This window comes from Talpa europaea (genome assembly GCF_964194135.1).
Source record: "Talpa europaea genome assembly, chromosome: 11".
Taxonomy (NCBI): domain Eukaryota; kingdom Metazoa; phylum Chordata; class Mammalia; order Eulipotyphla; family Talpidae; genus Talpa; species Talpa europaea.
This window is the reverse complement of record NC_140078.1, coordinates 16,808,342-16,879,493: the sequence shown is the minus strand read 5'-3', so window position 1 is coordinate 16,879,493 and position 71,152 is coordinate 16,808,342. Positions and strand designations below refer to the sequence as shown.

General features: G+C 48.8%; 4 protein-coding genes across 4 annotated transcripts; 1 reads left to right on the top strand and 3 right to left on the bottom strand.

The window, feature by feature from the left end:
- Positions 1-2,425: 2,425 nt before the first annotated feature.
- Positions 2,426-11,830, bottom strand: LOC311179431 (signal-regulatory protein beta-1-like; the record flags this gene model as incomplete). The annotated part of the gene is made up of 5 exons (XM_084246640.1): positions 2,426-2,532; positions 3,785-4,129; positions 4,672-4,989; positions 7,122-7,481; positions 11,761-11,830. 5 exons carry the CDS (start codon positions 11,828-11,830, stop codon positions 2,426-2,428), a joined length of 1,200 nt encoding a protein of 399 aa, XP_084102766.1.
- A 3,398-nt stretch (positions 11,831-15,228) lies between these two features.
- On the bottom strand, positions 15,229-24,326 carry LOC311179430 (signal-regulatory protein beta-1-like; the record flags this gene model as incomplete). The annotated part of the gene is made up of 5 exons (XM_084246639.1): positions 15,229-15,335; positions 16,592-16,921; positions 17,463-17,780; positions 19,584-19,943; positions 24,257-24,326. The coding sequence occupies 5 exons, from the start codon at positions 24,324-24,326 to the stop codon at positions 15,229-15,231; spliced, it is 1,185 nt and encodes a 394-aa protein (XP_084102765.1).
- Positions 24,327-24,832: 506 nt separating this feature from the next.
- LOC311179429 (basement membrane-specific heparan sulfate proteoglycan core protein-like) lies at positions 24,833-53,687 on the bottom strand (the record flags this gene model as incomplete). Its single annotated transcript, XM_084246638.1, has 10 exons — positions 24,833-24,894; positions 29,323-29,430; positions 29,838-30,165; positions 30,695-31,014; positions 32,559-32,924; positions 37,466-37,592; positions 42,453-42,811; positions 46,840-47,199; positions 51,895-52,254; positions 53,618-53,687. 10 exons carry the CDS (start codon positions 53,685-53,687, stop codon positions 24,833-24,835), a joined length of 2,460 nt encoding a protein of 819 aa, XP_084102764.1.
- A 1,050-nt stretch (positions 53,688-54,737) lies between these two features.
- Positions 54,738-55,178, top strand: LOC311179428 (ubiquitin-conjugating enzyme E2 variant 2-like; the record flags this gene model as incomplete). Its single annotated transcript, XM_084246637.1, has 1 exon — positions 54,738-55,178. One exon carries the CDS (start codon positions 54,738-54,740, stop codon positions 55,176-55,178), a length of 441 nt encoding a protein of 146 aa, XP_084102763.1.
- Positions 55,179-71,152: the final 15,974 nt, after the last annotated feature.

Below are 71,152 nucleotides of genomic sequence, written 5' to 3'. Positions count from 1 at the left end.
TGGCTCTGGTGAATTCTCTCACCCTCCCGCGCTTCTGACTGTACCCAGTGCATGTATAAAAACAAAACAAACAAACAAACCAGCAAACAAATAAATAAAGCATGCGTCTATAAAAAAAAAAAAAAAAAAAAAAAAAAGAAAAGGTGGGAAACTTTGCTCAAATTGGTTTCAAAACGTATTACATGGACTTATCTTGTCCGTGTAGCTTTGACTAAGAGATGAGCAGCTCAGTGGAAAAAGATCTCATGGGAAGAACCACACAAGTATATGGAAACTTGATATAAAGTGAAGGTGGTTGTGACCATCAGTGAGTCTTTTTTTTTTTTTAAAGATTTATTTATTTCTTTATAAAGGACTGGGTACAGTCAGAAGCACGGGAGGGGGAGCGAATTCACCAGAGCCAGAGCTGGGAACAGAACAGGCAGAGTGACAAAATACACTGCTGAGCGGAGCAGCGGGCGTCAGGAGAAGTCTGCGCGCCATATGGGACCCTCACCGGTGGCCAGGGATCAAACTGGTGCTGCAGAGGCTGGGGGCAGCTTCACAGCCCAGTGCTCAACCGCTGGGCCACCTGGGGAGGCCCCGATCAGTGTGTCTTGATAATAAATTGTAACATGACAATCACTTGCGCGCACACACACACACACACACACACACACACACACAGCGCGAATTAGTGTAGCTAGATCAAAAGGATGAATTAAAAAAGCAACACTTGATCAGAAAATGAAAACTGCTCTGCACAGCAAGGCCCCCAAATGACACAACATGCAGCTCTGCAGGCCATGCTAGAAGGGCGGGGAGTGCTGTCCCGGATGGGGGAGGACACCAAGGTAAGAGTCTTATTGGGAAGTTTTACTTCAAAGCACCAGGTAAAGATTCAATATCCAGAATGAGCAGAATTAATAAAGTGTGGCATAGTCTTCTATTGAAGACTACAGAATAGTGGAAAAATCAATCACTGGAGCTGCATGTATCAAGATGAATAAATCCCACAAGCTGTTTTAAGCAATAAACTATAGGAGAACTTCCCGAGTGCTGTAAACTGGATAATTGCATTTATAAAATATTTAGAATATGCAACGTGAAATAAAATATTGCTTAAGTATGTGTATCTATGTTATAAAAGCACAATCATATCTGAGGGTAGGAAACACCAAATTCAGGGTAGTGTTTCTTCAAAGGATCAAAAGAACACAATATTGTGGAGCCTCCCTTGTGGCGCAAGGGGTTAAGCACCACAATATGAAGCAATCTGCAGCCTCTGCAGCACGAGTTCGATTCCCAGCCGGCCAGGGAGCTCCCCACATGGCGCAACAGACGTCTCCTGTCTCACCTGTTGCTCCCGTGAACAGTGTGTTTCAGCCTGTTATGTTTTCCACTCTCTCTCTGGTGATTCCTCTCACCCCCCTGAATCTCTGGGCAGCTCTTACATGCATAAATAAATACATCTGAAAATAAAAAACAAAAGAACATGATATTAGTATTTTGCAAAGATAGACCAGAAACTCCATGAATAATTATAGAGAAATCCTTCCATATTTCAGAATAGAATAATGCATATTCAACCAGTGATCTCAGTACATATGCATTAAAACTTCTTGATAGTTCAGTCAAGATAGGCTGTGTGCTTGCAGGAATATATCTCTTTCATCTTGGTTGTCCAATCTGTGTTATGTGAAGCTGATATGTGTAGGCACAGTCTCCATGTGCCTCTGTGTTTCTGTGGTTCCTGTTGTAATTTCTCCTCTTCCATTTATATGGTAGTTACTTGAGTCCTCTCCCTATTTCTTGTTGAGTCTAGGAAGGGAGGAGGCTGCAGAGCTGGAGGTGCAGGTATCAGGGAGGAGGGAAGAAGCTGAGGGAGACATGTCACATTTAATGACCTGCTTGTGCTCAGGACGCACTCCCTGTGTGTCTACATGGCTCTGGAGCTGCTCTCTTGGGCAGTCCCCGAGATAGGCCTCAGCACCCCACCTTTGCTCTCGCCCCTGTGCTCACGCCCAGCCCCTCCATGCATCACACAGAGCCCCAGAAACACCTCAGAGCAGCAAACTTGGGACTGCTCAATACTCCCCTCACTGTGGATTCCTTTCGACTAATGAGGCCCCCATATTCAAATAATGTAGAGATGGTCTCCAACGGAGCCCCCAACCCAGGCCCTCCATTCAGGCCCTTGCCTGTATCTTCCACACCACCCAGGGCTCCCCAGTCACTCTGGAACACCCTCTGCAGTTCCCCAAACACTTTCTGGATGCTGGGAATGTTTGAGGGACCTAAGCCTCCTGAGGGTGTTCAGGGAGGTGTGTCAGCTTCTCTTATTTCCCAGGGGCCCTGACCACGTGCGACCTGGGGGCTGCCCTCCACCTGAACTTGCCCCTCCCGGGACAGACCTTGGCCTGCCCTCCCTCCCCAGGACTCACAGTCAGGGCCTCTGCTTCCTGTGCATGTAGGAGGCAGAGACACCCACCAGCAGCAGCACCTTAGAGCCCAGGAGGAGAGCGATGAGGAGTGGCATCGACTGCTCTTTGCCTGGAAGACAAGGGACAGGAGGTGCCATTAGGGGCCACACTGGACCCTTCCCTGGGCCTCCACTACCCACTGGGCTCCCCTGTTCCATCAACCCTCTGAAGCTTGAACCTGTGTCCTTCTCTAGATTAAGGCAGAAATCAGGGTAAAGAGCTTCCTGAGGTGCCGGAGGGTGATGACCGGCTCTACTGATTATGAATGTGAGGTTCAGGGAGTTGAGGGGGCCCTGCAAGAGCAGAGTGACCAAAACAATGAAAATCCATCACTGTCTGGTAGGATGATGCCAGATTTGCTCTTTGCATAAGACGAGTCAAACCTCAGGGTCTCATGAGTGACCTACCACATGTGCAAGGAGAGTGTGGGCAGCTCTTGAGGGAGGGAGTCCAGGCCGCCCGCTCCCCAGGGATGGTCTCCATGGTGGAGAGGGCCCTGCAGTGTCTGACCTGTGAGAACAGCTGGCTGGGGAGCACCTGGTGGGTGAGGAATGGGGCTGATGTTTGGGCGGGGCTGCAACTGGGCCCTGGTGGGACCTGAGATGTGGGGTGTGCCCCTTGGGCCAAATCACCGGGGCCACTTCTGTCCACTGGGGTGGCCGAGGATAGTGCAGAGAGCAGCTGCTTCTCTCCAGAAATGGTCTCTGCAGCCAACAGCTACTCAAAGGGGGAAAATTAATTCCTACCCGCCACCCTGTTGCTCCTTGAGTCCCTTCTCTATAACTCTAAAACCGCAGGGTATTGACGTGGACATGAAGTCACAGGGGACTGAATCTTGCAGGTGTGTATTTTAGTGAGTCCTTGTGATGTTTGCTGGCCCACGTCAGCTCCAGACTCACACTCCCACAGAGACAGGCCAATACTTCAGACAGAAGCGCAGCATCAGCCGGTGATGCTGAATAATGGGGTGTAGAGACCAGCACAGACTAGAGATTCAGTAGATTGTGGGGAGCCAGGAGGGGTGGCTGACCTGGCTGTTGCAGCCACTATGGGGGGCAGATGGCAAGAGCAGGACTGAGAGTGGGAGCATCACCTCCAACCCCCACTTCTCTTTCATGCTTACGTCCCTGACCTGCAATGCTCGGTTCTGAACACTTGACCTGTGGGCACTCGGGGTGTGAACATTGGGATGAGGCATCTCCTTTAAATTTTGTTCATAGCTGTACATTCTAGATTATCAATAACACATGAATTGTTACCGGTGGCACTAAAAAAATAAGATAAAATATAAAAGGTTGGGTCAGTTGGAGCTGAGGCATTACCTGAAGTTACACCTGTGAAAGTTACACCTGTGTCCTGCTTGTCCTGGTGAGCTGAGGCCACCAGGGTGAGGGCTTTGGAGACCGTGGGCTGCCCGTCATGCTCCACTTGGCAGGTGAGCACCGCATATCCCCTGTGGGCAGAAGCGTTCACCAGGAGCCAGCTCGTGCAGGTGAAGGTCCCATCCTTGTTCTCCAGGAGAGTCGAGGGCTTTTCTGTTCGGGACACGTTTCCGTTCTCCAACCAGGTCAGCTGTAGGTTCCGGGGGTAGAACTCCTTCACCTGGTAGGTGACAATCACCTGGTTCCCTGCCGGGGGATACTGGGAAACCTCCAAGGTGGGCGAAACTGTAACAGCCCAGGGCAGAAGCTCTGACCTTAAGGCACAGATCCCAGGGGAGGGGCCCCATCACTTGACCCCCACTGCAGCAGGTGCGTCACCCAGGACATGGTGGGAAGGCAGCCGGCCTCCAACACTGAGGCTCTCTCTGCATGTGTGTGCGACCACTAAGCAGAGTGCCCAGCCCATAGTAGATGCGCAAGGACTGGAGGGTAATAGGAGGGAAATCAACAGGCCCCGCCCCTGCAGGCAGCAGTGGGATCACAATCACTGTGGCAAATAAATGCCATCCCCAAGCACCTTGGGCAGGGCTATAGAGGATGCCCAGTGATGTGGTGGCTATGGGTTAAGTTCAGGAAGCTGCCCACTCACTGCCGGCATGGAGGAGCTGCTGCCCTGGCAGCTGCTGGGGAGACAGGGGGAGTGACCTGCACATGCAGGGCTGGTGATGGCCAAGAATGGTGGGACTGGACTTGGGACATCAGCGCCTGGAGCGAGTGGGGAGGAGTAGGCTCTCTCTCGGGCAGGGCTGGGCTGGGGGGGTTCACACCTCGGATGGTCTCAGACAAGTTGGCTGTCCCGCGAAGACCGCCGCCCTGCAGGGTGACATGGGACACCTCGCAGATGACCTGGGAGCGGACATCACCTGACGCCAGCGGCACCGTGGCTGTGCTGGAGATGTTGAAGGAAACGGCCTCTCCTGGGGGGTCCACGTTGGGCCGGGGGGCTGGCAGCTCTTTCCTATTTTTGAACCACTTGAGGCTGATGTCTCTGGGGGAGAAGCCGTGGGACTGGCAGGTGAAGGTCACCGTCTGCCCAGGGGCGGCCCTCTCTGTGGGCCCCGATACCACAGGGCGAGAGGGTTTGGCTATGAAGAAGCATTTGTAACAATAAGCGTGACTGTGACTCCCCAAGGATAAGCAGGTGACACTGTTTATAACTTCACCTGATTATTAAATGAGGGTGTCATCACCCTCATTTAGGGACACCCAAGTTCCCAGAGGTGAACCAGGATCAGGGAATGTTGACAGGGTTGCAGGCCTGAGTTCAGAGTCCCCCTCTCTGTCTCTGGGGGATTTCACATTAGTCTGGGCTCAGGAACAAGATGGCCTTTGTCTCTGTAGCTGTTCCTGACCTGCCAGCCTGAGAGCATTTCCAAGGTCAGAGAATCAACACAGGAGGACGCAGCAGGACAGGGGACCTGTGGAGGCTGGACCAGGCTGCCAGTCCAGGAGAGGGGGCCGGGCACCTTCCTCACTCATCTGTGAAACTGGACGCATGCTCTTGCTCCTGGGATGCATGAGGGAAGCAGGCCGCGGAGGCAAGTTTCATAAGATAAACAGAGATCAGTGATGAGCCCAGGCCTGGTCTCCCAGCTCTCCCCGTGGGCGGTGAGGGATTTAATTCAAACTTTTCATTCTTTTTTTTTTTTTTAATTCTTTATAGAGGCATGTTTATTTATTTATTTATTTGTTTGTTTTTATTTGTTTATACATGCACTGGATACATCAGAAGCGCGGGAGGGTGAGAGAATTCACCAGAGCCAGAGCGGGGAGCAGAGCAGACAGAAGGACCGAAGTACACTGCTGAGGGGAGCAGCGGGCGGCAGGATAGGTCTGCGCGCCATGTGGGACCCTCCTCCGGTGGCCGGGGAGCAGCCGGGGATCGAACCAGCGCCGCAGAGGCTGCAGGCAGCTTCGCAACCCAGCGCTCAACCACTGCACCACTGGGGAGGCCCAAACTTTTCATTCTTTAAACAATTTCCGAGTAGGTCTCATCTGTGTCCAGCTCTGATTAAAAGGAAGGGTACAGATGATGGTGAATAGGGGTTCTCCTTGGCTTCAGCGTCAGGTTTGGCTGGAAAGAAGGATCCCTGAGCCTGAGGAAGCCAAGGCGGGCGTCTCTCAGTGTCATTAAATAAGAGACAGACACAGGCCTGGAAAGTGTCAGAAGCGACTCTCTCATCCTGGGGAGGGGCAGAGCCCAGGGGACTGCAGGCAGAACCGGCATATGAGTGACCACTTTGGTCTCTGTTCTGCATCCTTGAGCCTCCATGTGTGTTTTTGTGCAAAGTGATCAAAGCCTCACCCCGGCAGAGGAGTGAGGATGTGTCCACTCAGGCAGGTTCACAGCAGGTGCTGACATCCAGCTCCTGTGGCTGCTGTCCCCGTCCTGGTCACCACCCACCTGACACTGTCTGGGGTCGGGGGAAGCATGTAGGGTCACACCCAGGAATGTCGCAAGTCCTCAGCTGCTCTGAAGAACCCCATTGAGGAAAGCAGCAGACACCACTGATGGTGAATTCTCTGCCTCTTGTTACAGGCCCACTAGGAAGCCATTTGGGGGAATGACACCCACACATAAATGAGATCCGAGGTGTTTTCATGAAGGTGTCTCTTTATGGAAAGCTGCGGCACTTTGAAAGGAAGGAGGACAGACTTTCTCAGGGACCGCTTGGGGTTCAGGCAGAAAGCCTTTGGGGAACTCAGCCCCTATTCACAGCTGCCTCAGCTCCCTTTTAAATATTTAGAGGTGGGAGTTTTTCCGAGCAATGAAGCTGGGTCATAAACTGGGTGTCTCATGTCTTCCTGAGGCCCAGAGGGTGGGAATCCAAGCCCAGTGAGGTGAGCTCTGTGGGGCGACCAGGGGCTCCATGAGTTCAGAAGTAGCACACCTCAAAAAGTTGCTCACATGGACAGAGGAGCACAAGGAAATACTTTTGTCAGGGTAAAAAAAAAAAATTGTAACTTTTCTTCAGACACCTGAGCTGTGCAGCCAGGTAGTCTGGGGTTCCAGACCGCATTCCCATTTCCCAGCCACATGACCTTGAGCAACAGGCATGACTTGTGCAGCCTCGACTTCCGCGGTCTGTAGAAGGGGGTGAATCAAGCCATGTAGACCAGCACCCACATCCACGCCTGACTCTTAGCTGTTGCTCACAGAGGAGGGCGTGACAGTGACCTGCTGCCACACGCGGGCGGGGGGTCCTCTGGTACTCACCACTCACGGTGATCTGCGTGCCTGGTCCCGACTTCACTTCTGTGTCAGGGCTCCCTTTCTGGAACTTCACACAGTAGTAGACCCCAGTGTCTGCTGGGGTGATGTTACTGATGTGGATGGAAAAGTCCTTGTTGTCTCTGATTGTGGGATCTGAGACATAGGTTACCCGGGGGAAGGGGCCTTCTCCTCCTCTGAAACTGTAGGCTAACTGCCGGCCTGGACCCGACCCGCTGAACCAAGTAGTATGCCCCGCAGGGCTCAGGGAGGTCAGGATGCAGAGCAGAGTGGCCGTCTCTCCGGCTGCCACCGACACGGACTTGTCAGGCTGGATCACCTGCAGCTCCTCCTTGCCGGCCGCTCCTGCAGGGAAGCAAAGTGGTTTCCTGTTCATCCTAAGGGAACCTGCGGGCGCTCTCAGGGTTATCACCAGGACCTGCTGACAAGTGCTCACCTCGGGGGCTCCTGAGCTCAGCACATGGGGGTGTCAACACATGGAACCCCCACAACGAACCTGTAATGTGAGGCTGTTCCTAATGAGGACACTGAGGCACAGGGAGGGTGAGGTGGCAGGGTTAGTGCCTGAGCCATCTCTGGAAGGGTCATGCTACACCAAATACTGGCTGGACACTTTGTGGTCTCAGGAGATGTTGCATTTCAGTCCTTTACATTCATGGACACGAGAGTCTTGAGACCATTGGTTGGGGGCGGAAGTGGTGGGTGTGTTTGTAGGATGGATTGAACAGCCAGAACCTCTGTGGGTCCAGCAACCTCTTCCATAGATCATGTGCTCATGACAGGGTTGTTCCCAGGGTGCTTGCATGAACATAAGGTGCTGAGCTCCCTATAAGCAGTGAACAAAGTATTTAATAAAAGGAAAACATAGTCTCAAGTCTGGGCTTTTTTCCAATTCCACGATCATGGTGTATTTGTGTCTATTACCACTATAATGTTTTTCTAAGAGTCAATGGCTTAAAATAATGAATTTCCATGAACAGATGAAGGCATAAACAGAATGTGCCATAAATAATGGAATATTTCTCAACCCTCAATAGGGAATGAGATCATTTATGTCCTTTCACATACATAAAATTTGACATTTTACTAAATAAAATTAATCAGAAAAAAAGGATAGATATACAGTTCTAATTACATGAAGTAGTTAGAATTAGCAAATTCAGAGAGACAAGTAAGAGCATAAGGGTAACCTTGGGCTGCTGGGGAAGATTAATAGCGAATTTATTGTTGTGGGTACAGAGACTTCTCCCAGGATATTGAAAAGATTCTGACATGCATCCTGGTGTCAGTTTGAAATAATGTGAACGTACTTGATGCCGCTGAATTACACCCTAAAAAAGGTTCAATGGTGAGTTTTATGTGATGTGTGTTTTGCCACAATATGAAATATGTGGTCAGGCATGGTGACTACCCTGATTCAAGCCTTTGAGCTGGGCTAAGTGGCTCAAGGCTGAGGGACTTGAGAACCCTGCTCTAGAAGGTGGAGATGGAACCAGTGGGCAAGACAGCAAGGAGGGAGCGACCTCAGCCTATGTATGAAAGAACTGGGGGGGTGCCCGTGTTGGGACCCTGGGTAGTGAGCTGCAGAGACAGGAGTGGTCCGTGGTCATGTACCTGCAGGTGCAGCACTTTGCTGTTCATTTTCACTGCAGCTGCACTACCTGGTTTCTGGAGATAACAGAGAAATGCCAGAACATTCCTTCTTGTTCAAAGTGTCCTAAAACAGGCATGAGCCCAGGTGGTAGGGCTATAAATCAGAGGAGCAGATTGTTGGTGGACTCAGACAAATCCTCTGACTTTTTTTTATTTCTTAGGACACAATTTGCGGTTCACCTTGGCAGAGTGTGAGCTGGGAAGACCCACCTACCTCCCACCCTTTGTCACAAACATGCCCTAAGGAGGCACAGGCTGTAGAGGGTGGGGCCTTTGGTGTGTCTCGATCACAGAGGGAGTGTTTAATTTCAAGGAGGATTTTGGGTGGTGGGGTAGACAAAAATGGCAAGAAATATGACTCTGGAGGGAGAAAAGGAGGAATGAAAGAAGATCAGACAGTCAGCGGTAGCCACATGATGGGGAAGTGTCATCCCTGTCTCTGTGGCTCCTGCGTTTACATCTCTGCCAGACCTTCTCCCTGAAAGCCCCCTGGACATGGTGCTTGGATGGAAAAGCACAGCTCACAGTTGACAGGTCTCTCTATGTCTCCTGAGGCCCCTAATTCTTCCAGAGGCTCAGACTCAAATATTTGCCTCTTTCTCTCCCATCCAAATCCTGCGGGTCAGAGAATCTGTTGCTGCTTCATCATGTGTGTAAGGTCTGACCTCGCCGTCTCTACAGCAGTCGTCCTCGTGCACCAGTGTTCCTTGTTTCTCCATGAAATGACCCCTTAAATGTTCTAGTTGCTTCTCTGTCCAAGTGCTAGCATGATTAAAGCTAATGTCAGACCATCACGTCTCTCTCTGACTTTGCAATGGCACCACTCACGGGAGCCCACATCCTTGAACAGAACTGAAAAGCCTCCACGCAGGGCCTCTGCCCGTGCTGCTCCCTGTCAGGAAGGCTCTAACCTAGAATCTACCTATCTCATCCCACACCTCCTTTTAACCTTTGCTCAAGTTTCTCTCTCAGAGATGCCACCCATGCTGTCCTTTAAAAAAATCCATCCTGCTCCAGATACTGGCAGTTCTCCTACCTGGGATACTTTCATTCTGTGCCCTTCACACGGGTCAGACCCTAACACACCGTGTCTTGCACTTACCTAGCGTGTCTATTGTCTGCTGTCATTTCTCCCATGAGACATAACTCCAAGAGGGCAACGACCTTGTCTCTTTCCTTTAGAAACTCACCTCTCCTGCCCGTAACAGCGCCTGACACAGAGGAGACTTTTGCACCTCCCGGAGACCCCAGTGTCTATTTTGAGCGGAAATCCCGAGAGTTTCCCCTGGAGATGACTTGGTCTAATATGCAAACAGCTTCCAGGAAGAGGAAGAACCCAGAGAAGAAAGTCACAAACCCTCTTCCCTCACTCTCCCTTCCCCCACCCGCGCACAGAAGCTGCAGAAAGTTCCTGGGGAGGAGACGGGTCACACAGAACCGAGAAGGGTGGTGGTTAACCCGGGAACTCTAGTCAGACCGTGTGAGTTCAGATCGCACCTCTGCCAGTTAGGGTGAGTGACCTTGAAACTCTAGGTGATTCTGTTATTCCATCTGTAAGGAGGGGATAAGTTAGCTCCCTCAGAGTAGTGGTCACAGGAGATGACACCTCCAGGCCTTTCCCGCTGTGTCTGGTACATGGTGAGGGTTCAAGAAATTGAAATGATTTTACTCATCGGATTTCCTGAGGCTGAGAGGCTTCTGGGGACATAGATGACAGAGATAGGAGTGCAGCTAGAATCACACACAGGGGTCATTTCTCTGTATCCTTCAGGAACCTGCACCTCCCCCTTCTTGTCTCCTCAGCCCATCCAGCCTGGAGGAGGAACTCCAAGGAGGAATGCACAGAATTCCACTCCCAGATTTCCTGAGGCCTGAACGGACGCTGGATGACAGCGCATGGGGAGAGGTGCAAACCCAGATGTGGGCGCAAGGACAGATGGAATCGGTCTAGGTGAGGCTCTGTGTTTCCATCCCCTTCTTTCTCCTCACCCCCTTGCAGCACGAGGGCAGGACTCCAAGAAAATCATGCACACACTTTACTTTCTTACCAAGGGAGAAGAATTTTTTGTCTAATAGTTTCGAAGAGGACAAGAGGAAATTTGGAGAAGTAGAAGGGGAAGGAAGAGAGTGGAGAGACTCAGAACTAAATTTTTGTCAATGTGCACTTCACAGACTGAGAAATGATTGGAGAGAACAAAGGAAAAAAACCTTTCAAAATCCCACAAGAGTGTGTGTGTATCTGCACACTTCTCACACCTGTACATACATGCACATACACCACAACATACATGCATTTGCAAATACATATGAAGAGCTGTCCAGTTGCTAGTATACAAGGAGTATGTTTTGAGGACTGTGTATGTTAAATGCTCATTAAAAATATTGGTACATAGTAACCATCTATCATTCATAACAAAAGTTTGTGAGCACAAAGCAGGATTTCAACCCTGTCCTACCTCCTGTTCCTCTGTCCTAGCTCTCTGTCCTATATCTAGACTCTACTTCCTTCTCCACATGTCTAACTTTTCTGCAAGAGCCTCCACTAAGTAGCCAACAGCATAACGTGGTAAAAAGAATGAATGTTGAAGTTGTTGGCCCTTGACGTGGACTCTGGCTTCTCCACAGACTTGGGTAGATGGTGTTGGGTACGTTATGCTCTCTGCCTCGGTTTCCCCTTCTGCAAAGCAGGGACAATAATTGTCGTCATAAACAGTTATGCTGTGAGGATCAGCCAAGTTAACACACTTGTCAAATCATCATCTGTTTTGATGTCCCTGATAACAGTTGCAGGTGACAGAGCCACAGAAACGTTGCCTAGATCCCTGATTCTCTGCTCTCAAGTAATGTCTAGTCCTTGGCTCTCTGTGGTAGCCCCAGTGGGCTTACATTTGTTTACCTGAATGCCCTACAACTCCTTGGCTAAAGAGGCATCCAGGGCAGGGAGGGGGGATCTTCCCATGGCCATGCTCACCTGTGAGTCCCAGGACTAAAGCCAGCAGCAGGCAAGGAGACTGGTGGGTCCAGGAGGCAGGGGCAGGCATCCTGGAACTGGAGGAATCTGCTCTGTCCGGGTATGTGCTGGGAGCCCAGACTCTGCTCTGTGGAGAGGAGCCCGGCGTGCGATACAAGAGGAAGCTAACATCAGTGGTGAAATGACGAGGTGTTGACACACTTCCATGTGAAGCTGGGATGGAGGGAAGTTTAAGGTCAGGAGCTTCTCATATGTGTTCAGAGACTTGTGTAGCCTCGTAGAAATAGTGCCTCACCCTGGGCCCTGTGCTCTCTGCACTTGCTTGCTACCCCTTCTTGGGGTCTCCGTGACTGTCCATTTAGGAGCCCCAGAAAAAGAGAATCCCACAGGGATACAAGCTGTGTCCCACACGCCCATGCCCAGGACCTAGGATGTGAGTGGCTGGTAGACAGTCTGTGCCCATCCACCAAGAGGTGCTCACAGGCCAAGGGCCTGCTGAGGACTATAATAGTGAGAAACTAGGAAATGTGTCTAAGAAGACATTTGCCTGCAGTGTCTGTAACTGAGCATCAGAACTCGGAGATGTCATCACTACAGGTGACCAGCGCAAGCTGTCCTGGGAGAGACTGAACTGACCAGGGCTGACCAGCTAAGTTTCATGGGTTTCAAGAGCCTGTGGGTCACTGAAGCTTTGGTAAGGATTTCCTTACAGTGAATAAAATTTCCCTTCAGTCCCTGACACAAGTTCAAAAACCTCACAAGGTGTATAATGTAATCATATGGAGGGTCTGCTTTTAACTGGGTCTAGTGTAGCTCCTTCAGGCAATATTCTGAAAAGGGCCATACAGAGTATAACAGGGGGCCTCCCCGGTGGCGCAGTGGGTTGAGTGTAGTGCCATGAAGCTGTCTGCAGCCTCTGCAGCACGGGTTCAATTCCTAGCCAGCCAGGGAGATTTCCACATGGTGCAGCAGACCTCTCCTGTCTTGCCTGCAGCTCCCCGAGTGGTGTTTTCGGTCCATCTGCATGTTCTGCTCCCTGCTCTGTCTCTGGTGAATTCTCTCACCTTCCGCACCTCTGGTCTGTACCCCATTCTTGCATAAATAAATAGATAAATCTTTAGAAAAATATAGGGGATGAGGATAGAAAGTTTGCATGCAAGAGGTATGATGTTGGGTAACTGAACAGTGTATCTCCATCACCCCTTGTGGGGAGACAATAAATAATCCCTAGGAGAGAGAAATCAAAACATAGCAATACAAGTATATCCTCTCTGAGATAGGGCAGTAAAATCTAAAACACTCAGTTGAAAGCATTGAAAAGAATTTCTTCTGGGAGGTGGTCATGGTCATATTAGGTGACCCCAGCTTTCCTATTAGAACTTGTGGAACTACTTGACTTTCAAACCATGCGCATATGTGCCTAAGATGTAGGTAAAAACTGATTTTCAATCATTAGGTTAATGTTACAAGAGTTACCCCCAAAGAAAACATACCAATAGTACCACTCAGTGTGTTGTGTGCTCTTGCTGAGCATAAGATCGATGCTCTGCACACAATCCCATACCACAGTCAAGAGTCATTGAAAACAGTGATAATACATTTTTATATCCACAGACTGGGAATTGTTAAAGAAAGCTCTAACTAGGGACTCATAAAATCATCATGGGAAAACTCTAAAATTATGAATTGAAAGTCATAAAACAAAACTAAAATAGATGTATGTCATGAATGGGAAAAGTCAATACATGGAACATTTCAGTTGATGAAAATAATATGTAAATTCAATGCGATCAAATAATAATTCTAAATCAGCTTCCATGAAACTTGAGAATATGATTCTAACATCACTTGGACCCGAAGAATCATGACAATTTTCGATAAGAAAAGTGTGAAACTTGGCTAAAGTGGTCTCAAAACTTTTTACAAGGCCGTTCTCCTTGTCCACATAGCTTTGACTATTAGATGATTAGCTCCATGACACAAAGTCCTCATAAAAAGAACCACAGGTGTCTACAGAAACTTGATATAAAGTGAAGGGGCAGTGAAGATCAGTGAGTGCTGGGTAACTTACCCTTGTGGGAGAAAATTATAACACGACTACCCCTTATACACGCACACACAGCGGATCAGTGTAGCTAGATCAAAAGCATGAATCAAAGAAGCAACACTTGATCAGAAAGTGAAAACTCTTTTGCACAACAAGGCCCCAAATTGAAACAACATGCAGCTCTGCAGGCCACGCTAGAGGGTTGAGGGTTGCTGTCCCGGATGGAGGGAGGACACCAAGATAAGAGTCTTATTGGGAAGTTTTACTTCAAAGCACCAGGTAAAGCTTCAATATCCCGTATGAGAAGAAATATAAATTGTGGCATAGTCTTCAATAAGAGACTACAGAGCAGTGGAAAAACCAGTTATATAATACCCTTCAAGGGCTACGCGGGATGAGATGAAGGCATGCTTGTTGTAGAGTCAAAGCGAGTTTTAATGTGGTTTTCTCATCAGAGCAAATTGAACGACCTGCCCTAGTTTCCGTTTTCTTCCCTGGCTTGTGGCCGACGATGGTGGAACCAGCTCTGATGCAGTGACTGGCGTCATCCCTCACTGGTTCTCACTCCCAGCAGCCCCTTGTTCCCATCCCACTGCACTTTGGCCATGTGATGAGAACCAAAAGCTGCTGACTGGGAATTCTGTGGGTGTGCATTCCTGAGAGGCCCCTGGATGGAGCCAGCTCTGGGGTCAGCCTGTGAGAAGGGACAGCGGGGTGGGGGCAGCAGGTCTCTGGGGGAGGAGCCTGGGGAGCAGAGTCTGTGGTTGTTCTTGTCCCTCCTCCTCTAGGCGGGTCCTTCAGGAAGGGAGGAGGCTGCAGAGCTGGAGGCTCAGGCAGCAGGGAGGAGGGAAGAAGCTGTGGGGAGACATGTCACATTTAATGACCTGGTAGTGCTCAGGACGCACTCCTTGTGTGTCTCTCATGGCTCTGGTGCTGCTCTCTTGGGCAGTGCCCTAGACAGGCCTCTGCACCTCAGCCTCTGCTATCGCCCTTGTGCTGACGGCTCCGACCCTTCTGTGCCAGAGCCCCAGAAGCACCTCAGAGCAGCAAACCTGGGACTCCTCAACACTCCCCTCATTGTGGATTCCTTTCCACGCACGGAGTCCCCATGTTCAAAATATCTAGAGAAGGTCTCCAAGGGAGCCCCTCACTGAAGCCCTCTATTCAGGACACTGCCGGTTTCTTCCACAGCACCTCAAGGTTCCCCAGTCACTCTGGAACACCTTCTGCAGTTCCCCAAACACTTTCTGGATGCTGGGATGTTTAGAGGGACCTAAGCCTCCTGAGGGTGTTGAGGGAGGTGTGTCAGCTTCTCTTATTTCCCGGGACCCTGACCACCTGTGACCTGGGGGCTGCCCTCCTGCTGACCTTGCCCCTCCCGGGACAGACCTTGGCCTGCCCTCCCTCCCCAGGACTCACAGTCAGGGCCTCTGCTTCCTGTGCATGTAGGAGGCAGAGACACCCACCAGCAGCAGCACCTTGGGGCCCAGGAGGAGAGCGATGAGGAGTGGCATGGACTGCTCTTTGCCTGGAAGACAAGGGACAGGAGGCGCCATTAAGGACCACACCGGAGCCCTTCCCTGGGCCTCCACTACCCACTGGGCTCCCCTGGTCCATCAATCCTCTGAAGCTTAAACCTGCGTCCTTCTCTAGATTAAGGCAGAAAACAGGGTAAAGAGCTTCCTGAGGTGCCGGAGGGTGATGACCGGCTCTACTGATTATGAATGTGAGGTTCAGAGAGTTGAGGGGGCCCTGCAAGAGCAGAGTGACCAAAATAAGGAAAATCCATCACTGTCTGGTAGGATGATGCCAGATTTGCTCTTTGCATAAGAAGACTCAAACCTCAGGGTCTCGTGAGTGACCTACCACATGTGCGAGTAGAGTGGGGATGGCTCTTGGGGGAGGGAGTTCAGGCCGCCCGCTCCCCAGGGATGGTCTCCATGGTGGAGGGGGCCCTGCAGTGTCTGACCTGTGAGAACAGCTGGCTGGGGAGCACCTGGTGGGTGAGGAAAGGGCCTGATGTTTGGGCAGGGCTGTAATTGGGCCCTGGTGGGACCTGAGATGTGGGGTGTGCTCCTTGGGCCAAATCACCGGGGCCCCTTCTGTCCACTGGGGTGGCCGAGGACAGTGCAGAGAGCAGCTGCTTCTCTCCAGAAATGGTCTCTGCAGCCAACAGCTACTCAAAGGGGGAAAATTAATTCCCACCCGCCACTCTGTTGCTCCTTGACTCCTTTCTCTAAAACTCTAAAACCGCAGAGTATTGACGTGGACATGAAGTTACAGGGGACTGAATCTTGCAGTTTGTTTTTTTAGTGAGTCTTTGTGATGTTTGCCGGCCCATGCCAGCTCCAGACTTACACTCCCACAGAGACAGGCCAATACTTCACAGACAGAGGCGCAGCATCAGCCGGTGATGCTGAATATAGGGGTGTAGAGACCAGCACAGACTAGAGATTCAGTAGATTGTGGGGAGCCAGGAGGGGTGGCTGACCTGGCTGTTGCAGCCACTATGGGGGGCAGATGGCAAGAGCAGGACTGAGAGTGGGAGCATCACCTCCAACCCCCACTTTCTCTTTCATGCTTATGTCCATGACCTGCAATGCTCGGTTCTGAACACTTGACCTGTGGGCACTCAGGGTGTGAAAATTGGGATGAGGCGGCTCCTTTATATTCTGTTCATAGCTGTACATTCTAGATTATCAATAACACAAGAATTATTACTGGTGGCACTAAAAAAATAAGATAAAATATAAAAGGTTGGGTCAGTTGGAGCTGAGGCCTGACCTGAAGTTACATCTGTGTCCTGCTTGTCCTGGTGAGCTGAGGCTGCCAGGGTGAGGGCTTTGGAGACCGCAGGCTGCCCGTCATGCTCCACCTGGCAGGTGAGCACCACATTCCCCCTGTGGGCAGAAGCGTTCACCAGGAGCCAGCTCGTGCAGGTGAAGGTCCCATCCTTGTTCTCCAGGAGAGTCGAGGGTTTTTCTGTTCGGGACACGTTTCCGTTCTCCAACCAGGTCAGCTGTAGGTTCCGGGGGTAGAACTCCTTCACCTGGCAGGTGACATTCACCTGGTATCCTGCCACAGGATACTGGGAAACCTCCAAGGTGGGCGGGACTGTAACAGCACAGGGCAGAAGCTCTGACCTTATGGCAAAGATCCCAGGGGAGGGCCCCCATCGTTTGCCCCCACCGCAGCAGGTGTGTCACCCGGGACATGCTGGGAAGGCAGCCGGCCTCCAACACTGAGGCTCTCTCTACATGTGTGTGCGACCACTAAGCAGTGTGCCCATCCATTGTAGATGCTCAAGGACTGGAGGGTAATAGGAGGGAAATCAACAGGCCCCGCCCCTGCAGGCAACGGTGGGATCACAATCACTGTGGCAGATCAATGCCATCCCCAAGCACCTTGGGCAGGGCTATAGAGGGTGCCCAGTGATGTGGTGGCTATGGGTTAAGTTCAGGAAGCTGCCCACTCACTGCTGGGCACGTGGGAGGTGCTGCCCTGGCAGCTGCCGGGGAGACACGGGGAGTGACTCGCACATGCAGGGCTGGTGATGGCCAAGGATGGTGGGACTGGACTCTGGGACATCAGCGCCTGGAGCAAGTGGGGAGGAGCAGGCTGTGTCTCAGGCAGGGTTGGGCTGGGGGGTTCACACCTCGGATGGTCTCAGACAAGTTGGCTGTCCCGCGAAGACCGCCGCCCTGCAGGGTGACGTGGGCCACCTCGCAGATGACCTGGGAGCGGACGTCCCCCGGCGCCAGCTGCACCGTGGCTGTGCTGGAGACGTTGTAGGAAACGGCCTCTCCTGGGGGGTCTACGTTGGGCCGGGGGGCTGGCAGCTCTTTCCTATTTTTGAACCACTTCAGGCTGATGTCTCTGGGGGAGAAGCCGTGGGACTGGCAGGTGAAGGTCACCGTCTGCCCAGGGGTGGCCCTCTCTGGGGGTCCCGATACCACAGGGCGAGAGGGTTTGGCTAAGGAGGAACATTTGTAACAATAAGCGTGACTGACTCCCCAAGGATAAGCGGGTGACACTGTTTATAACTTCACCTGATGATTAAATGAGTGTGTCATCACCCTCATTTAGGGACACCCAGGTTCCCAGAGGTGAACCAGGACCAGGGAATGTTGACAGGGTTGCAGGCCTGGGTGCAGTTTCCCCCCCTCTAGCTCTGGGGGATTTCCCATCAGTCTGGGCTCAGGAACAACATGACCTTGGTCTCTATAGCTGTTCCTGACCTGCCAGCCTGGGAGCATTCCAAGGTCAGAGAAGCAACACAGGAGGAACTCAGCAGGACAGGGGACCTGTGGAGGCTGGAACCAGACTGCCAGTCCAGGAGAGGTGGCCGGGCACCTCCCTCACGCATCTGTGAAACTGGACGCATGCTCTTGCTCCTGGGATGCATGAGGGAAGCAGGCCGCGGAGGCAAGTTTCATAAGATAAACACAGATCAGGATGAGCCCAGGCCGGGTCTCCCAGCTGTCCCCGTGGGCGGTGAGGGATTTAATTCAAACTTTTCATTCTTTAAACAATTTCCGAGTAGGTCTCATCTGTGCCCAGCTCTGATTAAAAGGGAGGGTACAGATGATGGTGAATAGGGGTTCTCCTTGGCCTCAGGGTCAGGTTTGGCTGGAAAGAAGGATCCCTGAGCCTGAGGAAGCCAAGGCAGGCGTCTCTCAGTGTCATTAAATAAGAGACAGACACAGGCCTCGAAAGTGTCAGAAGCAACTTTCTCATCCTGGGGAGGGGCAGAGCCCCGGGGACCGTAGGCAGAACCGGCATGTGAGTGACCACTTTGGTCTCTGTTCTGCATCCTTGAGCCTCCATGTGTGTTTTTGTGCAAAGTGATCAAAGCCCCACCCGGACAGAGGAACGAGGATGTGTCCACTCAGGCAGGTTCACAGCAGGTGCTGACATCCAGCTCCTGTGGCTGCTGTCCCCGTCCTGGTCACCACCCACCTGAGACTGTCTGGGGTGGAGGGAAGCGTGTAGGGGACACAACCAGGAATGTCCAAGTCCTCTGCTGCTCTGAAGAACCCCATTGAGGAAAGCAGCAGACACCACTGATGGTGATTCTCTGCCTCTTGTTACTGGCCCGCTAGGAAGCCATTTGGGGGAATGACACCAACATATAAATGAGATCCGAGGTGTTTTCATGAAGGTTTCTCTTTATGGGAAGCTGCGGCATTTTGAAAGGAAGGAGGACAGACTTTCTCAGAGACATCTTGGGGTTCAGGCATAAGACCTGTGGGGATCTCAACCCCTGTTGGCAGCCACCTCAGCTCCCTTTTAAATATTTAGAGGTGGGAGGTTTTCCCAGGAATGAAGCTGAGTCCTAAACTGGGTGTCTTGCATCTTCCTTGGGCCCAGAGGGTGGGAATCCAACCCCAGTGCAGTGAGCTCTGTGGGGCGACTAGGGCCTCCATGAGCCCATGCTGTTCAGAAGCAGCACACCCCAAAATGTTGCTCACATGGACAGAGGAGCACAAGGAAACACTTTCGTTAGGGGAAAAAAAATGCAACTTTTCTTCAGACACCTGAGCTGTGCAGCCAGGTAGTCTAGGGTTCCAGACCGCATTCCCATTTCCCAGCCACATGACCTTGAGCACCAAGCATGACTTGTGCAGCCTCGACTTCCGCGGTCTGTAGAAGGGGGTGAATCAAGCCATGTAGATCAGCACCCACATCCACGCCTGACTCTTAGCTGTTGCTCACAGAGGAGGGCGTGACAGTGACCTGCTGCCACACGCGGGCGGGTGGCCCCCACGGTACTCACCACTCACGGTGACCTGCGTGCCTGGTCCTGACTTCACTTCTGTGTCAGGGCTCCCTTTCTGGAACCTCACACAGTAGTAGACCCCAGTGTCTGCTGGGGTGATGCTACTGATGCGAATGGAAAAGTCCTTGTTGTCTCTGACTGTGGCATCTGAGACACTGGTTACTCGGGGGAAGGGGACTTCTCCGCCTCTGAAACTGTAGGCTAACTGCCGGCCTGGACCCGACCCCCTGAACCACTTAGTATGGCCCACAGGGAGCAGGGAGGTCAGGGAGCAGCGCAGAGTGGCGGTCTCTCCGGCTGCCACCGACAAGGACTTGTCAGGCTGGATCACCTGCAGCTCCTCCTCGGCGGCTGCTCCTGCAGGAAAGCAAAGCATTTCCTTGTTCATCCTGCGTGACCCTGCGGGTTTTCTCAGTGTTATCACCAGGACCTGCTGACAAGTGCTCACCTCGGGGGCTCCTGGGCTCCACACATGGGAGTGTCAACACCTGTAACCCCCACAACGAACCTGTAATGTGAGGGTGTTCCTAATGAGGACACTGAGGCAAAGGGATGGTGAGGCGGCAGGTTTGGTGCCTGAGCCATCTCTGGAAGGGTCATGCTACACCAAATACTGGCTGGACACTTTGTGGTCTCAGGAGATGTTGCATTTCAGTCCTTTACATTCATGGACACGAGAGTCTTGAGACCATTGGTTGGGCGCGGAGGTGGTGGGTGTGTTGTAGAATGGTATTCAACAGCAAGAACCTCTGTGGGTCCAGCAACCTCTTCCATAGATCATGTGCTCATGACAGGGGTGTTCCCAGGGTGCTTGTATGAGCATGAGGTGCTGAGCTCCCTATAAGCAGTGAACGAGGTATTTAATAAAAGGAAACCATAGTCTCAAGCCTGGGCTTTTTTCCAATTCCACGATCATGGTGTATTTGTGTCTATTAGCACTATAATGTTTTTCTAAGAGTCAATGGCTTAAAATAATGAATTTCCATTAACAGAAGAAGGCATAAACACAATGTGGCATAAATGATGGAATATTACTCTGCCCTCAAGAGGGAATGAGATCATTTATGTCCTTTCAAATAGCTAAAATTTGACATTTTACTAAATAAAATGAACCAGAAAAAAAGGATTGATATACAGTTCTAATTACATGAAGTAGTTAGAATTAGCAAATTCATAGAGACAAGTAAGAGCACAAGGGTGACCTTGGTCTGCTGGGGGAGATTAATAGCGAATTTATTGTTGTGGGTACAGAGACTTCTCCCAGGATATTAAAAAGATTCTGACATGCATCCTGGTGACAGTTTGAAATAATGTGAACGTACTTGATGCCGCTGAATCACATCCTAAAAAAGGTTCAATGGTGAGTTTTATGTGATGTGTGTTTTGCCACAATGTAAAATACGTGGTCAGGCACGGTGACTACCCTGAGTCATGCCTTTGAGCTGGGCTAAGTGGCTCAAGGCTGGGGGACTTGAGAACCCTGCTCTAGAAGGTGGAGATGGAACCAGTGGGCAAGACAGCAAGGAGGGAGCGACCTCAGCCTATGTATGAAAAGAACTGTGGGTGTGCCCGTGTTGGGACCCTGGGTCATGAGCTTCAGGGACAGGAGTGGCCCGTGGTCCTCTACCTGCAGGTGCAGGACTTTGCTGTTCACTTTCACTGCAGCTGCACTACCTGGTTTCAGGAGATAACAGAGAAATGCCAGAACATTCCTTCTTGTTCAAAGTGTCCTAAAACAGGCATGAGCCCAGGTGGTAGGGCTATAAATCAGAGGAGCAGATTGTTGGTGGACTCAAACAAATCCTCTGACTTTTTTTATTTCTTAGGACACAATTTGCGGTTCATCTTGGCAGAGTGTGATCTGGGAAGACCCACCCACCTCCCACCCTTTGTCACAAACATGCCCTAAGGAGGCACAGGCTGTAGAGGGCGGGGCCTTTGGTGTGTCTCGATCACAGAGGGAGTGGTTAATTTCAAGGAGGATTTTGGGTGGTGGGGTAGACAAAAATGGTAAGAAATATGACTCTGGAGGGAGAAATGGAGGAGGGAAAGAAGGTCAGACAGTCAGCAGTAGCCACATGATGGGGAAGTGTCATCCCTGTCACTGTGGCTCCTGCGTTTACATCTCTGCCAGACCTTCTCCCTGAAAGCTGGACTTGTTCGGCCAAAGCCCCCTGGACATGGTGCTTGGATGGAAAAGCACAGCTCACAGTTGACAGGTCTCTCTCTGTCTCCTGAGGCCCCTTATTTTTCCAGAGGCTCAGACCCAAATATTTGCCTCTTTCTCTCCCTTCCAAATCCTGCAGGTCAGAGAATCTGTTGCTGCTTCATCACGTGTCGGAGGTCTGACCTCGCCCGTCTCTACAGCAGCCATCCTCATGCACCGGTGTTCCTTGTTTCTCCAAGGAATCTCTCTTATATGTTTTTTCTACTTGTCTCTCTGTCCAAGTGCTAGAATGACTAAAGCTAATGTCAGATCATCACGTCTCTCTCTGACTTTGCAGTGGCACCACTCACGGGAGCCCACATCCTTGAACAGAACAGAAAAGCCTCCACGCAGGGCCTCTGCCCGTGCTGCTCCCTGTCAGGAGGGCTCTAACCTAGAATCTACCTATCTCATCCCACACCTCCTTTAACCTTTGCTCAAGTTTCTCTCTCAGAGATGCCACCCACACTGTCCTTTAAAAAAATCCATCCTGCTCCAGATACTGGCAGTTCTCCTACCTGGGATACTTTCATTCTGTGCCCTTCACACGGGTCAGACCCTAACACACCGTGTCTTGGACTTAGTGTGTCTATTGTCTGCTGTCATTTCTCCCACTGAGACATAACCCAAGAGGGCAGCGACCTTGTCTCTTTCCTTTAAAACACACCTCTCTTGCCCGTAATAGCGCCTGACACAGAGTAGACTTTTGCACCTCCCGGAGACCCCAGTGTCTATTTTGAGCGGAAATCCCGAGAGTTTCCCCTGGAGATGACTTGGTCTAATATGCAAACAGCTTCCAGGAAGAGGAAGAACCCAGAGAAGAAAGTCACAAAGGCTCTTCCCTCACTCTCCCTTCCCCCACCCGCAAACAGAAGCTGCAGAAAGCTCCTGGGGAGGAGACGGGTCACACAGAACCGAGAAGGGTGGTGGTTAACCCGGGAACTCTACAGTCAGACGGTGTGAGTTCAGATCACAGCTCTACCAGTTAGGGTGAGTGACCTTGAACCTCTCTGTGCTTCCATTATTCCACCTGTAAGGAGGGGGATAAGTTAGCTGCCTCAGAGATAATGGTCACAGGAGATGACACCTCCAGGCCTTTACTGCTGTGTCTGGTACACGGTGAGGGTTCAAGAAATTGAAATGATTTTACTCATTGGATTTCCTGAGGCTGAGAGGCTTCTGGGGACATAGATGACAGAGATAGGAGTGCAGCTAGAATCACACGGGGATCATTGCTCTGTATCCTTCAGGAACCTGTACTTCCCCCTTCTTGTCTCCTCAGCCCATCCAGCCTGGAGGAGGAACTCCAAGGAGGAATGCACAGAATTCCACTCCCAGATTTCCTGAGGCCTGAACAGACGCTGGATGACAGCGCATGGGGAGAGGTGCAAACCCAGATGTGGGTGCAAGGACAGATGGAGACGGTCTAGGTGAGGCTCTGTGTTGCCATCCCCTTCTTTCCTCTTCACCCCCCTGCAGCAGGAGAGCAGGACTCCATGAAAATCATGCACACACTTTACTCTCTTACCAAGGGAGAAGAATTTTTTGTCTAATAGTTTCGAGAAGGACAAGGGGAATTTTGGAGAAGTAGAAGGGGAAGGAAGAGAGTAAGGAGACTCAGACTAAACTTTTGTCAATGTGCACTTCATGCAGACTGAGATATGATTGGGGAGAACAATGGAAAAAAACCGTTTCAAAAATCCCACGAGTGTGTGTGTCTGCACACTTCTCACACGTGTACATACATTCACATCCACCACAACATGTATTTGGAAATACATGTGAAGTGCTGCCCTGGCTTGCTAGTATACAAGGAGTATGTTTTGAGGATTGGGTATGTTAAATGCTCATTAAAAATATTGGTACATAGTAACCATCGAACTCATCATTAACAAAAGTTTGCCCGGACACACAGCAGAATTTCAACCCTGTCTTACCTCCTGTTTGTCTGTCCTAGATGTCTGTCCAATCTCTAACTTATGTTTTTTACTCCGTATGTCTAACTTTTCTGCAAGAGCCTCCACTGAGTAGCCAACAGCATAACATGGTAAAAAGAATGAATCCTGGAGTTCTTGGCCCTAGACTTGAATTCTGGTTTCTCCACAGACTTGGGTAGATGGCACTGGGCAAATTAGGCTCTCTGCCTCGGTTTCCCCTTCTGCAAAGCAGGGGCAATAATCATTGTTATAAACAGTTATGTTGTGAGTATCAACCAAGTTAACACACTCGTCAAACCATCATCTGTTTTCAGGTCTCTGATAACAGTCACAGGTGACAGAGCCACAGAAAAGGCTCTGACCCCCTGTTCCGTCCTCTCAAATAATGTCTAGTTCTTGGCTCTCTGTGGTAGCCCGGGGGATGAGCAGCGGGGGTGCTTATCCTTGTTTATCTGAATGCCCTACAACTCCTTGGCTAAAGAGGCATCCAGGGCAGGGAGGGGGGATCTTCCCATGGCCGTGCTCACCTGTGAGTCCCAGCAGTAAAGCCAGCAGCAGACAAGGAAACTGGTGGGTCCAGGAGGCAGGGGCAGGCATCCTGGAACTGGAGGAGCCTGCTCTGTCCGGGTGTGTGCTGGGGGCCCAGACTCTGCTCTGTGGAGAGGAGGCCCTTGTGTGATACAAGAGGAAGCGCATACCAGTAGTGAAATGAGGAGGTGTTGACACACTTCCACTGTGAAGCTGGGATGGAGGGAAGCTTAAGGTCAGGAGCTTCTCATGTTTTCAGAGACTTGTGCAGCCTCATAGAAATAGTGCTTCTTCCATCAGGGTGGCCTAGGCTCTCTCCACTTGCTTGCTACTCCCTCTTAGGGTCACAGTGATTCTCCATTCAGTAGCCCCAGGAAAAGAGAATCCCATAGGGATACAAGGTGTGTCTCACAGGCCCATGCCCAAGGCTCTAGGGTGACTGGCTGGTAGCCATTCTTGCCCCTCCACCAAAGTAACAGTCCAAGCACAGTCCAAGAGACTGCTGAGGATTACTATGGTGAGAACTAGGAAAGGTGTTTAAGAGACATTTGCCTGCAGTCATCTGTAACTGAGCATCAGAACACGGAGACGTCATCACTGCAGGTGACCAGCACGAGCTGTCCTGGGAGAGACTGGACTGGCCAAGGCAGACCAGGTAAAGTTCATGAGTTTCAAGTGTTTGTATCTCACTGAAGCTTAGGTGAGGATTTCCTTGCAGGAGTAGAATTACCCTTCAGTCCCTTTGTTACCCGGCCAGGAGTGGGTACCCCAGAAGCCCCAATCCTGCCTGCTCCAAATAGGTTCTGCCATCCACCATAGCAACACAAAACATGGAAGACTTTAATGGGAAGGAACTTTAATACAATTAGTAAACTATACAGGAAAGGCAAAGAATATAGTTTCTAAATCAAGCACCCAAAATTACTCATCCCCTCATGGGTAAAAGTCTACCCAAATGGGATTGGCCCAAAAAACGCCCAAAAGCCTGCCACAAGTCCAAAGCTCCTTCCAGTGGGGACCCACAGTAAAGGATCAGAAACAACCAGACAAGTCTGGGAGGAAAAGAGCAAAATCAAAACCAATATAAAATTTGCCATTGTTTGCCGTGGACCAGCACAGCGATGGATGATGAGGCCGTCTCAGGGTTGAGAGATTGCGCGGGGTGGTCAGGGATTGGGCGAATAAATGACACACAGACACACTTCAAGAGAGTGAAAATCTGAGTGTGATTTTCTCTGAGTTTGTGACCAGTATATATATGTTTTCTAAAAGCATAGGAACAGTGAACATCAGTGAACGAAGTCAGCTTGCTCATAGGTTTGGCTTATCATTGACAGGGCAGTGATCTATGTCGAAATATATCTGGACCTAGCCACATTCCTAAGTAGACAGGCTATAAACTCTTTCTTTTGTTCTATGTAATTATATTCTTGTTGCACTAACTACTACTACTACCTACTCATTTTTACTCATAATTAATTGTCATGGGTGAATTTATTTTATAATGCAGTTAAGATCAAGGGTACTAAAGTTAAGCACATAACAGAAAGATTATTAAACCAACAATTCTATTATTACACAGTGATTAGTAATGTTTCATTTGAATTAGCCTAATTATTAAATTACGTATGTTTTTTAATTAGCAACCAATGACCAGAAAAAGGAAAGATTTTAGAAAGACAGTTGTAGCAGAATAAAGTTTGTGGGCCTTGAGAGAGCGAGATAAGGTTCCGTGTGTTCAGCATTCCTTTTAACAATCTTCATGGCGGTTTCTGGTGGTCGTTATTTCTAACAGGCATCCGGCCTATCTAAGCTTTAGGGAGTTTGCTGTTCTCCCCCTGCACGCATGGTTCCTTGCCCACACCGGACCTCAGGGACCATGGAAACAGCCATTAGCCCTGAAGGTCACTGCAGGGGGAGGTGCAGCAATTGTTATCCTCCAAGACTCTCTCCCCCACATCTATTTCAACCAACCCTCGATGTTGGTAAAAATTGATTTTTGATCATTAGGTTAATGTTACAAAGTTACCCCCAAAGAAAACATACTAATAGTACTAGCAGGTGTCCTGTGCTCTTGCTGAATATAAGATCGATGCTCTGCACACAATTACAATCCTATACCATAGTCAAGAGTCATTGAAAACAGTAATAATACTTTTCTTGTCCACAGACTGGAAATTGTTAAAGACAGCTCTGACTAGAGACTCATCAAACCATTATGGGAAAACTCTAAAATTATGACTAGAAAGTCATAAAAGCAAAACTAAAACAGATGCATACCATGAATGGGAAAATAGAACACATGATTCTAAGATCACTTGGACCTAAACAGTCATGATGTTTTATCTATCTATCTATCTATCTATCTATCTATCTATCTATCTATCTATCTATCTATCTATCTATCCAAGCAATGGGTACAGTCAGAAGCGCGGGAGGGCAAGAGAATTCACCAGAGCCAGAGCGAGGAGCAAAACAGGAAAACTGATGAAGTACATTGGTGAGGGGAGCAGCAGGTGTGGCAGGAGAGGTCTGCGTGCCAGCGCTCAACCGCTGCACCACCAGGGAGGCCCCAGGATGTTTTAAATAAGAAAAAGTGGGAAACTTTGCTCAAAATGGTGTCAAAACTTATTACATGGACTTATTCTTGTCCGTGTAGCTTTGACTAAGAGATGAGAAGCTCAATGGAAAAAGATCTCTTAAAAAGAACCACACAAGTATATGGAAACTTGATATAAAGTGAAGGGGGCTGTGAAGTTCAGTGAGCACTTTGTAATAAATTATAACATGACTATTACTTATACACACACATGCACACAGCAGATCAGTGTAGCTATCAAAAGCATGAATTAAAAGAGCAACATTTGATCAGAAAGTGAAAACTGTTCTGTACAACAAGGCCCTCAAATGACACAACATGCAGCTCTGCAAGCCACCCTAGAAGGGTGAGGGGTGCTGTCCTGGATGGGGGAGGACACCAAGATAAGAATCTTATTGAGAAATTGTACTTCAAAGCACCAGGTAAAGCTTCAATATCCAGAATGAGAAGAATTAATAAAGTGTGGCATAGTCTTCAATAGAAGACTACAGAATAGTGGAAAAATCAGTCAATGGAGCTGCATGTATCAAGATGAATAAATCCCACAAACTGTGTTAAGCAATAAACTATAGGAGAACTTCCCGAGTGCTATAAACTGGATAATCACATTTATAAAATATTTAGAATATGCAACGTGAAATAAAATATTGTTTAAGTATGTGTATCTATGTTATAAAAGCACAATCATTTCTAAGGATATGACACACCAAATTTAGGGTAGTGTTTCTTCAAAGGGTCAAAAGAACACGATATTAGTATTTTGCAAAGATAGACCAGAAACTCCATGAATAATTATAGAGAAATCCTTCCATATTTCAGAATACAATAATGCGTATTCAACCTGTGATCTCAGCACATATGTATTAAAACATCTTGAGAGTTCAGTCAAGATAGGCTGTGTGCTTGCAGGAATATATCTCTTTCATCTTGGTTGTCCAGTCTGTGGCATGTGTAGCTGAGAGCAGTCTCCATGTGCCTCTGTGTTTCTGTGGTTCCTGTTGTAATTTCTCCTCTTCCATTTATATGGTAGTTACTTGAGTCCTCTCCCTATTTCTTGGTGAGTCTAGTTAATGGTTTTTATTAATTATTATATTTATCCTTTAAAAAACAGACTTTTCACTGATTTTTAAAAATGTCTCTAGAATCCCCATTTCAGTATTTCTGCTTGATGCCTGTCAGCCCCTCCCTCTGCTCACGTGGGGCTCACTTCGTGTGAGAGTCCACTGACGTGTGAGTGAGGATGTTACATGGAGTCTTTCTTTTCTCTGAATGTTCACCTTTAGCCAGATGGCTTCTTTTTACGAATGCATTGGATGCGTCCTCAGTCACGGGTGGATCAGCCAACAGAGGGCCCCTCTTGAACCCGCTCCTAGTTGAAATGTCACTTCAGGAATTCTCAACTTACTTAAATTATCACACCTCATTTATATAATGTCCTTAAAGGGCTACACGGGATGAGATAAAGGCATGCTTGTTATTGAATCAAAGCCAATTGCACTGTGGTTTTCTCATTAAAGCAAATTGTACGACATGCCCTAGTTTCTGTTTTCTTCCCTGGCTTGTGGCGGATGATGGTGGAACCAGCTCTGATGCAGTGACTGGCATCATCCCTTTCTGGTTCTCACTTCCAGCAGCCCCTTGTTCCCATCCCACTGCACTTTGGCCATGTGATGAGAACCGAAAGTGGGTGATTTGGAATTCTGCGGGTGTGCATTCCTGAGCGGACCCTGGATGAAGCCAGCTCTGGGGTCAGCCTGTGAGAAGGGACAGCGGGGTGGGGGCTGCAGGTCTCTGGGGGAGTGGTCTGGGGAGCAGAGTCTGTGGAGGCTCTTGTCCCTCCTCCTCTAGGAGGGCCCTTCAGGAAGGGAGGAGGCTGCAGAGCTGGAGGCTCAGGCAGCAGGGAGGAGGGAGGAAGCTGCAGGAGACATGTCCACATTGAATACCTGCTCCTGCTCAGGACGCACTCCCTGTGTGTCTCTCATGGCTCTGGTGCTGCTCTCTAGGGCAATCCCCGAGATAGGCCTCTGCACCCCAGCCTTCTCTATCGCCCTTGCGCTGACACCTCAGCCCTTCTGTGTCTCACACAGAGCCTCAGAAACACCTCAGAGCAGCAAACCTGGGACTGCTCTACACTCCTCTCATTGTGGATTCCTTTCCATCCACGGAGCCCCCATGTTCATATGATCTAGAGATGGTCTCCAAGGGAGCCCCAACTCAGGCCCTCCATTCAGGCCCTTGCCTGTATCTTCCACACCACCCAGGCCTCCCCAGTCACTCTGGAGCACCCTCTGCAGTTCCCCAAACACTTTCTGGATGCTGGGATGTTTAGAGGGACCTAAGCCTCCTGAGGGTGTTGAGGGAGGTGTGTCACTTCTCTTATTTCCCGGGGGCCCTGACCATGTGTGACCTGCTGAACTTGCCCCTCCCAGGACAGACCTTGGCCTGCCCTCTCTGCCCAGTACTTACAGTTAGGCCTCTGCTTCCTGTGCATGTAGGAGGCAGAGACACCCACCAGGAGCAACACCTTGGAGCCCAGGAGGAGAGTGATGAGGAGTGGCATCCACTGCTCTTTGCCTGGAAGTGACAAAGAGCCATTAGGAGGCCCCATTAGGCGCCACACTGAAATCCTTCCCTGAGCCTCCACTACCCACTGGGGTTCCCTGATCCATCAATCGTCTGAAGATTTAAACCTTCATCCTTCCTGGGATTAAGGCAGATGGTAAGAGCAGGACCAAAATGGGAGCATCAACTCCTGCCCCAACTTTCTCTCTTTAATGCTTATGTCCATGACCTGCAATGCTTCATTCTAAACACTTGACCTCTGGACACTCAGGGTGGAGGAAATGTGATGACGCAGCTCCTTTAAATTCTGTTCATAGCTATACATTCTAGATTATCAATAAAACATGAATTGTAACCTGTAACATTAAAAAAAATAAGTTAAAATATAAAAGGTTGGGTCACTGGAGCTGAGGCCTTACCTGGAGATACCTCTGTGTCTGGCTTGTCCTGGTGAGCAGAGGCCGCCAGGGTGAGGGCTTTGGAGACCGCAGGCTGCCCGTCATGCTCCACCTGGCAGGTGAGCACCACATTCCCCTTGTGGGCAAAAGCGTTCACCAGGAGCCAGCTCGTGCAGGTGAAGGTCCCATCCTTGTTCTCCAGGAAAGTCGAGGGTTTTTCTGTTTGGGACACGTGTCCATTCTTCAACCAGGTCAGCTGTAGGTTCTGGGGGTAGAACGCCTTCACCTGGCAGGTGACATTCACCTGGTTCCCTGCCACAGGGTACTGGGAAACCTCCAAGGTAGGTGGGACAGGGCAGAAGCTCTGACCTTATGGCACAGATCCCAGGTAAGTGCCCCATCACTTGCCCCCACCGTAGCATGGAGGTCAGCCGGGACATGCTGGGCAGGCAGGCGGCCTCCAACACTGAGGCTCTCTCTGCATGTGCGTGTGATCACTAAGCACTGTGCCCAGCACACAGTAGGTGCTCAAGGACTGGAGGGCAATAAGAGGGATCAACAGGCCCCGTCCCTGCAGGCAGCAGTGGGATCACGATCACTGTGGCAAATCAATACCTACCCCAAGCACCTCGGGCAGGGCTGTAGGGGGCGCCCGGTGTTGGGGTGGCTGTGGGTAAAGTTTGAGAAACTGCCTCCTCACTGCTGGGCACGTGGGAGGTGCTGCCCTAGCAGTTGCTGTGGAGACTGGGGGAGTGGCCCGCACACGCAGGGCTGGTGATGGCCAAGGACAGTGGAACTGGACTCCAGGACATCTGCGACTGGAGCGAGGAGGGTGGAGCAGGCTGAGTATCGGGTAGGGCTGGGGTGGGCAGGTTCACACCTTGGATGGTCTCAGACAAGTTGGCTGTCCCGCGAAGACCGCCGCCCTGCAGGGTGACGTGGGCCACCTCGCAGATGACCTGGGAGCGGATGTCCCCTAGTGCCAGCTGCACCGTGGCTGTGCTGGAGACGCTGTAGGAAACGGCCTCTCCTGGGGGGTCCACGTTGGGCCGGGGGGCTGGCAGCTCTTTCCTATTTTTGAACCACTTCAGGCTGATGTCTCTGGGGGAGAAGCCGTGGGACTGGCAGGTGAAGGTCACCATCTGCCCAGGGGTGGCCCTCTCTGTGGGTCCCGATACCACAGGGCGAGAGGGTTTGGCTATGAAAGAGCATTTGTAACAATAAATGTGACTGTGACTCCCACCAAGGATAAGCAGATGACGCTGTTTATAACTTCACCTGGTTATTGTTTTGTCTCTAGTAGTGCTGGGGTGTCATCACCCTCATTTAGGGACACCCAGGTTCCCAGAGGTGAACCAGGATCGGGGCAGGGTGATAGGGTTGCGGGGGATTTCCAGAGTCTGGGCTCAGGAACAACATGACCTCAGTGTCTATTGCTGTTCCTGGCCCGTCACCCCGGAAGCCCTTCCAAGGTCAGAGAAGCATTCACAGAAGGAATGCAGGACATGGGGGCCCCATGGAGGCTGGCACCTGCCTGCCAGCCCTGGAGAGGGTCCAGGCACCTCCCTTCCTCATCTGTGAAATGGGGGGCAGGCTCTCTCTCTGGGGTGCGTGAGGAAAGCAGGCCACTGAGGCAAGATTCAGAAGATAAACTCGGATGAGTAATAAGCACAAGTCTGGTCTCCCAGCTCTCCCCACGGGCGGGGAGGGATTTACTCCAAACTTTCCATTCTTTAAGCAATTTCTCAAGTAGGTCTCATCTGTGCCCAGCTCTGATTTTGAAGGGAAGGGTCAGAGGGCTGTGAATTGAAGTTCTCCTTCTACTCGGAGTCAGTTTTGGGTTGGAAACAAGGATCCCTGAGTCTGAGGGAGCCGAGGTGGGCGTCTCTCCGTGGTCAGAGCTAGAAAGAGGCAGAAGCGCCTCCCTCATACTGGGGAGGCGCAGAGCCCAAATCTCCCCACCCAGGATGGACCTCATGAGTGACCCCCTTGTGTCTCTGTTCTGCATCCTTGAGCCTCCGTGTGTGTTTCTGTGCAAAGTGGTCAAAGCCCCACTGGGCAGAGGAGTGAGGACGTGCCCAGCATGGGCGGGTTCACAGCAGGTGCTGATAACCAGCTCCTGTGGCTGCTGTCCCCGTCCCGGTCACCACCCATCTTGGGGTGGCGGGGTAGCAGCAGGGCAAACACCCAGGAAAGTGGCAAGTCCTGCTGCTGCTCTGAAGACCTGATTAAGAAAAGCAGCAGAAATGACTCCTGGTGATTCTCTGTTTCTTCTTGTCACAGGCCCGCTAGAGAGCTGTTTGGGGGGATGACACCAACACACAAATGAGATCTGAGGTGTTGTCATGAAGTTTTCTCTTTCCGGAAAGCTGCAGCACTTTAAAAGGACAGATTTTCTCAGGGACAACTTCGGGGTCAGGCAGAAGGGACCTGGGGATGCCAGCCCCTATTGGCAGCCAACTCAGTTCCCATTTAAATGCCATTCAGAAACAGCACACCCCGGAAAGTTTTTCACATGGACACTGGAGCCCAGGAGATACTTGTAAGGGGGAAAATGACCTCACTCCCATTTCTGAGCCTTGCGACCTTGAGCCTTGACTTTCCCAGTCTGTAGAAGGGGGTGAATCAAGCCATGTAGATCAGCACCCACCACCACGCCTGACTCTTAGCTGTTGCTCACAGAAAGGAGGGCGTGACAGTGACCTGCTGCCACACACGGGCGGGGGCCCCCACGGTACTCACCACTCACGGTGACCTGCGTGCCTGGTCCCGACTTCACTTCTGTGTCAGGGCTCCCTTTCTGGAACTTCACACAGTAGTAGGCCCCGGTGTCTGCGGTGGTGATGTTACTGATGAGGATGGAAAAGTCCTTGTTGTCTCTGATTGTGCCATCTGAGACACTGGTTACTTGGGGGAAGGGGCCTTCGTCTGTTGCTCCTTTGAAACTGTAGACTAACTGCCGGCCTGGACCCGACCCCCTGAACCACTTAGTAGGCCCCACAGGGAGCAGGGAGGTCAGGGAGCAGCGCAGAGTGGCCGTCTCTCCGGCTGCCACCGACACGGACTTGTCAGGCTGGATCACCTGCAGCTCTTCCTTGCCGGCTGCTCCTGCAGGAAAGAAAAACAATTCCTTGTTCATCCTGCGTGACCCTGCGGGCTTTGTCAAGCATTATCACAAGGACCCGCTGACAGTGCTCACCTCGAGGGGGGGGGCCTGGGCTCAGCACATGGGGGTATTATCACCTGGAACCCCCACAATGAGCCTGTAATGTGAGGCTGTGCCAAATGAAGTGGCAGGTTTAGTGCCTGAGGCCTCTCTGGAAGGGTCATGTTCACCAAATACTGGCTGGATACTTTGTGGTTTCAGGACATGTTGCATTTTCAGTTCTTTAACATGATGGACCAGGTGAGTCTTGAGACCATTGGTTTGTGAGTGGCAGTGATGGGTGTGTTGGTAGGATGTCCTTGAATGGCAAGAAACTCTGTGCGTGAAGCAACCTCTTCCTGAGATCACATGCTTATGGAAGGGGCTGTTCCCTGGCCTGGGTGCTTGAATGACCAGGAGGTGCTGAGCTCCCGACACACAATGAACGAGGTATTTAAAAAGAAGGAAAACATAGTCTTAAGCCTGGAATTCTTTTTTCCAATGCCATGATCATGTGTATTAGTGTCTATTACTTCTATCATTTTTTCCCAAAACTCAATGGCTCATAATAATGAATTTCCATTAGCAGATGAGGCATAAACAGAGTAATGTCCTTTTACATAGATAAACCTTGACAATATTTTGCTAAAAAAAAAATAAGGCAGGAAGAAAAAGACTGATCTATAGTTCTAATTATAGGAAAGTGTTAGGTGAATTTGTGCAGAGAAGTAGTAGGATGGAGGCTATCTGGGGCTTCTGGGATAGAATGATAGGGAATTTATTGTTGGATGTGTACAGTTTTCTCCTAGGATGTTAAAAAGATTGTGAACTGTATTTTGTTAACAGATTGAAAAATTGTGAATGTACTTGATTTTGTGAATTATAAACTAAGAAGTGGTTCAATGGTATGTTTTATGTGTGTTTTGTCACAATAAAAGGTATGTGGTCAAGCAAAGTGACTCCCCTGATTCATGCCTTTGAGCTGGGCTAAGTGGCTCAAGGCTGGGGACTTGAGAACCCTGTTCTAGAAGGTGGAGATGGAACGAGCGGGCAAGACAGCAAGGAGGGAGCCGACCTCAGGCTGTGTTTGAAAAGAACCCTTGGGAGGGGGGTGTTCATGTGGTGACCCTGAGTCATGAGCTGCAGGGACAGGAGTGGCCCGTTGTCATCTACCTGCAGATGCAGGACTTTTCAGTTCACGTTCACTGCAGCTGCACTGGCCAGTTTATGGAGACACCAGAGACATGAGAGAACATTCCTTTGTGTTGAAACTGTCCTAAAACAGGCATGGGCTCAGGTGGCAGGGCCAGGACTATAAATCAGAGAAGCAGATTGTTCTTGGACTCATACAATCCTCTGACTTTTTTTTTATTTCTTAAGAGAAATTTCAGTTCGCTTTTGCAGAGTGTGAGCTGGGAAGGCCCACCCACCTTGTACCCTTTGTCACAAACATGCCACCTAAGGAGGGACATACTCTTGGGGGGGTCCTTTGGTGTGTCTGGAAAATGGAGGGGGAGGTTAATTTTAAGGAGGATTTTGGGGGTGTGGGGTAGACAAAAATGAGAAGAAATAGGAATGAATCTGGAGGGAGAAATGGAGAAATAGATGTAGAGGAAAAGAAGGTCAGATAGTAGCCGGAGCCACAAGTGGGGAAGTGTCATTAGAGTCTCTGTGGCTCCTGCATTTACATCTCAGCCCACACCTTTCTCCTGAAATTGGACTTGTACAGCCCAAGCACCCTGGACATGATGCTTGGATGGAAAAGGACAGCTCACAGTTGACAGGTCTCTCTATGTCTCCTGAGGCCCCTTATTCTTCCAGAGGCTCAGGTCCACACCCTTGGCTCTTTCTCTTCCATCCAAAGGCTGCAGGTCAGAGAATCTGTTGCTGCTTCATCATGTGTCTAAGGTCTGACCTCTCCCGTCTCTACAGCAGCCGTTCTCATGCACCGGTGTTCCTCGTTTCTCCATGAAATGACCCCTTAAATGTTCTAGTTGCCTCTCTGTCCAAGTGCTAGCATGATTAAAGCTAATGTCAGATCATCACTTCTTTCTTTAGATTTTGCAGTGGCACCACTCACGGGAGCCCACATCCTTGAACAGAACAGAAAAGTCTCCTCGAAGGGCCTCTGCCCATGCTGCTCCCTGTCAGGAAGGCAATTCCCCCAAACTCCACTGGCTCATCCCACACCTCCTTTAACCTTTGCTCAAGTTTCTCTCTCAGAGATGCCCACCATCACTGCCTTGTTTAAAATATAGCCTGCTGCAGTTATTTGCAGTTCTCTTATCTAGGAATACTTTCATTTGTTGCCCATAACCCTGATCCTCCCCTAATACACTGTATTTTATACTTATTTAGTGTGTCTATTGTCTGCTGTCATTTCTCCCACTAAGACATAACTCCAAGAGGGCAACAACTTTGTTTCTTCAGCAACACTCCTCTCATTCCTGTAACAGCTTCTGACACATAGTAGGTGTGCAATAAATGGTTGATCATGTGATTGTCCAGTGCTACACCTTCCTGAGACCCGACATCTATTTTGGGCCGTAATACCCAGAGTTTCCCATGGAGATATTTGGCCAAAGATAAAAACAACTTCCAGGAAGAGGAAGAACTCAGGAGAGAAAGTCACAAACCCTCTTTCCCTCACTCTCCCTTCCCCCACCCGTGCACAGAAGCTGCAAAAAACCCTCTGAGGTCGAGACGGGTCACACGCATCCAAGAAGGGTGGTGGTTAACCCGGGAACTCTACAGTCAGACCGTGTGAGTTCAGATCGCAGCTCTACCAGTTAGGGTGAGTGACCTTGAACCTCTCTGTGCTTCTGTTATTCCACCTGTAAGGAGGGGGATAATTTAGCTGCCTCAGAGATAATGGTCACAGGAGATGACACCTCCAGGCCTTTCCCGCTGTGTCTGGTACATGGTGAGGGTTCAAGAAATTGAAGTGATTTTACTCATCGGATTTCCTGAGGCTGAGAGGCTTCTGGGGACATAGATGACAGAGATAGGAGTGCAGGTAGTATCACACACAGGGATCATTGCTCTGTATCCTTCAGGAACCTGCACCTCCCCCTTCTTGTCTCCTCAGCCCATCCAGCATGGAGGAGGAACTCCAAGGAGGAATGCACAGAATTCCACTCCCAGCATGGGGAGAGGTGCAAACACAGATGTGGGCGCAATGACAGATGGAGACTGTCTAGGTGAGGCTCTGTGTTTCCATCCCCTTCTTTCCTCCTCACCCCCTTGCAGCACGAGGGCGGGACTCCAAGAAAATCATGCACACACTTTACTCTCTTACCAAGGGAGAAGAATTTTTTGTCCAATAGTTTAAGAAAGGAAAGGGGAAATTTTAGAGAAGTAGAACAGGAAGGAAGAGAGTGGAGGGACTCTGAAAACTAAACATTCGTCAATGTGCACTTCATGCACTGTGAATTGATTGGAGAGAACAATGGAAGAACCCTTTTCAAAATCCCACAAGTGTGTGTGTCTGAACACTTCTCACACCTGTACATACAGGCAAATATACCACAATATGCATTTGGAAATACATGTGAAGTGATGTCCTGGCTTGCTAGTATACAAGGAGTATGTTTTGAGGATTGTGTATGTTAAATTCTCGTTAAAAATATTGGTACATGGGCCTCCCCTAGTGGCGCAGGCTGTTGAGCGCCACACTGTGAAGCTGTCCGCAGCCTCTGCAGCGCCGGTTTGATCCCGGCCAGCTGGCGAGGGTCCCACATGGAGTGGCAGACCTCTCCTGTCGCGCACACTGCTCCTCTCAGCAGTGTATTTCGTCAGTCTGCTTATACTGCTCCCCATTCTGTCTCTGGTGAATCCTCTCACCCTCCTGTGCCTCTGACCTGTACCCCGTTCTTGTATAAAATAAATAAATGAATCTTTTAAAAAAATTGGTACATATAACTATCTAACACATCATTAACAAAAATTTGGAAGAACACACAGCAGTATTTCAAACATTTCCTACCTCCTGTTTGTCTGTCCTAGGTCTCTGTCCTATCTCTAGCATCTTTTTGTTTCTCCATATGTCTAACTTTTCTCCAAGAGCCTCCACTGAGTAGCCAACAGCATAACGTGGTAAAAAGAATGAATGCTGGAGTTCTTGGCCCTAGGCTTTAATTCTGGCTTCTCCACAAACTTGGGTAGATAGCACTGGGCAAGTTATGCTCTCTGCCTCGGTTTCCCCTTCTGCAAAGCAGGGGCAACAATCGTCATTATAAACAGTCATGTTATGAAGATAAGATCAGCCAAGTTAATTCACTCATCAAACTATCATCTGTTTTGATGTCCCTGATAACAGTTGCAGGTGACAGATTACAGAAAAGTTGCTCAGTTCCCTGATTCTGTGCTCTCAAGTAATGTCTAGTCTTGGCTCTCTCTTGTAGCCCCTTGGGGGCTTACCCTTATTTACCTGAATGCCCTACATCTCCTTGGCTAAAGAGGCATCCAGGGCAGGGAGTGGGGATCTTCCCATGGCCATGCTCACCTGTGAGTCCCAGCAGTAAAGCCAGCAGCAGACAAGGAGACTGGTGGGTCCATGAGGCAGGGGCAGGCATCCTGGAACTGGAGGAGCCTGCTCTGTCTGGATGTGTGCTGGGAGCCCAGACTCTGCTCTGTGGAGAGGAGACCTGCCTGCGATGCAAGAGGAAGCTCACATCAGTGGGGAAATGACGAGGTGTTGACACACTTTCACTGTCATTTTGAGATAAGAGGGCAGTTTCAAGGTCAGGAGTTCCTCATATGTTTTCATAGAAATTGTGCCTCACTTCTGGGCCTGTTCTCTCTCCACTTCCTTGCTACCCCCTCTTGGGGTCATGGTGATTCTCCATTCAGTAGACCTAGGCAAAAAGAATCCAATAGGGATAAAGGGTGTGTCCCACAAGCCTACGTCCAGGCCTCTAGGGTGACAGGCTGGTAGCCAGTCTCTGCTGCCTTCACCAAGAGCTGCTCTCAGTCCAAGGGCCCGCTGAGGACTACAATAGTGAGAAACTAGGAAAGGTGTTTAAGAAGACATTTGCCTGCAGTAGCCTGTAACTGAGCATCCAGAACATAGAGATGTCATCACTACGAGTGACTTGCGCGAGCTGTCCTGGGAGAGACTGGACTGGTCAAGGCTGACCAGCTAAGGTTCATGGGTTCCAAGTGCCTGTGGCCCACTGAAGCTCAGGTGAGGATTTCCTTGCAGTGAGTAGAAATTCCCTTCATCCCTTTGTTACCCAGCAGGGAGAGGGACACCGCAGAGCCTCTAATCCTGCCTGTTATAAATAGGTTCTGCCATCTGCCATATCAACACAAAACATCAAAGACTTTAATGGGAAAGAACTTTAAGACAATTAGTAAACAATACATGAAAAGCAAAGAATATGGTTTCTAAATCATGCACCCAATGTTACTCATCCCTTCATGGGTAAAAGTCCACCCAAATGGGATTGGCCCAAGGCAAGGTCCAAAAGCCTGCCACAAGCGAAAGCATCTTCCAGTGGGGACCCACAGAAAAGGATCAGAAACAACCAGACAAGTCTGGGAGGAAAAGAGCAAAATCAAAACCAATATAAAAATTGCCATTGTTATCCTCCACAGTTCTCTCACCTACCTCTGTTTCAACCAGTCCACAACCAAAAGGCAAGCACAGTTTTTCCTGTGTCTCTCTCTCCATGTGCCTCGTCCAGGTCCCTGTCTCTCCATCCTGCTTCCTTCCTTCTTCCATCCCTTCTGCAGCTTCTTCTTCTTCTCTTTTGCCCCATTCTCCTTTGGGTGGGGCAGGAAACCTGGAACCTCCCCCTTTCGTGGGGACAACCTTGTTACACCTTGACACAAGTTCAAAAACCTCACACTGTGTATAATGTAATCATGTAGGGGGGGTCTATTTTTAACTAGGTATAGTGTGACTCCTTCAGGCAATATACTGAAAAGGGTCATAGAAAATACAACAGGGTGATATCAGGTGGATGAAGATAGAAAATACAACAGGGTGATATCAGAGTGATGAGGAGATCAGGGTGATGAGGATAAAAAATACAACAGGGTGATATCAGCGTGAGAGGTATGAGATTGGGGTAACTGAACAGTGTATATCCATCAGCCCAGTGGGGAGACAATAAATAATTTCTAAGAGAGAGAAACCAAAACATAGCAATACAAGTATATTCTCTCTGAGATATGGCAGTAAAATCTAAAACACTGAGTTAAAGCATTGAAAAGAGTTACTTCTGGGAGGAGGAAATGGTGTGAGGTTAGGTGACCACAGCTTTCCTATTAGAACTTGTGGAACTACTTGACTTTCAAGCCATGTGCATATGTACCTTTGATGTAGGTAAATATTGATTTTCGAACATTAGGTTAATGTTATAATGGTTACCCCCAAAGAAAACATACTAACAGTACTAGTAGGTGTCCTGTGTTCTTGCTGGATATAAGATCAATGCTCGAACACAATTATAATCCTATACCACAGTCAAGAATCATTGAAAACAGTAATAATACTTTTTTTATGTCCACAGACTGGAAATTGTTAAAGCTAGCTCTAACTAGAGATTCATCAAACCATCATGGGACATCTCTAAAATTATGAATTAAAAGTCATCAAAGCAAAACTAAAATAGATGCATATCATGAATGGGAAAACTCAATCCTGGAAAGATGTCACTTGACTAAAATAATATGTAAATTCAATGTGATCAAATAATAATTCTAAAAGGGTTTTTCAAGAAACTTGACAACGTGATCCTAAGATCACTTGGACCAAGAGTCATGACAGTTTTAAATAAGAAAAGGTGGGAAACTTTGCTCAAAATGGTCTCAAAACTTATTACATGGACTTATCTTGTCCGTGTAGCTTTGACTAAGAGATGAGCAGCTCAGTGGAAAAAGATCTCACAGGAAGAACCACACAAGTATATGGAAACTTGATATAAAGTGAAGGTGGCTGTGACGATCAGTGAGTCTTGGTAATAAATTATAACATGACTACCACTTGCACACTCACACACATACACACACACACACACAATATCAGTGTAGCTAGATCAAAAGCATGAATTAAAAAAGCAACACTTGATCAGAAAATGAAAACTGTTATGCACAACAAGGCCCCCAAATGACACAACATGCAGCTTTACAGTTCACGCTTGAAGGGCGAGGGGTGCTGTCCCGGATGGGGGGAGGTCACCAAGATAAGAGTCTTAATGGGAAGTTGTACTTCAAAGCACCCGGTAAAGTTTCAATATCCAGAATGAGAAGAATTAATAAAGTGTGGCATAGTCTTCTATTGAAGACTACAGAATAGTGGAAAAATCAATCAGTGGAGCTGCATGTATCAAGATGAATAAATCCCACAAGCTGTGTTAAGCAACAAACTATAGGAGAACTTCCCGAGTGCTATAAACTGGATAATCGCGTTTATAAAACATTTAGAATATGCAAAGTAATATTAAATATTGCTTAAGTATGTGTATCTATGTTATAAAAGCACAATCATATCTGAGGATACGAAACACCAAATTCAGGGTAGTGTTTCTTCAAAGGATCAAAAGAACACGATATTGGGAAGACTGGCTCATAGCGCAAGAGGTTAAGCTCAGCACTATGAAGAAATCCAGTCTCTGTAGCACAAGTTCGATCCCCAGCAGGCCAGGAAGCAGCCCATATGGTGCAGCAGACCTCTCCTGCCTCACTTGCTGCCCCCTCAGCAGTGTGTTTCAGCCTGTTCTGTTCCCCACTCTGTCTCTGGTGGATCCTCTCAACCTCCCGGCATCTCTGGCCTGTACCCAGCTCTTGTATGCATAAATCAATATAGCTTAAAAAAAAAAAGAACATGATATTAGTATTTTGCAAAGATAGACCAGAAACTCCATGAATAATTATAGAGAAATCCTTACATATTTCAGAATAGAATAATGCGTATTCAACCTGTGGTCTCAGTACATATGTATTAAAACTTCTTGAGAGTTCAGTCAAGATAGGCTGTGTGCTTGCAGGAATATATCTCTTTCATCTTGGTTGTCTAGTCTGTGGCATGTGTAGCTGGTAGCAGTCTCCATGTGCCTCTTTGTTTCTGTGGTTCTTGTAATTTATCCTCTTCCATTTATATGGTAGTTACTTGAGTCCTCTCCCTGTTTCTTGTTGAGTCTAGTTAAAGGTTTTCATTAATTATTATTTTTATCTTTTAAAGAACAGACTTGTCACAGATTTTGAAAATGTCTCCAGAATCCCCATTTCAGTATTTCTGCTTGATGCCTGTCAGCCCCTCCCTCTGCTCACGTGGGGCTCACTTCGTGTGAGAGTCCACTGTCGTGTGAGTGAGGATGTTACATGGGGTCTTTCTTTTCTCTGAATATTCACCTTTAGCCAGATGGCTTCTTTTTACGAATGCATTGGATGCGTCCTCAGTCACGGGTGGATCAGCCAACAGAGGGCCCCTCTTGAACCCGCTCCTAGTTGAAATGTCACTTCAGGAATTCTCAACTTACGTGAAATTATCACACCTCAGTTGTACAATGTCCTTAAAGGGCTACACGGGATGAGATAAAGGCATGCTTGTTATTGAGTCAAAGCATATATATTTTTAAAGATGTATTTATTTATTTATTTATACAAGCACTGGGTACAGTCAGAAGGGCGGGAGGGTGAGAGAATTCACCAGAGCCAGAGCGGGGAACAGAACAGGCAGAAGTACTGAAGTACACATGTAGGGAACACACCCAGGAAAGTGACACGTCCTGCAGCTGCTCTGAAGAATCCCAGTGAGAAAAGCAGTGAAGCCACTGATGGTGATTCTCTGATTTGTTGTTATAGGCCCGCTAGGAAGCTGTTTGGGGAACGACATTAACACATAATTGAGATCCGAGTGTTTTCCTGAAGATTTCTCTTTCCAGAAAGCTTTAGCACTTTGAATGGAGGGAAGACAGACTTTCTCAGGGATATCTTGGGAGTCAGGCAGATGGGAGTCAGCCCCTGTTGGCAGCCACCTCATCTCCTGTTTAAATGTTTAGAGGTGGGAGGTTTTCCCAGAAATGAAGCTGGGACATAAACTGGGTGTCTGGGCATCTTCCTTGGGGCTAGAGGGTTGGAATCCAACCCCAGTGAGGTGAGCTCTGTGGGGCAATAGGGCCTCCATGAGCACATGTTGCTCAGAAGCAGCACACCACAAAAACTTGTTCATATGGACAGAGGAGCACAAGGAAGCACTTTTGTCAGGGGGAGAAAAATGCAGCTTTTCATCTGACACCTGAAATGTGGAGCCAGGTAGTCTGGGTTCCAGACTCACCCCCTATTTCCCAGCCACATGACCTTGAGCAACTGGCATGACCTGTGCCGCCTCGACATCCCTGGTCTGTAGAAGTGGGTGAATCAAGCCATGTAGATCAGCACCCACATCCACGCCTGACTCTTAGCTGTTGCTCACAGAAAGGAGGGCGTGACAGTGACCTGCTGCCACACGCGGGCGGGGGGCCCCCACGGTACTCACCACTCACGGTGATCTGTGTGCCTGGTCCCGACTTCACTTCTGTGTCAGGGCTCCCTTTCTGGAACTTCACACAGTAGTAGGCCCCAGTGTCTGCTGGGGTGATGTTACTGATGCGGATGGAAAAGTCCTTGTTTTCTCTGATTGTGACATCTGACACATGGGTTACCCGGGGGAAGAGGCCTTCTCCTGCTCCTCCTCTGAAACTGTAGACTAACTGCCGGCCTTGCCCTGACCCCCTGAACCACTTAACAGGCCCCACAGGGAGCAGGGAGGTCAGGGTGCAGCGCAGAGTGGCCGTCTCTCCGGCTGCCACCAACACAGACTTGTCAGGCTGCATCACCTGCAGCTCCTCCTCGCTGGCAGCTCCTACAGGAAAGCAAAGCAGTTCCTTGTTCATCCTGAGTGACCCTGTGGGCTTTCTCAAGCACTATCACAAGGACCCGCTGACAAGTTCTCACCTTGGGGGTCCCTGGGCTCAGCACATGGGGGTGTCAACACATGGAACCCCCACAACGAACCTGTAAAGTGAGGCTGTTCCTAATGAGAACACTGAGGCACAGGGAGGGTGAGGCGGCAGGGTTAGTGCCTGAGCCATCTCTGGAAGGGTCATGCTACACCAAATACTGGCTGGACACTTTGTGGTCTCAGGAGATGTTGCATTTCAGTCCTTTACATTCATGGACACGAGAGTCTTGAGACCATTGGTTGGTGGCGGAAGTGGTGGGTGTGTTGTAGGATGGATTGAACAGCGAGAACCTCTGCGGGTCCAGCAACCTCTTCCATAGATCATGTGCTCATGGCAGGGGTGATCCCTGTGTGCGTGCATGACCATGAGGTGGTGAGCTCCCTAAAAGCAGTGAACGAGGTATTTAATGAAAGGAAAACATAGTCTCAAGCCTGGGCTTTTTTCCAATTCCACGATCATGGTATATTTGTGTCTATTACCGCTATAAATGTTTTCTAAGAGTCAATGGCTTAAAATAATGAATTTCCATTAACAGATGAAGGCATAAACAGAATGTGCCATAAATGATGGAATATTACTCAGCCCTAAAGAGGGATGATATCATTTATGTCCTTTTACATAGATAAACCTTGACAGTATGTTGCCAAATGAAGGAGCCAGAAAGAAAAGGACAGATACACAGTTCTAATTATAGGAAGTAAGTAGAATAGGCAAATTCATAGAGACAAGTAGTTATCAGGGTTTACCTTGGGTTGCTAGGGAAGATAATAGGGAATTTATTGTTTAATGCATACAGAGTTTTCTCCCAGAATGTTGCAAAGATTCTGACATGCATCCTGGTGACAGTTTGAAATATTTGAATGTACTTGATGCTGCTGAATTATAACCTAAAAAATGGTTCAATGGTGCATTTTATGTGATGTGTGTTTTGCCACAATAAAAAAATGGTGGTCAGACAAGGTGACAACCTGGTTCATGCCTTTGAACTGGACTAAGGGGCTCAAGGCTGGGGACTTGCTCTACAAGGTGGAGATGGAAGTTACGGGCAAGACAGCAAGGAGGGAACCGACTTCAGCCTGTTTGGACTTGTACGGCAAAAGCCCCCTGGACATGGTGCTTGGATGGAAAAGCACAGCTCACATTGTGTCTCTGTCTATGTCTCTGCGTCTCCTGAGGCCCCTAATTCTTCCAGAGGCTCGGTCCGCAACTTGGCTGTTTCTCTCCCTTCCAAATACTGGGGGTCAGAGAATCTGTTGCCGCTCCATCATGTGTCTAAGGTCTGACCTCGCTGGTCTCTATAGCAGCAGCTTTGTGCTCCGGTGTTATTTTTTTCTCCATGTAGTAACCTCTTAAATGTTCTAGTTGATTTTCTGTCCAGTGCTAGAATGACTAAAGCTAATGTCAGATCATCACGTCTCTCTCTGACTTTGCAGTGGCACCACTCACGGGAGCCCACGTCCTTGAACAGAACAGAAAAGCCTCCACGCAGGGCCTCTGCCCGTGCTGCTCCCTGTCAGGAGGGCTCTTCCCCCAAAATCCACGGGCTCATCCCACACCTCCTTTAACCTTTGCTCAAGTTTCTCTCTCAGAGATGCCACCCACACTGTCCTTTAAAAAAATCCATCCTGCTCCAGATACTGGCAGTTCTCCTACCTGGGATACTTTCATTCTGTGCCCTTCACACGGGTCAGACCCTAACACACCGTGTCTTGGACTTACCTAGCGTGTCTATTGTCTGCTGTCATTTCTCCCATGAGACATAACCCCAAGAGGGCAACGACCTTGTCTCTTTCCTTTAGCAACTCATCTCTCCTGCCCGTAACAGCGCCTGACACAGAGGAGACTTTTGCACCTCCCGGAGACCCCAGTGTCTATTTTGAGCGGAAATCCCGAGAGTTTTCCCTGGAGATGACCTGGTCTAATATGCAAACAGCTTCCAGGAAGAGGAAGAACCCAGAGAAGAAAGTCACAAACCCTCTTCCCTCACTCTCCCTGCCCCCACCCGCAAACAGAAGCTGCAGAAAGCTCCTGGGGAGGAGACGGGTCACACACATCTGAGAAGGGTGGTGGTTAACCCGGGGAACTCTACAGTCAGACTGTGCAAGAACAAATCGCAACTCTACCAGTTAGGGTAAGTGATCTGACCCATTCTGTGCTTCTGTTATTCCACCTGTAAGGAGGGGGATAAGTTAGCTCCCTCAGAGATAATGGTCACAGGAGATGACACCTCCAGGCCTTTCCCGCTGTGTCTGGTACACAGTGCGTGTTCAAAAAATTGAAATGATTTTACTCATCGGCTTTCCTGAGGCTGAGAGGCTTCTGGGGACATAGATGACAGAGATAGGAGTGCAGCTAGAATCACACATGGGGATCATTTCTCTGTATCCTTCAGGAACCTGCACCTCCCCCTTCTTGTCTCCTCAGCCCATCCAGCCTGGAGGAGGCCTCCAAGGAGGAATGCACAGAATTCCACTCACAGATTTCCTGAGGCCTGAACGGACGCTGGATGACAGCGCATGGGGAGAGGTGCAAACCCAGATGTGGGCGCAATGACAGATGGAGACGGTCTAGGTGAGGCTCTGTGTTTCCATCCCCTTCTTTCCTCCTCACCCCCTTGCAGCACGAGGGCAGGACTCCAAGAAAATCATGCACACACTTTACTCTCTTACAAGGGAGAAGAATTTTTGCCTAACAGTTTAGGGAAGGGAAGGGGAAATTTTAGAGAAGAAGAAGAGGAAGGAAGAGAGTGGACAGACTCTGAACACTAAACTTTGGTGAATGTGCACTTCATGCAGACTGAGAAATGATTGGAGAGAACAATGGAAAAAAACCTTTTCAAAAATCCCACAAGTGTGTGTGTCTGCACACTTCTCACACCTGTACATACATGCACATACGCCACAGCATGCATTTCCAAATACATGTGAAGTGATGATCATGATGATCATGGGGGTGTAGAGACTGGGAGGGACGAGAGATTTAGTGGAGATTGGGAAACCAGCAGGGGTGGCTGACATGGCTGCTGGACAGGTCATGTGAGTGACCACTTGGTCTCTGCTCTGCATCCTTGAGCCTCCGTGTGTGTTTCTGTGCAAAGTGATCAAAGCCCCACCCGGGGCAGAGGAGTGAGGATGTGCCCAGCATGGGAGGGTTCACAGCAGGTGCTGACAACCAGCTCCTGTGGCTGCTGTCCCAGCCCTAGTCACCACCCACCTGAGACTGTCTGGGGTTGGGGCGGAGGAAGAGTGTAGGGGACACACCAAGGATAGTGGCAAGTCCTGCAGCTGCTCTGAAGAATCTCAGTGAGGAACCAAAATCAACACATAAATGAGATTCGAGGTGTTTTCAGGAGGGTTTCTCTCTCTGAAAGCTGCAGCACTTTGAAGGAAGGAGGACAGATTTTCTCAGCGACATTTTGGGGTCAGGGGGAAGGTCCCTGGGGATGTCAACCCCTATTGACACCCACCCCAGCTCCCGTTTAATGTAGAGGTGGGAGGTTTTCCCAGCAATGAAGCTGGTGCTTAAACAGGGTGTCTGGGTGTCTTCCTCAGGACCAGAGGGAGGTCAGTTCTGTGGGGCAACAGGGCCTCCATGAGCACATGTTGTTCAGAAGCAGCACACCCAAAAAAAGTTGTTCACATGGACAGAGGAGCACAAGGAAGCACTTTTGTCAGGTGTTCTTCAGACACCTGAAATGTGCAGCCAGGTAGTCTGGGGTTCCAACCTCACCCCATATGACCCAGCCACATGATCTTAAACAACTGGCATGATCCATGCAGCCTCAAACTCCCTGATCTGTAGAAGGGGGTGAATTAAGCCGTGTAGATCAGCACCCACCACCACGCCTGACTCTTAGCTGTTGCTCACAGAAAGGAGGGCGAGACAGTGACCTGCTGCCACACGCGGGCGGGGGCCCCACAATACTCACCACTCACGGTGATCTGCGTGCCTGGTCCCGACTTAAGCTCTGTGTCAGGGCTCCCTTTCTGGAACTTCACACAGTAGTAGGCCCCAGTGTCTGCTGGGGTGATGTTACTGATGCGGATGGAAAAGTCCTTGTTGTCTCTGATTGTGACATCTGAGACACTGGTTACTCGGGGGAAGGGGCCTTCTCTTCCTTGCAGACTGTAGACTAACTGCCTGCCTGGTCCCGACCCCCTGAACCACCTGACTGTCCCCACAGGGAGCAGGGAGGTCAGGGTGCAGCGCAGAGTGACCGTCTCTCCGGCTGCCACCAACACGGACTTGTCAGGCTGCATCACCTGCAGCTCCTCCTCGCCGGCTGCTCCTGCAGGAAAGCAAAGCAGTTCCTTGTTCATTCTGTGTGACCCTGTGGGCTTTCTCAAGGTTTATAACCAGGACCGCGGACAAGTGCTCACCTCGGGGGCCCCTGGGCTCAGCACATGGAGGTGTCAACACCTGGAACACCCACAACAAACCTGTAATGTGAGGCTGTTCCTAATGAGGACACTGAGGCACAGGGAGGATGAGGCGGCAGGGTTAGTGCCTGAGCCATCTCTGGAAGGGTCATGCTACACCAAATACTGGCTGGATACTTTGTGGTCTCAGGAGATGTTGCATTTCAGTCCTTTACATTCATGGACACGAGAGTCTTGAGACCATTGGTTGGTGGCGGAAGTGGTGGGTGTGTTGTAGGATGGATTGAACAGCGAGAACCTCTGTGGGTCCAGCAACCTCTTCCATAGATCATGTGCTCATGGCAGGGGTGATCCCTGTGTGCGTGCATGACCATGAGGTGGTGAGCTCCCTATAAGCAGTGAACGAGGTATTTAATGAAAGGAAAACATAGTCTCAAGCCTGGGCTTTTTTCCAATTCCACGATCATGGAATATTTGTGTCTATTACCACTATAATGTTTTTCTAAGAGTCAATGGCTTAAAATAATGAATTTCCATTAACAGATGAAGACATAAACAGAATGTGCCATAAATAATGGAATATTACTCTGCCCTCAAGAGGATTGAGATCATTTATGTCCTTTTACAGACACAAACCTTGAGAACATGTTGCCAAATAAAAGGAGCCAGAGAGAAAAGGACAGATACACAGTTCTAATTATAGGGAGTCAGTAGAATAGGCAAATTCATAGAGACAAGTAGAAGCATCGGGGTTACCTTGGGTTGGGAAGATAATAAGGAATTTATTGTTTATTGGGTACAGAGTTTTCTCCCAGGATGTTGCAAAGATTCTGACATGCATCCTGGTGACAGTTTGAAATATTTGAATGTATTTGATGCCACTGAATTATAACCTAAATAATAGTTCAATGGTGCATTTTATATGATGTGTGTTTTGCCACAAAAAAAATGGTGGTCAGACAAGGTGACAACCTGGTTCATGCCTTTAAACTGGACTAAGGGGCTCAAGGCTGGGGACTTGCTCTAGAAGGTGGAGATGGAACCAGTGGGCAAGACAGCAAGGAGGGAACCGACTTCAGCCTGTGTTTGGACTTGTACGGCCAAAGCACCCTGGACATGGTGCTTGGATGGAAAAGCACAGCTCACAGTTAACAAAAGAAAAGAACTGTGGCGGGTAGCCGTGTGGTGACCTTGGGTCGTGAGCTGCAGGGTCAGGAGTGGCTCATGGTCATCTACCTGCAGGTGCAGGACTTGCAGTTCACTGCAGCTGCACCAGCCGGTTTCTGGAGACACCAGAGAAATGCCAGAACATTCCTTCTTTTTCAGGGTATCCTATCAGGCAGAGGCTAAGGTGGCAGAGCTATCAATCAGAGGAGCAGACGGTTGAAGGATTTTGCGGATGTGGGCTAGACAAAAATGGTAGAAATGAGAACCTGGAGGGAGCCATGGGGGAGGGAAAGGAAGTCAGACAGTCAGCGGGAGACACGTGATGGGGAAGTGTCCTCCCTGTCTCTGTTTCCTGCATTTACATCACTGCCCACACCTTTTCCCTGAAAGCTGGACTTCTGTGGCCAAAGCCCCCTGGACATGGTGCTTGGATGGAAAAGCACAGCTCACATTGTGTCTCTGTCTATGTCTCTACATATCCTGAGGCCCCTAATTCTTCCAGAGGCTCAGGTACACACCCTTGGATCTTTCTCTCCCTTCTAAATACTGGGGGTCAGAGAATCTGTTGCTGCTCCATCATGTGTGTAAGGTCTGACCTCGCTGGTCTCTATAGCAGCAGCTTTGTGCTCCGGTGTTATTTTTTTCTCCATGTAGTAACCTCTTAAATGTTCTAGTTGATTTTCTGTCCAGTGCTAGAATGACTAAAGCTAATGTCAGATCATCACGTCTCTCTCTGACTTTGCAGTGGCACCATTCACGGGAGCCCACGTCCTTGAACAGAACAGAAAAGCCTCCACGCAGGGCCTCTGCCCGTGCTGCTCCCTGTCAGGAGGGCTCTAACCTAGAATCTACCTATCTCATCCCACACCTCCTTTTAACCTTTGCTCAAGTTTCTCTCTCAGAGATGCCACCCACACTGTCCTTTAAAAAAATCCATCCTGCTCCAGATACTGGCAGTTCTCCTACCTGGGATACTTTCATTCTGTGCCCTTCACACGGGTCAGACCCTAACACACCGTGTCTTGGACTTACCTAGCGTGTCTATTGTCTGCTGTCATTTCTCCCACTGAGACATAACCCCAAGAGGGCAACGACCTTGTCTCTTTCCTTTAGCAACTCACCTCTCCTGCCCGTAACAGCGCCTGACACAGAGTAGACTTTTGCACCTCCCGGAGACCCCAGTGTCTATTTTGAGCGGAAATCCCGAGAGTTTTCCCTGGAGATGACTTGGTCTAATATGCAAACAGCTTCCAGGAAGAGGAAGAACCCAGAGAAGAAAGTCACAAACCCTCTTTCCCCCACTCTCCCTTCCCCCACCCGCGCACAGAGGCTGCAGAAAGCTCCTGGGGAGGAGACAGGTCACAAAGAACCAAGAAGGGTGGTGGTTAACCCGGGAACTCTACAGTCAGACCGTGTGAGTTCAGATCGCAGCTCTACCAGTTAGGGTGAGTGACCTTGAAACTCTCTGTGCTTCTGTTATTCCATCTGTAAGGAGGGGGGATAAGTTAGCCCCTCAGAGATAAGAGTCACAGGAGATGACACCTCCAGGCCTTTCCCGCTGTGTCTGGTACATGGTGAGGGTTCAAGAAATTGAAATGATTTTACTCATCAGATTTCCTGAGGCTGAGAGGCTTCTGGGGACATAGATGACAGAGATAGGAGTGCAGCTAGAATCACACACGGGGATCATTTCTCTGTATCCTTCAGGAACCTGCACCTCCCCCTTCTTGTCTCCTCAGCCCATCCAGCCTGGAGGAGGGCCTCCAAGGAGGAATGCACAGAATTCCAATCCCAGATTTCCTGAGGCCTGAACGGACGCTGGATGACAGCGCATGGGGAGAGGTACAAACCCAGATGTGGGCGCAAGGACAGATGGAGACTCAGAGAAATGCCAGAACATTCCTTCTTTTTCAGGGTATCCTGAACAGGCAGAGGCTAAGGTGGCAGAGCTATCAATGAGAGGAGCAGCCTCACCTCTGTATTTTCATCCCCTTCTTTCCTCCTCACCCCCTTGCAGCACGAGAGCGGGACTGCAAGAAAATTGTGCATACACTTTACTCTTTACCAAGGGAGAAGAATTTTTTGTCCAATAGTTTAAGAAAGGGAAGGGGAAATTTTAGAGAAGCAGAAGAGGAAGGAAGAGAGTGGAGACCACTAACTTCTGAACACTAAACTTTGGTGAATGTGCACTTCATGCAGACTGAGAAATAATTGGAGAGAATAATGGAAAAAAATGTTTTTACTATCCCACGATTGTGTGTGTTTGCACACTTCTCACACCTGTACATAACATGCACCTACACCATAGCATGCATTTGTATGTGAGGTGATGATCATGACGATCATGATATGTGAAGTGATGATCCTGATGATCATGGGGGTATAGAGGCCAGGAGGGACGAGAGATTTAGCGGAGATTGGGAAACCAGCAGGGGTGGCTGACATGGCTGGTGGACTGATGATGTGAGTGACCACTTCGAGTCTCTGTTCTGCATCCTTGAGCCTCTTGTGCGTTTCTGTGCAAAGTGATCAAAGCCCCACCCGGGCAGAGGAGTAAGGGTGTGTGCCCAGCACAGGCGTGTTCACAGCAGTTGCTGACAACCAGCTCCTGTGGCTGCTGTCCCCGTCCTGGTCACCACTCATATTGGGGGGGGCGTGGAGGGAAGTGTGTAGGGGAAACACCCAGGAAAGCAGCAAGTCCTGCAGCTGCACTGAAGAACCCAATTCAAAAAAGCAGCTGAAATCACTAATGGTGATTCTCTGCCTCTTGGCACAGGCCCGCTAGGAAGCTGTTTGGCGGAGAGACACCAACATGTAAATGAGATCTGAGGTGTTTTCATAAAGGTTTCTCTTTCTGAAAGGGGCAGCACTTGAAGGAAGGAGGACAGATTTTCTCATCGACATTTTGGGGTCAGGCAGAAGGTCCCTGGGGATGCCAGCCCCTATTGGCAGTCACCTCAGCCCCCGTTTAAATGTAGAGGTGGGAGGTTTTTCCCAGCAATGAAGCTGGGGCCTAAACTGGGTGTCTGGGTGTCTTCCTCAGGTCAGAGGGTGGTGAGCTCCGTGGGGCGACCAGGGCCTCCATGAGCACATGTTGCTCAGAAGCAGCACACCCCAAAAACCTGTTCACATGGACAGAGGAGCACAGGAAGCACTTTTGCAAGGGGAAAAAAAAAAGCAACTTTTCTTCAGACACCTGAAATATGGAGACGGGTCGTCTAGGGGTCCAGATCTCACCCCCTATTTCCCAGCCACATGACATTGAGCAACAGGCATGACCCGTGCAGCCTCGACCTCCCAGTCTGTAGAAGGGGGTGAATCAGGCCATCTAGATCAGCACCCACCACCACTCCTGACTCTTAGCTGTTGCTCACAGAAAGGAGGGCGTGACAGTGACCTGCTGCCACACGCAGGCGGGGGTCTCCCACGGTACTCACCACTCACGGTGACCTGCGTGCCTGGTCCTGACTTCACTTCTGTGTCAGGGCTCCCTTTCTGGAACTTCACACAGTAGTAGGCCCCAGTGTCTGCTGGGGTGATGTTACTGATGCGGATGGAAAAGTCCTTGTTGTCTCTGATTGTGACATCTGAGACACTGGTTACTCGGGGGAAGGGGCCTTCTCTTCCTTGCAGACTGTAGACTAACTGCCTGCCTGGCCCTGACCCCCTGAACCACTTAACAGGCCCCACAGGGAGCAGGGAGGTCAGGGTGCAGCGCAGAGTGGCCGTCTCTCCGGCTGCCACTGACATGGACTTGTCAGGCTGGATCACCTGCAGCTCCTCCTCGCCGGCTGCTCCTGCAGGAAAGCAAAGCAGTTCCTTGTTCATCCTGTGTGACCCTGTGGGCTTTCTCAAGCACTATCACAAGGACCTGCTGATCAAGTGCTTACCTTGGGGGCTCCTGGGCTCAGCACATGGGAGTGTCAACACCTGGAACCACCCCCCCAACGAACCTGCAATGTAAGGCTGTTCCAAATGAGGAAACTGAGGCACAGTGAGGGTGAGGTGGCAGGGTTAGTGCCTGAGCCATCTCTGGAAGGGTCATGCTACACCAAATACTGGCTGGACACTTTGTGGTCTCAGGAGATGTTGCATTTCAGTCCTTTACATTCATGGACTCGAGAGTCTTGAGTCCATTGGTTGGTGGTGAAGTGATGGGTGTGTGTGTCTCACATGAGAGTTAGACTCCAAGAAAATAATGCACACAATCTACTCATCTTAACCGGGGAGAAGAATTTTTTGTCTAATAGTTTTGGGAAGGATAAGGTGGGATTTTAGCGAAGTAAAAGAGGAAGTAAGAGAGTAGAGAGACTCTGAACACTAAACTTTTGTCAATGCGCACTTCATGCAGACTGAGAAATGACTGGAAGAAAACAATGGAAAAAACCTTTTCAAAAATCCCAGGAGTGTTTGTGTGTCTGCACACAACTCACAGCCTTTCATACATATACACACCACAAAATACATACATTTGCAAATACATGTGAAGTGCTGTCCTGGCTTGCTAGTATACAAGGAGTATGTTTTGAGGCTTGTTTATGTTAAATGCTCATTAAAAATATTGGTACATAGTAACCATCGAACTCATCATTAACAAAAGTTTGCCAGGACACACAGCAGAATTTCAACCCTGTCTTACCTCCTGTTTGTCTGTCCTAGCTGTCTGTCCAATCTCTAACTTATGTTTTTTACTCCGTATGTCTAACTTTTCTGCAAGAGCCTCCACTGAGTAGCCAACAGCATAACGTGGTAAAAAGAATGAATGCTGGAGTTCTTGGCCCTAGGCTTGAATTCTGGCTTCTCCACAGACTTGGGTAGATGGCACTGGGCAAGTTATGCTCTCTGCCTCAGTTTCCCCTTCTGCAACGCAGGGGCAACAATCAGCATTATAAACAGTTGAGAGGATCAGCCAAGTCAATATACTCGTCAAACCATCATCCTTTTTTTGATGTCTCTGATAACAATTACAGGTGACAGATGAAGAAAAAAGTTGTTCAGATCCCTGATTCTGTGCTCTCAAGTAATATCTAGTCCTTGGCTCTCAGTGGTAGCCCAGTGGGGGGGGTGGGGGGCTACCCTTGTTTACCTGAAGGCCCTAAAACTCCACTGCTAAACAGGCATCCGGGCAGGGAGAGGGGTTCTTCCCATGGCCATGCTCACCTGTGAGTCCCAGCAGTAAAGCCAGCAGCAGGCAAGGAGACTGGTGGGTCCAGGAGGCAGGGGCAGGCATCCTGGAACTGGAGGAGCCTGCTCTGTCCGGGTGTGTGCTGGGAGCCCAGACTCTGCTCTGTGGAGAGGAGCCCCGCGTGTGATACAAGAGGAAGCTCACATCAGTGGCGAAATGATGAGGTGTTGCCACACTTCCACTGTGAAGCTGGGACAGAGGGAAGCTTCAAGGTCAAGGGTTTCTCACATGTTTTCATAGACTTGTGCAGCCTCATAGAAATAGTGCCTCTTGCCTCAGGGCCTATGCACTCTCCACATGCTTGTTACCCCCTCTTGGGGTCTCTATGATTCTCCATCAGGAGTCCCAGGCAAAAGGAAACCCACAGGGATACAAGCTGTGTCCCACAAGTTCGTGCCCAGGCCCTAGCCCTCTTATCTCAACATGACAGTGGAAGTGTGGCAACACCTCAGCATTTGCCCAGTGATGCGAGCTTCCTCTTGCATCGCAGGCCAGGTTCCTCTCCACAGAGCAGTCTGGGCTCCCAGCACACACCTGGACACAGCAGGCTCCTCCAGTTCCAGGATGCCTGCCCCTGCCTCTTGGACCCACCAGTTCCCCTGACTGCTGCTGGCTTTACTGCTGGGACTCACAGCAGTAAAAGGCCTGAGCCTGGGCTGGTAGCCAGTCTGTGCAAGAGCTGCTCGCAGTCCAAGGGCCTGCTGAGGACTGCAATAGTGAGGAACAGGGAAAGGCGTTTAAGAAGACATTTGCCTGCAGTGGTCTGTAACTGAGCATCCAGAACACGGAGATGTCATCACTACAGATGACCAGCACGAGCTGTCCGGGAAGAGACTGGACTGGCCAAGGCTGACTGGCTAAGGTTCATGGGTTTCAAGTACTTGTGGCTCCCTGAAGCTTAGGTGAGGATTTCCTGGCAGTGAACAGAATTTCCCATCAGTCTCTTGATACAAGTTTTAAAACCTCACAAAGAGTACAATGTAATCATTTGGGGGAGTCTGCTCTTAACTGGGTCTAGTGTAATGCCTTCAGGCAATATACTGAAAAGGGCCATAGAAAATATAAAGGGTGGGCTGCGTCAGGCTGCAGATGAAGATGGCGGTCTCCACAGGAGTTAAAGTTCCTTGTAATTTTCGCTTGTTGGAAGAACTTGAAGAAGGACAAAAAGGACTGGGCGATGGTACGGTTAGCTGGGGCCTTGAAGATGATGAAGATATGACACTTACAAGGTGGACAGGCATGATTATTGGGCCAACAAGGACAAATTATGAAAACAGAATATATAGCCTGAAAGTAGAATGTGGACCTAAATACCCAGAAGCTCCTCCATCAGTTAGATTTGTAACCAAAATTAATATGAATGGAATAAATAATTCCAGTGGAATGGTGGATGCACAGAGCATACCAGTCTTAGCAAAATGGCAAAATTCATATAGCATTAAAGTTGTACTTCAAGAGCTAAGACGTCTAATGATGTCCAAAGAAAATATGAAGCTTCCACAGCCACCAGAAGGACAAACATACAATAATAATTAATTTTAGTGGATCTTAAACTTGTCTTAAATCAACAACCTTCTACTCATGTTAATGTCTTGATTAAATATCACAATACAAAATACCCACACATTAAGTAAAAGAATCCCAGCTGATAAACATGACCTGGACATTTTAAAGAATATAATTAATATATGTACACCCATTTTGTTTTCAGGTAACAAGAGGAAAAATGCAGCGCAATTTTTTTTCTCTTGTTAAGGCTTTGTCATTGAAGCATAAACCTAGAGTGCTCAAAATTGAATTCAGGTTTATAAGATGAAAGCATGACTAGAAGTATTGGATGGCTTTGGAAGCATGTGTATTTCTGAAAAGTGAAAATCTCAAGAAGGAAAAGCTAAATAGCATGCTTTGTCCATCTTGCTTAGAAAAAGAGATACAGTTTAAATTGTCTAAAGTAGCAGGTATAATGAATATTGTCACAAATTGTATTAATTTTTGAAGCGGTGTGGGTGCTGACTACTAGTAGTATCAAAAATATGTTCAGGATTGTTTTGATACTTGTATTTATAATAAAAAAAATGTCGTGGGGGAGAGGTCGATCAATTTCTGTTAAAAGCAGTTCCTGTGTGTTACATGTAACAGACATGGTAAATATTTGTTTACAGTCTTTGTTTGACAAACCATGCATTTAAGTTTAAGTGAAATCAACAAAAAGGAAATAGGTATATGGATATGTGATTTTGAGATTTTAAAGTTAGTCTTAAAATGTAAATAAAATGTGAAATGTGTCCTCAAAAAAAAAAAAAGAAAGAAAGAAAATATAAAGGGTAACACCAAGGTGGTGAGGACAGAAAGTGTGCACGTGAGAGGTATGAGGTTGGGGTAACTGAACAGTGTATCTCCATCACCTCTAGTGGGGAGACAATAATTCCTAAGAGAGAGAAATCAAAACATGGCAATGCAAGTGTATTCTCTCTGCGATACGGCAGTAAAATCTAAAACACTCAGTTGAAAGCATTGAAAAGAGTTGCTTCTGGGGGGTGGAAATTGTGGGAGGTTAGGTGAGTCCAGTTTTCCTATTAGAACTTGAGGAACTACTTGACTTTCAAACCATGTGCATATGTGCCTTTGATGTAGGTAAAAACATATTTTTGATCATTAGGTTAATGTTACAAGAGTTACCCCCAAAGAAAACATACCAATAGTACTAGTCGGTGTCCTGTGCTCTTGCTGAATATAAGGTCGATGCTCTGAACAGTTACAATCCTATACCATAGCCAAGAGTCATTGAAAACAATGACAATACTTTTTTATATCCACAGACTTGAAATTGTTAAAGAAAGCTCTAACTAGAGACTCATAAAACCATCATGGGAAAACTCTAAAATTATGAATTGAAAGTCATAAAAGCAAAACTAAAATAGATGTATGTCATGAATGTGCAAATTCAATACTGGAAAGATGTCAGTTGACTAAATTAATATGTAAATTCAATGCAATCAAATAATAATTCTAAAAGGTTTTTCATGAAACTTTACAACATGATTCTAAGATCCCCTAGACCTGAAGAGTCACAAGAATTTCAAATAAGAAAATGTGGGAAACTTTGTTCAAAGTGGCCTCAAAACTTAATACAGGGACATTCTTCTTGTCTATGTAGCTTTGACTATGAGACAAATAGGTCAATGGAGCAAAGCCCTCATAAAAAGAATCACACCTGTTTATGGAAACTTGATATAAAGTGAAGGGGCAGTGAAGATCAGTGAGTGCTGGGTAACTTACCCTTGTGGGAGAAAAAAATATAGCATGACTACCATTTACATACACACACACACACACACAGTGGAGCAGTATAGCTAGATCAAAAGCATAAATTAAAAAAGCAACACTTGATCAGAAAGTGAAAACTTTTTTGTGCAACAAGGCCCCCAAATGACACAACATGCAGCTTTGCAGGCCACACTAGAAGGGCGAGGGATGCTGTCCCAGATGGGGGCAAAGACACTAAGAAAAGAATCTTATTGGGAAGCTGTACTTCAAAGCACCAGGTGAAGTTTCACTATCCAGTATGAGAGGAAATAATAATGAGTGGCATATTCTTCAATAGAAGACTATGGAGCAGTGGAAAAATTAATAAATGGAGCTACATATATCAACATGAATATCCCGCAAGCTGTATTAAGCTAAATTGTAAGGTGAAGTTCCAGAGTACTGTAAACAGGTTAACTTCATTTATAAAAAAAAAAAAAATAGAATATGCAAAGTAATATTAAATATTGCTTAAGTATGTGTTCATATGTTGTAAAAGCACAGAATCATATTTGAGGATGCGAAACACCAAATTCAGGCAGTATTTCTTCAATGGATCAAAAGAACACGATGTCAGTATTTTGCAAAGACAGACCAGTAACTCTAGGAATAATTTTAGCGAAATCCTTACATATTTCAGAATAGACAAATGCTTATTCAACTTGTGAACTCAGGACATATGTATTAAAATGATAGCGTACTTGTAATAGCTCTGGATCAATGGAAACTACGCTGGTTGTTCATGAGCAGGGGAAGGGTGGAAACCTGTTTTTTGATTTGCCTGATTGTCTTGGGTGGAGGCCGATCCCAGCGCCTCGGGATCCAGACGGTCTGAGTCCATGATCAAAGTCCATCTTTGACTCAGCTCTAAATACTAGAGTAGAGACAGGAGCAGGTGTGAGGAAGGGCGCGTGTCTGTGGTCCGGTGGGGACAGCAGAGTGAAGGGCGGGGGTCTCGGGTAATCTCAGGTCCTTGCAGCTTCTCTTCCTAATCGGAGTCCTTTGGGGCACACACGAGGCAATGCATCACAGGGTGTGCAGGAGCTGTGGGAAGCAGATATTTTTTCCTTCCCTTCTTCCTCATATTAATTCCAGAGATATTTATTGAGCACCTACTATGTGGCAGACACTCTGCTTAGCCTGGTTTCATGGTGCAGATAAGAAATGAAGGCCCTACCCACTACACCCCAACACCTCATTCTGGGTTCTGAACACTGCTGTATACCCACATTCCCCTTTGATGCCAGGCAGTGACTCTGATCTCTCAGACAGACTCTATTAGTGGATTTTAGCAATGCTTTCCTTATTTACTTCAAAGGTATATCATGAAAACAAAGATGTAACTGTTTTCTGGGGGGTGTTCTTTGGAGTTTGGGTCTCAAAGTTTTGATTCATCCTACCTCTACACCTGGAGGCACCCCTGCCTCCAGGGTCCCAAGGAACTTAACTTAAATTCTTCAAATTTCCGGTCATTATACAATGTGTGAGAGTTGGTAACATCTAAGGAAATCTTCTAGAACCTTCTCTTGAGGTTGTATTGCCTTTGTGGACACCATGCTATCGTACGGCCTTACCCTCACCTTGATGGGGATCCTGACCTCCCTCCCTAAGGACTAAGACCTGCCCACAACTTACCTGTTATAGGCCCCACCGTCTGTGGATGTAAGTGACTGTGAAACTCATCACCATCAGCACCTTGAAGCCCAGGAGCAATGTCACAAAGATAAGGGCAGGCATCTCTGGACCTTAATATCAATGTGCAGAAGAGCCATCAGCTAGGGCTCTCCGAGTTTAGAAACCTTCTCTGAGGTCAGTAAGTTGCATCAATTCTACCCTATTCCAAATTCATATTTTGTTTTGTTTTATTCTTTACACTTAGTTCTCTCTTGGAAATAAGAGATGACCTTGACCTAGAGCCTCACCTGGAATTTGACTTTACAAATATTGAGTTGAACATCTCCCATACAGCAACAGCCAATGTGCCTGGCTTGAGGGGTACAGCCTGGACAACCAGCCCCTGTCCCCAAGGACACTGATCACATTCACCTTTAAAGCAATCTTAGGTCCAAGACCACAGCACTTGAACCTGCCCGATCTCATCTAAAGCACTCTTAGGAGACTGGCATTATGCGCACCATTTTCTAGAAGAACAAACTGAGGCTCTGAGAGAATAATCGACATGATTGCTGAAATTACACAGATACAATTGCTGTAAACTTAAAGTTATTTTATCTGAACTCAGTAATAACTATAGTTGACATTTATCGGAGACCAAATGTAGCATTGACATATATTTATTCTCTTGATCCTCACAAGGACTCTGTGAGTTAGGAGCCTTTATTAGACCCGCCCACACTACAGTAGGCTCATCTACAGATGTGCAAATGGAAGTGCAGAGAGGGGAGGCACCAGTGGGGGAGTCAGGGAAGAGCCTGCTCTTCCATTGGAGCAGATGTCAGGGGGCCCTGGGGAAAGGTCGTTGAAGTAAGTTTTACAGACTCAATTTTGTTTTTCTATATGGCAGTGGACAATCTCTCCATGTAACTCAGCAGACTATTTGAACAAGAGAGCATTGCTGATAACCATCTTTGAAACACCAACAATGAGCTTCCTGAGCTGAACTCTTTCTTGGGAAGGAGGTTGATCTCTTTCTAGGAGGTTGATCTGGGAGACTGCCCTTTCCTCAGCATTCATAGATCCTTTCAGGATGGCCATCATTAGATGTGGCCATCTAATGGAAGCCACTGGCCAGAAACCTTTCCAGTTACTCAAAGAATCACAGACTCTTCCTTTGGGCAAGACTTCAAGGATCACCAAGCCTCCTCCTCCCAATGCCTCTGGAACCCCCTCACCCAACTGCTTACAAGGGTCAGGTGAGCTTACCTGGGCTCTCGCTGGGTTCGTTGTCTGCGTTGACTGCTGGGACCAGTATGAGGTTAGCAGCGACAGGGGGCTGGGCCTCATGCTCTACCTTACAGGTGACCACCAGCTCAGACCCCCACCCCGAGACATTCACTAGCCGCGAGCTCTCCAGGGTGTAGGTGCCGTCAGTATTCTGCGCGGGCTTGGGTAGCTTAGCATCCTTGAACACATGGCAGTTCTCCAGCCAGGTGAGCTGCACGCTCTCAGGGTAGAAGTTCCTCACACGACAGGCAACAATCACCAAGTCCAAGGAAGGTGAAGACCGGGACACTGTCACTGCAGGGGGCACTGACACAGCCCAGAAAAAGCAGACAGTTACTGCAGGAAGTGCATGGGGAGACCTGGAAGTGCTACAGGGTGGGGTCATGCACCAAGGACTGCTGCAGAGGAGGATTAAAATATTGGGTAAATGCAAAGGACACAGAAACATCAATTCCAAAGAGCACCTGCACCCCTATGTTTATAGCAGCACTGTTTACAATAGCTAAGCTTTGGAAACAACCCAGATGCCCAAAAATAGATGACTGGATCAAGAAGATGTGGTACATATACACCATGGAATATTGCTCAGCAATCAAAAAAGATAAACACATGCAATTTGCAGCAACATGGATGGTGCTGGAAGGGATCATGCTCAGGGAAATAAGCCAGAAAGAAAAAGAAAAATACCGGATGGTCTCACTCATAGCAGGAATCTAGAAAACTTAAATAAGGGACCAGGAAAATGAATAACTATAAGAAAGTGAAAATCAAAATCAACAAACAACTATGAACCAGAGACACTCTATGGGGGATGGGGCGCGGGAAAGGAGGGGTTGGGGTCAAAATAAGGGGGTTGCAATTGTATGGGGAATATAAAAATAAAATTAAAATTAAAAAAATAAAATAAAATATTGGGTAAATGCATCACTAACAGAACTGTGAAAGCTCGGTGGGCAGATGGATGCAAAAATGGAAATGAATGGGATTTTCAATGGGACAAAAGCCATCCTCATTGTTCCTTCCCACTTTGGCCATTAAACATGAAAAGATGAAGCTTAAATTCCATTTAATTTCTAATTTAGTTGACTCACTGTTTCTATAAATCATTTAATGATGTCAAGGCAAGGCATTGTCCCCCAGAAGGTAACTATCTATATACCCAGCTTTCTCCTAGACAGGCAGGGATGCTTACCAAGAAAAGAGCGGGACCCCGAGCAGGGAGGGCCCAGGATAGTGAAGTCCTGGTGGTAGCTATGGAGAACAGGGTAGGGCAAGGTACCACCAAGAGTTGTGGGGTGTCGAGAGTGACAAGGACCAATAAAAAGATGGAGTGCTCGGATGACCCATTCCAGCTCCTGGCCAGGTCTCCTGGCTATCCAATGTCCAGGGCAGTGTCCAGGGGACCGAGGCCCAAGGGGAGCTGGTGGCATCTGCTTCCATGCACAGAATGAAGGGTTTGAGGCCGTGCACGTGTGTGTGTGTGTGTGTTATCCCATTTAATGCTCACATAAGCAAATGAGGTCAACACTGAAAGCTACTTAGAATCAGAAAACAATCAAAAAAGCCACTTCGAAGGCACCCGTACAAAATCAGATCCCAATTTCATAGAAATTGTCAGAAAGGAATTGCTTGAAACTTCATCCTGAGAAACATTTCAAGTATAAAAATGATCTTATCTAACTTATATTTTGCATTAAATATAGCATATCATTGCAATGACACACCAACTTTTAGAAGGAACAAGTGTTTGAGTGCGTAAGGAAGTTGGCATAATTTCTCCCCAAGAATGTGTACTCCAGTACCAACAAAACCTTGGTGTTAAATTTCACATTCACAGCACAATCATTAACATTGTTTTGAGTGTTATATCAATTTTCATAGGAACCTCTTTCAATCAAAATGCTCTCTTCTGAAATGCCCACACTATCATTAGCATCAGATCTTTTCCTTCAGCTTCCATCCTTAACCACTCAGAGCTTCTGCTGGTGAAACTAGCAGCTCCCCCAACATCATTTGCATCCACGTCTTGAAACACAGCTTTTGCAAGATTTCTGAATTCACTTTGTAATGGATGCAGATTATTTTGCACTGTGAGGTCTGGTATAGATGGTCACATTTCAATCAAGGTGAGAGGTACCTCCTGAAACAGAGGACTGGTAGCCAGAAAAGGCAGTTTTCTTCCCACCACTGACCCAACCCTCCTGCCGCAGGCTGATCCCAGGCAGATCCCTGGGGCCATATCCACATCCCATTCCCAGAACTCCGTCCAATTCCCTGCTTTGGGATTTCTCCATAACCGTGAATGCCACCCTGTCCCCGCATGCACACCCCAGGCTTTCCTCCTTTTGTGGGGCAATCCTGAGGGACAATCTACACAGTTCTGCAGGGGGTCCTGTTCTGTCACCATCCCAGGCCAGGTAGGATCATCATTCGTTCAATCAGATTAAGAGAAACTTGGAGCCCTTGACGTCATCCCCACAGGTCAAGGGAAACAAGCCAGCAGGGAGACAGCAACTTGGCCCTCCACGAACCCTTTTACGTAACTTCCTCTCATAGCCGTCTCTATTGCACGGTCCCCTGCCATCCCATTCTCTGTGATGCTGCCCTTATAAGCTCAGCCTCCAGGCTCAGGTGTGCCCACTTACGCATGCCCGCACCATACTCCAGATGCCCACCATCAGGCATGCGTACCCCAAGTCCATGCTCCCAAGTGCCTCCTGTGCTCAAGGCCGCAGGTGATTGATGGCCACAGAGCCCAACAGCGCAAAAGCCCCGAGTATTTTCATTTACCCTACAGGTCCCCAGTGTGGGTGGGGAGGAGCCTCCGTCATCCACAGGGGCAGTCAGTTATTAGTTCACTCTTTCTTGGGTGACCCACCTTCCCAGGCTCACACTCCCTGTCCCTTAACCCAGCCTCACTGGGTCATCTCCCAACCACCTGCACCCAAGTCCTGGCTTCAGTCCCTGATTTCAGGAGAACCCAAGTAAAGTCACCCACTAAGGCATTCCATGACGGAAGACCTGAGTATTTTTTTCCATGATTTTTTTGCTTCTGTGCACAATGGCCCTAACTCCAAGGGGATTATATAGTAACTATTGCGAAAAGGAGAGAGGGCCCCTTAATTTCCATTTTCCTACTTCACCATCAAAGATACCGAATCTGAGTGAACTTAAGTAACTAGCAGGAGAACCTACAGCTGGGAGATGGCAAATCAGGGCCTGAATTCACCTCAAAGGCCTCTCAACCACTCACTTGACATCCCCCCTCCACACCTCCACCCCTAGCACCCCCACCCACAGCAGTCTTCATGTCTTTGAACCCAGTTTCCTTCTAGACATGAATGGGACACGCAGTGTGGAACACTGGACATGTTAATAGTCAACCCCTCAGACGGGCTTTGCTCACTGTGTACTGTGCTCACTCGAGTCATTAACTTGAATATTTTTATTCATGTAAAATGATGTCTTTACTTCTGTGGATAGGACCGAAAAAAAAAAAAAAAACTAAGGAAAATATTTTGTAAACTTTAAAACCCATTTAAGGAACTAAGTTTAGGGCTGTGCGTTCTTGGGCCACTTCCTTGCCCTCCTGGGCTCTAGAATTGCTATAAAATTGGGGTGATCACTCAGATTCTTTCTAGAGTCCATATGTTGGCACTTCCCTGAACTCACTGACCTTGAAGTGAGGGTCCACGTAGAAAATGATGAAAAATTAGGGCTTTGGGCCTCCCTGGTGGTGCAGAGTTAAGATGCAACCTGTGATGCTGCCCACAGTCACTGTAGCACAAGTTCGATCCGCCAGCTGGCCAGGGAGCAACCCACATGGCACAGCAGACCTCTCCTGCCTCACTGGCTGCTCCCCTCAGCAGTGTATTTCAGTTGATCTGCCTGTTGTGCTCCCCACTCTGTCCCTGGTGAATCCTCTCACCTTCCCCACCTCTGATCTGCACCCCAGCTCTTGTAGCCATAAATAAATAAATCTTTAAAAAAAAAAAAAAGAAAGAAAGAAAGAAAAATTAGGGCTTTCCCCAGGGCTAAGTAATGCTCAAAAAACATAAGTCCTTAACACAAAAGTCCCCGAGATTTAGAGATGCACACGGACCTTCCCTCCTCCTCATATATATTTACAATAATAATAAAATTAAAGGGCCTCCCAGGTGGCGCAGCGGGTTGAGCGCAACACTGTGAAGTTGTCCATAGTCTCTGCAGCGTGGGTTCGATTCCCAGCCGGCCAGGGAGATTCCCACATGGCGCGGCAGACCTCTCCTGCCTTGCTGGCTGCTCCCCTCAGCAGTGTATTTCAGTCATTCTGCCTGTTCTGCTCCCTGTTCTGTCTCTAGTGAATTCTCTCACCCTCCCGCGCCTCTGGCCTATACCCCGGTGCTTGTATAAATAAATAAATCTTTAAAGAAAATAATAATAATAAAATTAAATTCCCAGAAGATATTTTGTTTCCATTTTACAGATGAGGACACCGAACCTGAGCGGTGATGTGCAGAGTGAGGCTGTATCTAACCACAACCACCGCTGCCCTGCACAGACTGAGGCCCTTCCCGGGCATCCATCCAGTGGGAAACCCGGCTTCAGAGATGCCCAGACCCAGCCCCGTGCAGCAGAAAGCCCTTACCACGGAGGTAGTACTTCAGCTCGATGCTTTTGCGGAAAATTGTTGTAGAATTGTGCTTGACACGGCAGAGGACCAGCGAGGACAGGTCGTCGGCCCGCAGCGGGACGAGCACGGAGCTGGTCACATTGTAGGTGTGTCCACTCTGGCGGCTGCTGGTCTGGGAGCTGGGGAGGCTGTAGTTGTTTTTAAGCCAGGTCACAGTGACATGACTCGAGGAGAAGCCAGAGGCTGTCATGGTCAGTTGGATGCTCGTGCCAGGTTCAGAGCGCTGCAGGGGGCCTTGCACGGAGAAAGAGTGGCTTTGTGTGGCTGCAAGGAGAGACTCCTCTCGTGAAAAGGCCCAGAGGCGCCCAAATCCCAGGACGGGACTACTGCACTTTGCAAGTAGGCAGACACCCCTCCACACCTCCTGCAGACACCCAAATCATGGAGCTCACATTGGGGCTCTGCTCATGCACAGGGGTCTCACCAACCCCATTTCATGGATGACAAAACCAAGGCACAGAGTGGCTAGGTAATTTGTCTAAGGCTCACAACTAGTTGGCAGAGCCAGGGCTTTGGTCTGGCACTAGGGCCTGCGCCTATGCCCCCTGCTCGGCTCTGCCCTCAGACCCTGGAGGGGGAAGGGAGTCTCACTGCCCACAGGGCAGGCCATAAAAGCAGGTGGATACAGAAGAGCTGAGGAGCACAGGCTTTCAGGCCACACTCACTCTAACCTTGCGCTCCCAGTTCCTCCAACCAGGCGGGCCTGGGTAACTCGACTATGTACGCCTTTGCCTCCTCGGCTGCAAAAAGGCAGGGACTCTTAATTCCTAGTAACTCTGTAAAGTAGCAGGTATAGAATACGAGGCATATATCACTCACTCTGTGAATGGCCCTTCATCATGGCCTCACATTAACCATCTGAGCAGTCATTGCCCGCATTTCTAATGTGAACATAGAAAAGGCTCAGAAAGGATTGGTGACTCATTCAAGAGTCTCACAACAGACAGAACCCACATTCCAAGCCAGGTGCGCTGACGCCAAGTCCAGTTCACTTTCTCACAGGTGCCTCTATCTCTCCTGACGCTATACTTTAATGTTATTGTATTAATATTAACATTATCTTTATCCTGAAACTGGGGTTAAATGGTTAAGCTGCTTTCAGACTCTGGAGCACACAAATAAAAAGTTATCTTTCCCTTTGAGGTTTAGTTGCAGATGATAGTTTATTCAAAGATGACCCAGTCTCAACGAGTAGAAGCACTTAACCTCGAACTGAGCTCTGAGGCTGGCCAAGGCCAAGAAACTACAAACTCAGAGGATGGGGGCTTCCCAGAGGGGCCCACCAATAGGAATTAGAGACTCCAGTTATCCGAAGAAGAGTCTCATACGTCTTCCTGCCCTGTAACTAGCCAAGGAACTTCCACCAAGTCTGTTTTCTCTGCCCTTAGCCCACTCCCTAGCCAATAAAATTAAACTCCTTATTTTTCACCCCCCTCCCCAAACCTATCTAACCTCATTCCTTTTCTTAATAAGGGAGACAGATTTGAGTCTAATCTTTGGTCTCCTTGTCAATCGATGTGCAATAAAGCCGCTTTCTTTTTCAAACCCGGGTGTCGGAGTATCAGCTCCTATGCACATAAGGTGGTGAGCCTGTTGCTTGGTAACAATATCATTTTATCATATAAAGTGAACTTTAATATTTTCCTACTTTCAGCCAAGTTCAGGTTTGGGTACCATGGAGATAGCAAACAGTCGGCACAGAGCACACACTATGCACCCCATTGTCAAGATGCCAGTACACAGACGGGGAAACTGAGTCCTGGGTGGGCAGTGCTTTGCCTGAGGTCACAGATGGCCAGCGGCAGCTCTGTGGTGTGACATTGTCTGCTAGAGTCCAAAGTTGGTCACCACCGAACATAAGAGCCAGAGCTGCTTCAAGGACATGAGGGTCTGTCTCATCAAGAAGGAGAGATGTAGACGGATGAGATGCCTGGGTGGGGGCTTGCAACCTTCATTCTTAACTGAATTCTTAAATTCAGTGATAACTGAATGGTGTGGGCAGATAGGACCATTCAGGAGGAAATAGATATGAGAAATAGAATTGAGATTTAGGGCAGAGACTTGAGAACACCAAGGTTTGTAGTTTCAGACAGGATGGAAGGGAAAATACAGAAAACAAATTGAACTGGTGAACACACAGCCCTGCCTTCTGATCCCAGCCCTGCTATTTGAGCCTCTAAGCCTCTGAGGCCCCAGTCTCTCTGCTGCCTTTCCTGGCTGTCAGTGTTGGATCAGGTATGTCACTGGCTCAAACACGACAGAGGCATGGGGGTGAGAGTGCATAGGGGTAGCCTGCTGAAGATTTTTACGCACCAGATTGGCGAGGCGTTGCTGCAAAGGGGGTCAAGTGCTGCAGAAGGAAGGGCTGAGTGTGCTTCCTTCTGCAGACCACAGAGTGCTTGGAACAAGCTGCACTGGGAGGGGTAGAATTAGAGCTAATTCTCTTGCAGCTGTGGGCCAGAGAGACCTTCTGCAGGTAACAAGACAGTAAGAGAGCAAGGGAAAACTCTGAGTGAATGAATAAAGAAATAATGTAACTTGCTTCTGACCAGAAGGACCAGTTTGCAATTTTCCACCCAGATCTGCATATCCTGCAGGGTGAACATTTCTCCTATTTCTACTGGACAGCAACAAAAAAGGGCACAACCTGTTAGGAGTTGGTGCCTCAACTCCGTCCAGGGTTCCCAAAGACTACATGGAGCCAGAGATGCAAAAGCAAAAAGGCTTTATTGCTAGCGTAAGCTAGGGCCCAACTCTGCCTGGAGCACTGACACAGCAGTCTCACCAGGTTGAGAGAGGGACCCCCTCCCAGAGCAACCAACTGCTTTTGTACTTTGCTGACAGGATGCGGGGACTTTTCACACCAGGGACCAAGTTCGGCCTAATTGGGTATCTCTCCTTGGCACTAGTTAAGTTTCGTTTACCCTTGTCTTATGGTTTTTACCCCAGCCTGGTGGTTTTTGCCTTGAAATGAAACTAGGGCATAGCTGTGCCCTTTAAAATGTCTGTTTTCTTAAAATGGCTGCTGTCTTGCTATGCCTAATTTTTTAATATCTTACAAACCAAAAACTGAAATGTAAATAAGCTGTTTCCTCCTTAGAATACTTACAGCAGGAAGGTAAAGGCGGGTTCTATCAGGGAGAGAGTGAATGCAGGTTTGAGGTCCCGGCAGCCAGCACCCTCAGCAGGCAGCGAGGGCATGGCCACACAGGCTGTGCTCACACTTGCTGTAGGAGCTGTAAGCCCATACTGTGCCTTGCCTCGGCCTGGCCCATCCATCCTGCCCACAAGACCTGCCTCTCTGCGGTGGTTCAGCTGATGGAGCTGAACCTAGAAAAGCAGGGGCGCCTCTGGGTCTGAACTGTGAGCCGGCAGCTCCCCCTAGTGGAAAAAGTCATCAGTGGCCACCAAGAGGGACTTGGAGGAGGAGACAGGATTAAGAAGAGACAGAGGCATGGAGGAGAGGGAAAGAGCAGAGAAGGAGGCAGTGAAAAGGGAAGAAGGAGGGCGGGGGAGAAAGAGAGAAAGGAATTACCTGAGTCAGAGAGACTGAGAAGTTTACTTGTCCCTACCCTTTTCTAGCTAAAGGAGTCAAGGACTTTAGTATCTCTTTAAAATTGACTTCCAGAAACTTCCAGCGCAACCAGTCTTAATTATCTTCCCCAGGAAGGTCTTTGGTGCCTGGTCTCCCTTGATCTTTGTAGTTTCCTGCCAATACTCTCCCATGGCCCAACTTCCCACCAGGGTTAAGGCCGCCAACTTCCCACCAGGAGAGCCCACGGCCTCAGGAAGGGAAGACCCAGCCCTTGGTGAGGGTGTGGGGAGGGGCGGAAGGAGGAATGTGGTTTTGGGGTGAATGAGTGTTTCGGGCACCAGCCCAGAGCATCCTGCCTTCCTTCACCTTCACCTAGTGCTGCGTGAGCCCCAACCTCCCACTCTCTGCACTCCAGGCCCCTGGCCAATGCCTCACACCTGGCCCTCTGTAGGGTCAATGGTTTTCAGGCTTTGTTGCCCTCCCACCACTAGGATTGCTCTGTCTGATGGGGCACCTGCAGTTGCTACATTGTTGTAAACGGTCTTGTTTACTTCCTTGGGCCATGGGAGAGTATTGGGAGAGTCACCCAGAGAAGCAGAAGCAGAGGCAGGAGAAATGAAGCCAGAGAAGCCCAGAGTGAAGACTTGCCCAGGGCTTTGAGGTCTCCTGGCCTCCTGGCCCCCTGACACCAGTACCTGCAGTATACCTGGTTGCTGCTCTATATGTAACAGCTCAATAAAAGCCTGAGAAAGCCACGGAGGGCTCCAAGACTGTCCTTTACCCCATCTGCCGGATCAGAAAACCTGCTCAGTGGCCTTCCTGGCACGACACCCTTCCAGTCCTGCGGCCCAGAGGGGTGCAGGAGAGGCAGCACCCACCTTTTCTCCCCAAGTGATGAAGCTGTAGGGTGATGTTGGCCTGGATAGGGGGCTGCTCATCCTGCACGGCCCAGCAGGCAAACTCGCTCCCTTCCCGCAGGGCCTCGGTCTGCAAGGTGTGCTCCAGCGAGTAGGTCCCATCCGGGTTTCTTGTGGCCTGGGGGGGCTCCACGGTCTGGACCTTGTGCCTGTTCTCCATCCAGATGAGGTGCAGGCGGGAGGGGTAGAAGCGGCACACGTGGCATGTGAGGGCTACTCTCTGAAGCCTGTCAGTGCGGGTGGTGATCTGGAGGGTGGGGGCAACTAGGCGGGAACAGAGAGAGCAGAACTGAGATGACCCTGCCTGCCCCCACCCCGGACTCCTTCCCGGTGGGAACCCGCCACGAGACCCCTCACGTTCTCATCAATGACCTTTTTGTCAAAGAAATAATATTATTTTTATGTTTGATGCAAGGCAAATAGAGTTAAACGTTGATATTCACTAAATATGCATGCTTCTGCAATTTGCAGCAACATGGATGGCGCTGGAAGGGATCCTGCTCAGCGAAATAAGCCAAAAAGAAAAAGAAAAATACCGGATGGTCTCACTCATAGCAGGAATCTAGAAAACTTAAATAAGGGACCAGGAAAATGAATAACTATAAGAAAGTGAAAATCAAAATCAACAAAAAACTATGAACCAGAGACACTCTATGGGGGGTGGGAGGCGGGGAGGGGAGGGATTGGAGTCAAAATAAGGGGGTTGCAATTGTATGGGGAATATAAAAATAAAATTTATTTAAAAAAATAAAACCTGGTGATGTCAAAATAAATAAATAAATAAATATTCGACGACAAAAATAAATAAATAAATAGATATGCATGCTTCTTAGCTATACTATTCTCCGTGGTTGAAATACTAATTTCATGAAATATAATTTTAAGAATTCCTAAAGTGTGATGCCCATGAGGACAGGCTTAATTTTATCTATTGCTGTACACCCCCCCCCCGCGCCCAAAACAGTGCCTGGCAATCAGTAGATAGTCATTGTTTATTGAATGAATTATAAAAATGTAAAATGAAGAGATAAAAGCAAGGATAGTATCAGGCGCAGATGTTTTGAATGGAAAGTTGGATCAGTAACAAGAAGGCCAGACATGGATAAACACCCTGCTGTGCCAGGCCCTTTCTAGGGAGTAACATTTAATCCTCTTGTGAAACCTGTGCGGTGAGTCTTAATTTTATTCTCATTCTAAGGGAAAATGGAGACACAAAGAGGTGAAGGGATCAGCGAGGCAATGAGGGATTCTGCTGTCCCATTTGTGAATGGGACTTCGGGAGAGAGACTCCTCCAGCCAGTGCTGCTGGGGAAAGTGGTCCTCCCTCCCCCTCCCTCTTCCACTCCCCCCTCCCCCACCTCACCCCAGCTCCCCATTCACCTCGGAGCACCTGGGAGAGGTTGAGGGTCTTTCGCAGGGGCTCTGCCAGGACCCTGTGGCTGACTTCGCAGGTGATCTCCGATAACACATCCTGCCGGGCCAGCGTCACCCACACCTTACTGGTGACGGAGTGCCCGCCTTTGTCGTCAGTCACCACGTGCTGAGCTGAGGCTGGGTGCTCGTCTCTGTCCTTCATCCAGGTGACGTTGAAGTCCCCAGAGCTGAAGGGGCCAGCGGTGCAGTTGAAACACACCAGATCTCCAGGGGTTTTCCTCTGAGCTGGGCCAGTCACAGAGATGGAGGGCTGCCCCGCTGCAGGAGAGAGGCTGTGACCCAGGGCAGAGCCGCCTGACCCGCAGCACCACCGTGGGCAGGTGTCCAGCCCCAGCCTTAGGGGCGGATAAACGGGGGCAGCAAGTAACCCAGCAAAGGTTTAATTACAGCTGGAGTCCCTTGACTTCAGGGACTCCCAGCGCGTGCCGGCAGAAAAGCCAAGGGAAGTTGTTCTAGAGGGAGGTGGGGGATTCCTGGAAGAGGTGACATTGTAGACTTGAATCTGGGGCGGGGATAGGAGTACCTGCCATGGAAAGGCCAGGAGAAGAATATTCTAGAAAGTGGGAGCAGCAGGTGAGAAGCAGCTCAGATGGGAAGAACTTGTAGAAGATACCGAGAGGACCTTAGGACTTCAGCATCGTGGGCAACGAGGTCCAGAGAGCAGCTTGTGGGAGGTGGAGGCCGTCTGGATTCTATCCTAAGTGGGATGTGGCGCCATCAGAGATTTAAACAGGGGCAAGGT